A 72089-nucleotide genomic window follows, 5' to 3' on the forward strand; every position below is an offset into this window, starting at 1 on the left:
ACAAACAATCTTTTCCCAATGCAGAACTTGATGTAGGTAGGTATCAGACTTTGACCACTTTTAGTGTTGACACCTAAGCCTGTATTGGACTTGAATCATAGTGGACATCTGTTGATAATCACCATGACCAGGAGCATTTGCTGCTTTTGGTTGCCAAGTTTTAGAGGACAAACTTTTACTGAGTTTCTGGACAGATGAAGGCAGCTCAGGACAGTATGCAGCTTCTGAATGATCAGGGCCAGAGGTTGTACTGTACACGTGATACTCTCTGAACATACGCTGAGAAGGAAGAAACAGAGGATGTGTGTATCTGGGATGGATGTCACAGACTGAAAAAAAAAAAAATACAACCGAGAAGTAGATGTGTTACCAGAGAAGCTGCTGGAAGAGAAAACAGGCATTCAGAAATCTGCCAGCATCAGCAAAAACTTTGCCCCAGCTGCAGAGCGCACCTACTGACTTTGGATCAGGTTCTAGAGGGAAATTTTACCAGTTGCAAGAGTCACAAGCTTGCCAGACCCCACCAAAAAATGAAAACTGCAAATGAACTTTTACTGATGACTCTTCAGTGGGTTTAAAAAAACACCACCACAAAAAATATCAATGAAACAAAAATCTATTTGTGAGATTTAAAATCCAGATAGTACATAACCCCATGGTATTTTAGGTTGAAGACAGTAAAGAGATGTAAATAACCTTTAAATAGAATGCACTAGAAAATATGAAGAGATACTGACAACTAGCCAATAGTCAGCTGGTTAACACAGGCAGTTCTGTAAAACTCAGTGGGGGGACTTGAACACCATCTTCCACTAGAATATCTCTGGTTCACTCAGTATTTTGATAGTCAGAGAAATGAAGAAGTTCCAAGAGAAGGAACTGTAAGAAAAAACAGCCACTATAGCATAGAGAAAAAAAAACCAAAAAAACAAAAAACCCAAGCTATTTAGAAATTTGGACTGCAGGGTAACCATGTTCTTGCACTAAAGGTGGCAACAAACTGCCTTGAGCAAATCTCTCCATAAAACACTTTCAGGACATTGTTTCATCACAATGCAGAACAGTATTTTTTATCCCAAATGCTCTAAATTTTCACAGGGTAGGAAAGTATAACTGCTTTATACATAGGCCCAGGCTCAAGCTGGACTACAAGCCTAACTTCTAAACAGGATGGATGTGTCTCCTGCTGTACCGAAGGGAAAACCTTTGCCCCCCTCCTTCCTTGTGCTCAGCAAGGGCTCTGGGAGACAGAGTATATGCAAAACTTGGAAACTGTGAACATTCGGTGCCCAAGTTATGCTTAAACACAGCAGACCACTACTGTACCTGTAAAGTACAATAGCAATTTAGATGACAGGCACTTGAAACTACTAAACAAAGAAAAAACAATTCCAAACATGGATTGACAGTGATGTGGCCTGGCAGAAATGTCTATATTCTTGAAAAGGAACAAGAAGATGCTATTCTCATAACCTCGTGCAGTGAGTGCAGTGCGCATTAAGTTAAAATAGCTTGTGGAATTAGTACTTCCCTCCCTGTCCCCGCCTTTAAGAAAAAGTTGTTCTCTGTGTGGAAAATACTTCCATGTCTTCACATATTATGAAATAATTTAATGAACAATTAGATACAATTCCACGGTCAAAAAGATTTTCCTACTAAGTGTTACCCACTAAGGGGAAAGACAGTAGAAGACCTTCTAACCAGGTTAACCCCGAGATTGTCACTGATCTCTAGTGAGATGATTAGACAGCAGCCAGCCCAGAGGATCTGACACCTATTAGGAGTAGGAGCTTAGTCAGTCATTATCACCCATCAGAAGAGATACGCCTGTGAAATTAGCAAATATAAACTGTACCATGGCAGGAGAGGTACTACCAGCAGAGAAAGAGAAGAATAAATCATAATAACGTACAGTGCCATGAGGGCTTTCTTAGGAGCCTCCTGAGCAATCTCACTATTGAATTCAGGTGTAAGGAAACAAAACCAGAACACATGCACGGAAGGACTCCAAAATATGATCAAAAATCTAGAAAGCACTGATTGAAGAACAAACAGTTCAGCTTGTTTAACCTTACAGAACAAAGGCTGATAAAAAAAATATACAATTTTGGTCTGTGCATACAGCAGGGGGCAAAAGGGAAAAGGAAAAAAAAAATTCAACATCTTACAACTGCATATGAAGAAGTGCATAAACATTAGTGTCAATAACGTACAGGTGTACCTCAGCAGTATGTTAGAAAGGTAAGCATTTGTATGGCAGCAGAGTTAAGGTAGAAATCAAAAGGAGCTAATTTTCAAAGCACAGATGTTTTCTAGACTCTGGTTTGCGTAGGAAACAAAATTTTGTGTGCACCTGCTTTTATAGTGCACTAAGCCCAGGAAATGGCTAGGTCCTTTCGCTATTATTTATATACTTAAAACATAAGCACCTGTAAACATTTTGAAGATACTAATAGGGGAAAGCTTATAGATATGGCTCCAACCAAATACATTTGTAAAAATAAGTTACACAACAATACAATTAAAGGATAATGAAATATAGCAACTCAGATTTTTGGCAAACATTTTATAATTTTTATATAAAAATCTCAGTAAGAAACCAAGCAGAATATCTGACAGAAACATCTGCCTTACAACAAGTTCAAAAAAAAAACCTCACAAAAGAAAGAGAAAAAAAGAAAAAAAGTAAAATTCCAACCCCCCAGAATCCTTTTTAATTATAAACCAGAATATCAACAAAACACTTAAAATAATCTCAGATTGTTTGGCAACTCATCACATGATAACAAGAGACACATTTGATCATAAGAAAAGTTTAACTTTATATACAACTTCACTTGAACATTTGCTCTTACCAGAGTTAATATACATTAAAAAAAGATTCTGGCAATAATACCAGGTTCTATTTTTAATACCTGTGTATAAAACATAATGTAAAATGCTGAAACTCTATAATTAGGAGAAGTGACATTTGATTTCAATGGGTCCCTCTTTGCTGAAAAAGACAAATACTGAAAGAACAGGTGTTTAGTGGCAAAATAAAACTGTTTCATTTCAGGGTAGTGTTGGCTGACTGCGAATAAATCTAACCTAATACTATTTATTTCTTGAGGTTGGTAGTAAATTCACAAGTGAAAATATAATCTAGTAAGATTACATTTTAAACTTTATACTTTGTCACAAATGTGAACAGAAAGGAGCCAAGTGCCTTTCACTATGCTAAACTACTTTCATGCATGCGAGAAAAATACTTTACCAACTGTCTGAGCGTATTTTAGAGAACTTCAGGTTTTAGAAAGCCCTGGGGGAGCAGAGGGGAAGTTTCCTACCAACATCTGCATAGAATGTAAAATATATAATTAAAAAAACCTAAGGTATATACTAAAGTTTACAGACCAATGCTTTCCATATAATAAATAAAATGTCCATAATTGATTAGATTCATACACAGAGTAAAATACAACCTATTTTTACAAGTTTATATACAAAGTGTATTAGTAGGCCCAGGGGTGCCTCATGGGTTGGAAGCATCTGCATTAGCATGTCACATTGGGAAACCCCAACTTTCCAAGTCAGTGATAAAATATATAACTACTTTGTTTTTCATTCAGATACAAAGTAAACTTATTTTTCATCTGAAATAAATGTACATAATATTCTGTATAAACAATAGTTCATAAAGCTGTTTAAAATGTAACTTAAAAGTACTGCATTGATTAACTTAGAGCTCTGAAACAAGCACGTGCAAATCCCTTTGCTTTAAAAAAAATAGAAGCACAGATGTTTGTTTTTTTTTTTTCTTTTGACTCTTCCATGAACAGTACTAGCTGGTAGAGATTATCGTTTTGCTTTCTTTACTGGTGTCTCCTCTGTTTTCTGCTGGCCTTTTCTCCGTACCACTGTTGGGCTGTCTTCCCTTTTACGTTTGGTAGACTGCACCTTTAACCTGAAAAGCATTATCAATAATTATTTTTTACAATGGTAGGACCTGTAAAACAAAAAGGGTGGTCAGGCATAATCCTGTTTAGAAGATGGAACTTAACTGTCCATCTCTGATGAATTACCAGGATATATTACTTAAAAACTTACTATTAAAACATTATATACCAGCACAGACCACAGGGAGACCTTGCACGCTCCCATCACATCTTAGCAAGGTACTAGTTCTTTCTGTTGGAGAGTGCTCCAGATGCAGAATTTGGGGCTAGAGCTCTCCTCCTTCCTCCTCATCTCTTTTGGAAAGACTTGTGGATTATAACAGAATAGAATGGACATTATCTTGTACCCTGTCTCACAAAGACAGAATAGCAGCAATAGTGGCTTAAGTCCCACATACACAAGAGGGAGTAAAAGGCAGACTTCATGTACTCCTATCTTGATTTAAGCATCCACATGTAAGTCCACCACATTAATTGTAAGTGTGGCTTAAACTCTTGGCCATTCATAACCATGTGAAGCAATTAACATCATGTGAACAGTGACAGCTGATCAGTGCATGATACACATGTTCTTGAGGTTCAGTTTGAAGACATTGCCACATTTCATAGTGGATGACAACTAAATATATTTGGCATATAACCCATTTTACAAGTAAACTGCAAGATGAATAGCAACTGTACACCATGTTTATTATTCCCTTGGGATTTGACACTGTGATCTCAGCTTTAAGAAGTGTACCAGGGAAGGAGGGAAGGAGAAATATTTTTGAAACTTGATATAAGGACTCTCAGAGTTTCTTCTCCTTAATTGGCTGATCTTAGATAGAACTTTGAAGCATTAGAATCATGTCATCATATGTTACTTTAACCTGAATCACAACTGCCTTATTCCAGCTAAAGTTAAAATACTGCAGATTCTCCCAAGAGGTTTGAGGACAGAAAGAAAAAAATTCTAGTCTTCCAAATGTTAAAGGAAGGGCGAAAAAGAAAAAAACATAAACAGAAGAAAATCCTTTAAAAGCTTTCATATATCACAACAGAACACAGCAAAACTAGACTGCTGTTCAGGTTTTGAAACAGCATATTACATATGAGGAAAGAATCAATGTAGTGGCTTCCAAAACAAATAATAGAAGTGGATTCAACTTTTAATACTTACTGTGTCAATGGAGGAGATTTATTAATTTTTGTATCACTTGGAGATCTTTTCTTCGCTGCTAGGTTCTGTCGTTTTCTAGGAGAAAGTGAACTTGGACTGCTGCCTTTAGAAGTTGCACGTGTGTTTGGCTTGCTGGGCTGCTTTCTGTAATACAAAAGAATGATGAATGTATATATAACAAAATACTTTTAGCAAGTCACTTTCTTCTTGCATTCCAAGTGCAGAAAATTAAGACTGCACAGTATTTGCAACAAGGAAATCACAGTTGCCAAAAGAAACAGTGAAAAAAAACATTTACATGCTTCAACACAAAAACTGCAATGCCAAGTTGGGTATTTTCGTATCAAAGGTAGAATCAAAAGGCTATTTTACTGACAATATTTAACTGAATAAAAATCCTAGTTAGAAATCTGCAGTGATGCTGGTACATATGTGTCTGTGTTTAAAAAAATACTACCAGCAGAAAAACAAAAGCAGCAAAGGCAAACAGGCTGCAAAGTTAATTTGCTTATCTAGTGTAAAAAACAAAAAACCAAAAAAACCAACAAAAAACCACCTCCTAATGGCTTCAGTATCTACCAGTTCAGAAACATGAAAAACTGGTTACTGGCGATTAACTTCAGTTTAGTAAACAGGTTACTTAGAAAAGCTGGTAATCTAAAAATGCTGCAGATGAAGAAGCAGCACCTTTCACAGAATTATTCCCAAATGCTACCTATAAAATGCAGACTGTTTGCAGCACCTTAAGATAGAGATGCTTTGTTACAGTCAGAACTAGAAAGATAGAACTGGAAATCTCAGACAAAACACACACACCTATCTATAAATAAAAAAGTAGATGTTTCCACAAGCAATCAAAATGAAAACACTAGTATCTAAGCTTTTACTACAATTTTAGAGTTAACAGTTATGTGAGACTGAAGAAAGTCCCTCTGCCTTTACCCAAACAAAGCTATTATTTGCAAAGTAGTAGTGGTAAAACTTCACAGTTTGTATTTAAATCAAGACTACATAACTACTTTCTCATTCAGCTCTGAAATGATGAATTCAAGAGCATATGAATAGTGCTTCAAAATAAGCCCCCAAAACTAACATATAGTATGATATCCTCAGGAATGAAGTAAATCCAGTGAAATCACAGAAATCTTACCATGAACATAAAAACAAAGCCTGGACTCCAATTCTGTTTTGGAAGGCAGCAACATAAATTAAAACTTCCCAAAGCTGATACCTTTCTTTGTTTCCACAACAAAGTCAGAAATATGAGCTCTGCTATAATTCTGTTTGTCCTCAAAAAGGCAGACATGCTAAGGGAGATGAAGAACATCTTGAAAACAGAACTCTTGCTACCACTAGTCTTTTGCAGTAAGATTGCTTTCTGAGCTTGCAGATCACCATACGAGAAATGAAATCTTCCAGTGCTGCAGATTCATGTATTTAACTTGGATAATATTTGGAAAAAGAAAGGGACATGGAAAATTACATTTTCACCCTGTTCCAGCTCCAAATACCAAATGGCAAACTGCACAGTCAAGTCAGAGGTTCTTTTTTACCTGTCAGAACTAAGTGCCCTTAGACCCAACTTCCAAGACATCACTAGGATGAAGGCTGCCAACAGGATCAATTCTCACCTCTTGACATATGTTTTTCGAGACCCTAACAGTTTCCTCACCTCCCCTTTTGATTCTTCATCCCTAGAAAAGTGGTACTGGAATCAGAACCAAAATTATTTGGAAAGCTCCCATCACTTTAGAACGCCCCCCCCCAAAAAAAACCAAAGAAAAATGAACACAAGCAACAAAAAACCATGAACAAACTCCACAACTGAGAACAATGGAGAAAAAACCCTGCTGTTGGTGTTTCTACACAGTTACCTTTGAGCCTCTAATCTTGTGGCTGATCTAGTTGTGGCCCCAGAATGTGATTCATCATCATCTTCGCCATCTTCTTCCTCACCTTCTTCCTGCTCTTTTAGTTCATCTTCAGAAGACGTTAATTTCCGACGTTTTCTTTCTGGCTCCAATGTTTCTGTCCATGTAAAATTTTACACATGTGCTATAATTTTCCAAAAGCCCTCCAAAAGGATATGGACACTTAGTTTAGAAAAGATATTCTATTCACAAATCCCATTTTAAGTAAGTAATTTTCCATTTCCTTTATGCCTCAACATTTTTAATTCACACTTGTTTGACTTAATCTTGCTAACACATTCACCATAGTTTACTTATGCAGCTCATAGCCAGAATTCATAGAAAATTCATGAGGCTTTATAGAAGCATCTGGGATGTAGCAATTCTGACATGAGATTACAGCAATTTACACGTATTTACATAATATTTACACTAGCTGTAACTCAATGATTTTCCTTCAAGAAAGGAAAATTGAATACAGCTTATCTCATTGCTATTAGTAAAGAGAAATGCACAGTAATATCTTCTCATTCTGTTAGAAGTAGCACAGTTGCATGTTTTTACCAGTTTCCTCTGACTGAACCAGAGAACGCCTGGGCTTTCTTCCCCTTTTACGCACAATCATTTCTTTCTCAGCTTCATCTTCCTGAAAAAATGGAAGTAAGTAAGGCAAGAACAATTTAATTTAAATAGAAGACAGACATTTTTCATTAGATACTGCATATAAACTTACAAATTAAAATGGTTGCACTTACATTTGTTGTTTCTTTCTTATTAGATATGTCTATACCTAAAAAGAAAGGAAAGAACAAAATCCTGCATTTAAAATTTTTTGCTTATCAGTTTAAAAAGGAGCTCTTTCAAACTCTGTCAACTCTGCATAAACATCACAGAAGCTCAGAAAACATTTAAAGTCTCTAATATAGAATATAGCTTTGTTGTATTTTGTTATACACAGAGACTGCGATAATGATTTTTTTTTTTGTAAGTAGTAAGGCTTTATATGAGTGAGCGTATGCTGTTTTGTTTTAATGAAAAAGCGAAAGTTACTTATCCCTTTTAACTACTGTCAACCAATTACAGAATGACAGAAAAATTTAGCTTGGAAGGGACTGCTGGAGGTCATCTAGTCCAACCTCCTGTTCAAAGCACAGCTAAATTAATTGATTCGATCATACTGCTCAAGATCACGTTCAATTCAAATCTGAAAGTCTTCAAGAATATGTCAGTGTTATGGGAGGATGCTGCCTTCAGAAACTGGGCATCTCTTAACTGCATGAGTTGTGCCCACTGAAAAGAAACTCTCTGCTTCCCACTCTATACACAGGTTGTCGGTTCAGCTGGGGTAGTTAATTTTCACAAGAAGCGGAGAGGGGGTACAGCCAGGACAGCTGACCCGAACTAGCCAAGGGGCTATTTGATACCATATGACATCATGCTCAGCATGTAACTGGGGGAGCTGGCTGAGGGAAGGAGGGATCATGGCTTGGGAATGGTCTGAGCATCAGGTTCAAGGTGGTGAGCAATTGCATTGTGCATCACTTGCTTTATATATTCTTTTATTATTACTTCTCTCCTTGTGTTGTCCTGTTAAACTGTCCTTATCACAACCCATGAGTTTCTACCTTTTTCTTCTGATTCTCCTCCCTCCTGCACTGGGGTGGGGGGGGCAGGACAGGAGTGAGCAATCAGCCACATGGTACTGAGCTGCCAGCTGGGCTTAAACCACAACACGAGTCTGTCCCTATCTCAAACCCTTGTGCAGAACACCTAAAAATTACCAGAATAAGTGAACTGCAGAGAGGGATTCTACTTTGTTTTCTTTTCACTGCCAGAGGTTTTTCAACCCTTTTTCTCACATGAATGCTAACATACGATGAAAAGTTTAACAGGATATTTCATCCACTTTATACACTCTTCCTAATATCACTGTGACATCAACAGCCTTGAATGAGAAAATGAAATGTTACTTAACAAACTAAATTAAGCTTTAAGTGCAGGGTCAGATGTCTGTCCCTTTTTGAATAAAAAGCAAACCAGAATGCACTTTTATACCTTTCCTGCATTCTTGTCTGTTCTCTTTACACTTGATAGAAACCAAGTACCACATGACCAGCTAACTCTTCAGAGACAATTCTGAAGCATACGGATTAAAGCTGACATTTCAACCAATGCAGAGAAAATAGGAAATAGTCCATATGTGCAGTGCAGCCAGATTAATATCTCTGTAGAAACCTAAGCTTCTGGAAACTCCAGAAGATTTGTTTTGAAGACTTATTTTCTTGGATTTGTTGCATCAATGTTTGTATTTGTTTACAAACCATTTTTTAACCTGCCTTTCAGGTTCATCTGCTTCCAGAATGGATTTTCAAGTCTACTTTATGAATGGTCATAATTAAAAAGACACATTTAAACACCAGTGCAGTTCCAAGCAGACTCCATACATCCAAAAAATTAACTACACCCTCTAAAATTCACCGAAGCTTGACCTGTTACAAATCACAGCTGTTTGAATAGGAAAGAGAAATAGAAAGTATCTCACTTTATTTGACTTTAGTTTGAAGCACTAAAAGTACATTTCTAAGTTAAGCAATCATCACCTAAAGATATTACAATAGTTGTGAGAGGGGAAAGAAATATCCCCCTCAAGCTACCACTAAGCTCTTTAGACACATATCCACAGATAATCCAATTAAATGAACAAAATTTCATTTTTTCCCTACATGTATTTTAAAACAGTTAATGTAGTAAATGTGATTGATAGTCACTGTATGAAAGAAAATAAGCAGAAATGGAAAAGACTCACTAAGAACCAATTTGATGGTGTACCTACCTGCCTTTGAAGCTCTGCCATGTGCCTATCCACACAACCTAATTATTTGGTATATTCTGCAATTCATTATTCAGCACTTAGCAGTGCTGCTCCATCTTTGAAATAAGTTATCAAGTTACTCTTTTTTTGAGTAAAAAACTCCTCCCTAGGAATTAAGGACAAGTCTTCACTGTTCTGTTTATTCAGATGTTTTCACACGTTGATAATACTGACTGCCAGGGATGATGTTTAGGAAGAATCCATGTGATTTTCTTGAAAACCCTCTTTTATTTATTCCATCTTTTGTTTTATTTGTTAAAGCAGACATAATTTCCTTACCTGTTTGAGGTGTTTTTCCTCTATTTGCAAAGACAGGAAACTGCAACTGAAAAAAAAAAGTGTTTATTTTTTACTTAAAAGAAAATAGAAAAATCCAGGATTGTATTACAAATACAGAAACTTGCTCCCATTCACAGCAGAACATATCTGCAAATGTAGGAAACATGAATATTCCAATGAGCATACAGAAAGCTTGTAACCAAGTTTCTTAACAGTAGCATGTGTTTTTTCCATTTATGATATTTGAAATGAGTCAAGTCAGCCCATAAACAAAATAAATCATAGCACATCCAGTAACTTGATTGAAAGTAATCGCAATAAGAGACACAAAGTTAAAAGCAGTTTCAGTTGAGTATGTTTCTGAAAAATTAATTATTAAAAAAGTTTAGTGTAGTCTCTTTATGTAATGACACATACAGATTTGCAGAATTATAAACCCCCAGAATTTTGTATTTACTCAGAATATAGAGAGACCTATGTATAACTACATAACCTCCTATGATGATTGTTCAAAAAACCCAGTTGCTTTCATTACTGAACGACTACACTAGGATGTGTACGCATCCTTTGAAGTAGCAACATGTTCTCAAAGCATCCTAGGGGAAACTGTCATGCAAAGATATCATCTCACCTTAGAGACCATTATCTCAGATGAAGGGCAGATATTGGCTTCTTCTGAAGCCTGCTTGTAAATTGGCTGACACACCAATCAGGTAAAGGTACAAAACCTTTAAAATAGTTGAACTAGAACAAGATGATTCTGTTCCAGTACTGAAGGTGCCAAGGTATATCTATTTCTGAAGGGGATTTTAAAATCAGTTTTAATTCTTATTTGACAAAAAACCCCCCCCAAAAAACGCAACAAAAGAACCCCGAAAAACAAACCAAAAAAGTCAAACACCAAAACCCACACCAGTTCAAATTACTTTTCATTAAATTAATATGGGGAAAAAAAAAATAATTAGGAAAGATTAGGAATTTTGAAACAAAACTCTACCAGACCTATAGAAGGGACAGGACTCAAAGGGCTGCCTGAAACACTGTGGGAACAGAACAAGCAGGGATGAGAACTCCTGCCACCTACAGCCTAGGTAAATTCCCAAGACTTCCAACACTGATGCCAGCTAGTGTCTCACCAGACAAGCAGGCAAAAACCATGAGTTTTGTTTTTAAAATCACCTCTTTTCTATGTGGTAACATTGATTCTGACATACATGAATTCCCAGAAAAGGAGCCTTCTACCAAAATAAATCCAACTAGTTGTACTTCACAAATACGCCTGATCCATTACTACCCTGTGCTGTAACCCAACTGCATTGCAGAAACCCTCCCAACAGAATGCTTTCTTAACGGTGAATGTACTTCACAGGGGTTATGGAATTAAGATACAGCTGAGCTTTAAAAGACAGATGTATGTTTCATGAGCTCTTAAGTTACTAACCTGCATGTCTCTACCTTTTGAATGAAATGCATTTTCTATTTACAATACATAGAACTGCATTACACAATTTATTTTACAGATATTAAGAGTTACTATGAGCTATTATTATGACAGGTTCAGTAGAGAAAAAAAATCTTAAGTTCTCAAAACAAAGTCACCACTGATCTTCAGGACAAAATCACTCTCAGCATAAATTAAAAAAGACACATGTTCACACAATCATAATTTCATCTTGTGTACAAGTATATTGCTAGCCAGTGTAACACAGCTTTGTATTAAGTATGTTGTATTACGTTTGATCCTGTTAGGTTATTGGCAGTGTTCTGACTTAATAGTATATTTTACTTACAAAGTTCAGTTGTATTGGGAGATACTATTAATATTTTTTGTTCACTTAGACTGAAATCAATCATCAAGTTTTCTGTAAGATGTTTCTGAAATACTCTTAATGGTTAAACAGATAAATGGCTTTTGAATTACTGTGTTTAAATGCACCCAAACAAAATAAAGGCACTTACATTCCCAGTGCTCATATCAGCTTTTGACTCCCCACCTGAGGGAAGAAATATGAATTCAGAACTTGAATGTCAGTATTTTCCTTGGTTTTCCACACAGGTATTACGAACTACTTACCACCAGGTTGTACAGCTTCAAGAGGATATTTACGAGGCCTTCCCCTTTTCCGCTTCACTATTACAGGCTGATTTTCCTATTAAAAGTAAAGGACAAAAATATTTTAGTTACATTTAGCATTTGAGCAATATAATACAAAGACTGCTGCTAATTTTATAATGTGATAGTGGCAGAAGTAGTGCTCATCAGTTTAAAAATACAGATGAGGCATATTTCATAGGAAGAGACACTGCCTGTTATGAAATCCATTGATATAGATGAAAAGAAACAAGGCAACACCCAATTATACAAAATTCTCAGTGGCTGGCCTCAGGCACAAAGCAAGCCTGAGAACACAGTGCCTTCTGCCCCCTTCCCCTCAACAACTTGGTCTCACAAATACTGCTGGCTTACCCTGTATATCCTACCACACCTTTTCAGTCTTACAAGAACTCCAAACTTTGGATCCTCTAAGCCCTTTTTCCCAGTGCCATATAGCACAGGCTACATCTTGTAATAGTTGAGCAAATACTATTAAACAGTCAATATCCTAGTTATCTCAATATACAGATTGGTGACATTCTCTATATAGAAAAGCCCTTACTTTGAAGTTTAAGCTTTGAAAGAGAACTTTAAGTAATGAATATGTTTAGATGTTCAGATCACAAAGATCCCCAAACTCAGATCACAAAATCCCCAATAATAAACCTTCTTTCCTTGCAAATAGGAGAAAGTCAAGTGCCTCAGTTCAGCATTTACTGAAATCTAGCGATGTCTCCCTCCACAATGGATCTCAGTGACTGAAGCCTTGAGTGAACAAAAATAACAATTTATTCTTTAAATTTATTCCACTTCCAAATTAGAGGCAAAAGCAGCAAATGATGAAATCCAATGTCTTTATGAGAACTGTGTCCATTTTGAGGGGTCAGCAACAATTTTAAATCTCTAGGGTTCAGACATTGTTTACAACCACCACTGTAGAAAAACAGAAATATATGCCTAAGAGACAACAAAGAATTTAAAAATTGTTTGGTGATATTTTTATAAGCTAGCGACTAAACTGTCTACACTTCAGTTACGAGGTTTTTGGAAAACATGATTTCTATACAACTCTATAGAATTACTTTCTATTCAATATATAAGTACTATTAAATGTAGGGAGGGAGTTACTTCTACTTCAATAATCAGCCACTGATGTCTTACGGTCTGTGAGCTTATACTTTGTGATACAGAACTGCATGAGTCTTTGGTACTTTACAGTACCAAACATAATTTTTCACAGCTATTTCTGCATTGGTGAAGTCAAGGTTTTAATACTGCTGTCAACAAAATAGAAAGTACTTATTTTCAGTGTGAATCTGCATTATCTCAGTTAATTAAGTTAGTATAAGACCACTCACCTCTGGAGAATTTTCACTTGATTCTAGACTGTGCTTTTCAGACATTTCCTGTTCGATGGTAAATTCATCTTCACACATACAGGGGGAAAAAAAAAAAAAGAAACTGTACACCTTTGTTTTATTAGGCAAAAAAACCCCGTACAAGCCAGCACTAAAAGCATTAATTCATTCTGTTGCCCAAAATTCCCCAGAAAATCCATCAGAAACTATTCGCCTTACAAGAATATATTGGTCTGCCAAAATGTTTCCCTGACACTAGATGAGTTAGACAGGTCTTCTAATTTAAGGTAAAAACAAAAGCTGAAGAATATGACCCACTGTAAAATGGTATGATAAATACAAGCCACTATTCAGTTTCCTTCCACATTCCATGAAACAGGAAGCTGAGGATACAAGCTCACTGCAGAACATTTTCAGACTTGTCAACATGCTCCCTGGAGAGACGAAACTACTAATAGGTCAAACTCACATTAGGGAAGATACACTGTTCACCAAAAGACAGACTGAGGTTACACCAAAGCCAATATTAACACTGTGGACACACCATCTTTTATTACTTATTTTAGTGCAATTAGTAAGTCAACTACGATTATGCAAGTTGCACTCTCTTTTCTGGTTAGTTTCTCTACAGAAACAAACAAGACTGATTTTGAGGTGGTTATGTCAGTTTTTTTCAGGGAAGGACACCTTTTATTTGTAGTCAGTTAGGAGTTCTTGTCACATACCCTGATCATGCTATTCCCTTATCCACCTATTTTATCTGCAGTTAGATTTCCTACCCGAGGTACATACTGAAGTAATACTGGAGTGGATGGGTGACAGCACAGCAGAAACATCAATCTGCTCTTGCTGCTAGAAGAACTAGGAGTAATGCAGTATTTGATAGTAGTAACAGAACACAGAGCAACTAGAGAATATATCCAAGTATTTGCTGGGATCAAGTTCATAACTTTGTTCAAAATCATTCAAATGATATTAGCATTCAGTATAGGTTCAGAAAATTGCCCAGAATAGGTAGTTTCATTACCTTTTTCTTCCACAGTACTTTTAGGAGGCGTATGCTTAGGAGGCGTATGCTTTACATCAATTTCTTTGGACACCTCTGCTGTATCGCCTGAAGTAAGTTCCTACATTATTTTGAAACAACAAAGAAAGGAGCATCTTATTACAAATGTAACTGTCAGTTACTCATACTAAAAAAAAAATCCACACCCCAATACATGAGTAGTTATTTTATCCATTAAGATTTTGTAACATTTCTTAAAAACTGATGCTGAGAAGCTTTAATCAAAATAAATGGGTGAGATATTCCTTTTAAGAGTACGGAATATTTGGGACTATGTACTCTTAAAAGGAACGTCTATTTCATCCTAATTTCCTGGTTTTGACTTAGAAGGAAGGGATCAGTGCAAACCCAGAACTTGGGTAAAGTCCAATATCCTCTTGCAGATCTCAGATCAGTATGACCATGAAGATGCTGAACTGACTGGACAGCTGGGATCCTGCAATGCTCCATGCTAGCACAAGCTCCTAACTATTGTGCAAATTGGTCCACCACAACTCAAACAGATTCAGGTGCTGTGTGCAACAACACGGACCACTGCCTTTTTTTTAATTCTTATTTGTCTCCCCTTTGAAAGTATCATTCTATAGTCAGTTATTTTGTATTCAAGACAATGCAAAAGTAGTTTACAGCTAATAATGAAAATACGTCCAAAAATAAACTGCTACAGAAATAAAAATTTAGACTTCAATCTTATTTCCATTGCAATTGCAGAACATTGAAAAACGTTACTGAAAATACCTTGATGTTGTCAGGTTTTGTTTTGGAACACGGACTTCGTTCATCATCTTTTCTCACATTCTGAGCAATCAGCTGGTTGCCTGTAAAAACAAACAACAGTTCAGGTGTTAAAAAAGTGCCTTCTGCATTTGTCAGATTCTGATGCCACTTTTATGTCAGCTCACCATTACTGTGATTCAAAAGATTCTGAAAAGCATCATCTTATTTACAAAAATATGAACAGAAAATTACGCTAGCCCCTCTTCGAAAAAGGGAAGACCAAACAATTACAGAAAAACAATTCCACATTTCTTGTATGTTATGGGTGGGGGTTAGGGGTTTTTGTTTGTTTTTAAAGATAAACTCTTCATTGAAAGTTGACAGGTACCACATCAAGAAATAAAACATCAACATCAACTCATCTAGAGACAGAGAAAGCAGTTAATGCTATGTGGGACACATAATGAATAAAGCATGGTTTCTAATTACTCCATCAAATCAAAATTCTTAGAACAGGAATAAAAACTGTTATTAAAATGACAGTATTAATTATCTTTTAAAAAATTGTTCTGATGCTGAAAAGCCAAAAATAGTTGAGGACAGAGCTTGATAGGTATTACACAGTCAGGTATCATCATCGTGTCCACAAAATGTCTAACTTACTTCTAAGTTAATTTTATCTAACTTTAACTTAGAAATGTTTATACCATTCAGTGGACTGACTTCTCACTTCTTGCTTCTAAACAGATAAAAGGTTACACTAAAACTTAGTTCTTTCCAATCTAGCAAAAGAAAGTATCCAGCCTCAAAGTCTATCGAATGGCTAGGTTTCCCTCTGATGATCAGCTTTCCTCAGCTTTATATTCCTTCCCTGTGTTTTATTAAAAAGGATAAAATCAGTAATTATTTTAAAGGCTAAAGACATAAAGTTTGTTCACTTACAATCAAAAAAGCTACTATAATACTCTTCCGTGCAGTATTAAATTTGTTACCATATTTTTATCAATATATTAAGTGTAGCATTAAAGGTGGTTTGGGAAGAACAATTGCTTTGGAGTTTGGAATTTCCCATATTCTATTCTTTCCTCCAAAATACCATTTTATGGCCTAAACACAGCAGAACTTTGTTTTGCAGCAGAAAAGCTTTACACAAATTTGTGTAGTTCTGCATCACTTACAGTTTTCTTTATCCATTGCTCCTGAAGGTTTACATTGTATTCCTCTAGATCTATGTTCTTCAGTTATCTGGGTATCCAAGTTTTCCACCTACAAATAAAACACAAAGATAATTCCTTACCTTCTTTTTTCTTTAAAGTTTATAAATACAGAAGGGAGAAAGATTTTCCTACTTGCTACTTTCAAGTACAACATGCATTAGAATGGAAAGTATTAGTATTACAAAAGCAATTTATTCCTAAAGCTCAAGTAATATTACTACTATAGGATAGCACCATAAAAGAACTTCTGCTAATTAATATTTTTAATGAAAAAAGTCTCAGTTTTAATTAAACACCCAACTAAGTGCTTTAAAAGCAGTTTATCATGGCAACTTACACAATATTTTTGGATTTAAAAGGATACTCTCCTACATGCAGAAGCAGAAGTAGTATCTCACTAACACCAGAACTGTGGCCAAACAGCATTATAATATAGTAATAAGTGAATTTACTACTCGAGTTTAAGAAACGACAATGACATTATTTTAGCTTGTCATCTGTGATAAATGTCTTGTTTCTGCTCCATAAGAAACACATTTGCAACTTTCCCAGTCATCCCTTTTATACTTATAAACTCCCAAGTTCTTGTGAAATCACAGTATACTCCATTATAATAACAGGTTTCTAGTCCTGATCAAAATAATCCCTGTTTTTGTCCTCTGTTCTCAAGGACAATCAAGCTTCTCTTTTCTGCCAGTTAACAAGTCTTAAAATAGTCAATAGACTGTGGAACAACAATACAATAAGATTTATTGGCTGGCAAACTTGAAAGAATAATTAAACATCAGCCTACACAGCTGCACAGTCTCAATATACATAGGCTCTGCATATACAAAAATAGTATTTTCCTTTACTGAATATTTAATGTAAATAGAAGTAAATGCAAGTAAAAAAAAAAAGCAGCACAGACTTAGAGAGTAAATCTAAAATCCAAGAACTTACATGAGAAGTTTCTCTTTCTAAAGCAATACTCCTCTGCAGCAAATCTATTAAAAATAATTACAAAAATAATCAGAAAAGTTAAGCAAGAGCGAAGTATCATAGTATCCTCTACTTCACCTCTCTGAAAGGATTCCAGAGTACCTGAAACTATATAAAACTTTCAAAGTTGGAAATGAGGCATCTGATCTTCTCTTTAACAATACTCAAACAAAAAAATCCCACAAAACACCCAACCCAAAAAAGAATATGGATTTCTAAAGCAGAGGATAACAGAATAATTTTATGGCTAAAATACAGGCAATCATGGGGCTGTCATCTTTGAAACATATGGTAATTTTGACATTTCAAAAATAGTTCTAACATTTGAATGAATCAGATTTTTATCCATCACAACCTTAGATGCAGGATCAAGGGATGAAGAAAAATGTGATAAAAACTATGCTGTAACATTACACTTCCAGAGAACTAAAGTCTGTGTGATTGTACTAGCGAGAGCTGTAGCTGCTACAGTGCACATGAGGAAATTGTCCAATTACTAAACTATATTGTACTCTAACTCTGATAGAGAGCCTTAGTCTGCCATATTGCAAAAATGTGGAAAAGAATTATGAATTATGGGAGCTCATGAATGCTCCGCACTTTTGAAAAAATTCCATAACTTTCAAAGCCATTTCATACAGATACAGAGTCATAAAGAAGTTGCTCCATCAAGGTTCTACAAAACCCTAAAAGCCTGATTCGTAAAGGCACTGAATTAGAAAAGCTGCTAGAACATTGAACAGTATTCCTTTAAGCTACAGTAAGAACATAAACCCCATGATCCAATAAACCCACTCTATTCTACATAGAATTTTATATAATTTGTAGCTAATTACCTAAATCTACATGCTTTAGCTACACTGTACAGTTGCACAATATCTTTCAATTTTTAAAGCAGTGTCAAATGAAGAGCTAGATCCTACCCACTCAAACAGAAATGATTTGTTTACATTCCAAGGAATCTTGGACTACTAAACTACTGTGTCTGCTGTTCATACTCATGACAGGACACACATTTGTCTTTTAAACAACTTCCTTTTACGTACGTTGAGCTATATGTATATATGCATGTATATACATATAAAGAGAGATTATTGTACAGTGGGGGAAAAAAGAGAAAAAACTCTCTACCAAGAGCTACAAATTATTCTTCTGTGCATGTCATATCCAACATGATTTACACAACAAATGGATTTTTGTTAAACATTTTTACATGAAACAGGATTATCACTGCTAGTTCAATCTGCTAATTTTAAATTTTAAGTCTGTCTGGGTGACTGAGTGATGTGAAGTGGCACAGTTTTTCAGAAAAGAAACTTCACAGTACAGAAGACTGGTTCAAGTTTTGAATCTACTGTCCTAAAAACCACATTCTTCCAACCCTTTCTCAGGGTTTACATTTTCTTTCTTATGAGCAGAGCACCATGATTAAACCAGGTATGTCAATTTGACCAGTCCCAAGAATAAAAAGGAATCCAAAGTTTTATACCAATGCTCATATCTCGCCTTACTCCTGTTTTTGTTTTCTATTTGGTAAAAGGTTATTTTGGTATGCATGTCCAAAAATTTAGAAATGAGTTTAACAGTGTGTCCTTTCATAGTATTTAGACTTTCAGCTGCAACTTTCCAGAAGAGAAAATGCATCTTTAACCTCTTTGGACTCTATATGCAGCAGTATCGCTGGTACCTCTTGGAATTCACTTTAGTTTTGCTTGTTACTCCATTAACTGGGGATTAACTCTCATCTGGTAGTGTTGTAAACATCTTTGTAATGCATTTGGAGCACAAAATCCATCAAGATGGGAACAAAGCTGGGTTTTGTTTCTGCTTTAATAGGAAAGCCAAACAATTGCCACACAGTTTAAAATATTACAGTTTTGAGAAACAGACTTTTTTTTCGTCCTACTGAAGATTAGTTTGATACACAGAAAAGAAATTACTGAGGACAGATACAAGTTGACTAATTGAGATTTCTAGGTGACTACCTACTTATAAGTGTTCTTCAAATTTCAGTGGACGGCCAGAATTATTTTAACCTTCGGGAGAGCAAGAAAGAAAAAAACCAAACACATTTCTGTAAAGTCTCTGTGACTTAAGTCATAAGTACTTACTCTTGTCATATCCTCACGTGGCCTGTCACAACACCCGAAACAAGAAAGTTTTAAGTTTATAAAGAGGAAATCCATTCTTTGGGGAAGTTTCTCTATCTTTCCTGGGCAAAAGTTTTTCTCTATTTATTGATTTTAAATAGAATGTTAGCAGTCTATTTTTTTAAAATCCTAAACGTTTTCCACATTTCTTTTAGCGTATCATATTGGAAGAAAAGGCTGACCCTCACTCTTTCCCACAAACCAAGTGCAAAGCCACATAAGCTCCTAGAAACCTTTCAAGAAAATTTCTGCAGGCCTTGCTTCAATCTCTCTGCACATAGTACATATCAAATCTACACACACACCCCCCCCCATCATAAGTAATAGTCAAATCAGTATGAAAAGTAAATTGCTATCAGCATAAAAATCACCTTTTTGAAACTCTTTAGTATGAAGATCCACATATCCCTCTTCACTTCTTGGACTTTCAGGCTGCTGTGACTAAACACAAAAATCAAAAGAAAAAAAAAATATTGCAGACATCCAGACAAGTATGTCTCACTCCTATCCCCCATGTCACGGTGAACATTGTCTTATATGATCTATAAAAGTCTTCAAAAGCTTCTTAAGACAACAGTACAAGTATTAATAAGGAACACTGGCAGAGCTAAGTCACATTACTGTTGAACAGTACAGTGCCTAACCTTGACCTTAACACTGGTACCAGAGATTAGTTTAAAAAAAGGAGATCTCAGGAGACCTCTCAGGAAGTCAAGGTGCAATGCCTACTCTAAGAGGAGTTCCAAATACAAGCAATACTCCAGAAATCTTCGCATCTACAGAAAAATATGTATCTGCAGTGTACAACAAGATACAGTGAACTCTAAAGTCATGTTTTGTTTTTTCTGTTTGTTTTTTATTGGTTTGGGTTTTTTTAAACTCAAGTTGCTGATCAGCTATGTTATTGGTGCACAGATAACACTATATGGAGCTAAGTGTACTTAAGTCAGATCTGGACACTGTAAACTCATATACAGTGCCATGTGAACATGGCTATACTGACTATAGGACCATCTTATATAGCTGGCAAACAGTACAGCTGCTTGCAGGTGGAACTCAAATCAATAAGTCCCACCAGTCTGAAGATGACTTGAATTTTCCTAAAGTGCATTCCAGGCATCAAAACCATGTTCAGAAATACCCAACTGGTCTGCCCTGGAGCTGCAGCCAGTAGCCCTGTGCAGATCCACTTTCATAGATGCTTGGGAGTTTCTGAACCACGTTCTCCTTCAAAATGCTTATTATCAGAATTTGGCAAGACGTGAATACATGGATCCAGTCCTGCATCTGAATGAAGAATTAACCCATCTGAAATCCTGGCTAGTATGGATCACAGCACAGACACACAGACAGGCTCAACTTTGGTCTTACACAAGCTATAGGTGACCATATGCCCCAATACCTTGGATTATCCAGGATGCCCTACCCTTCTGTTACAGCAGGTAACAGGCTGCAGTTATCACAGTACAGAACAGCAGTAAGTGTTCCTCAAGCACACAGAGGGTGGGTGAGCCTGAACACTGGCGATGAAGTGATACAACGAAACAAACAGCAGTATGTGTTTACTATGTCAAAGCACTAAACTAACAATTGCTAACTAGAAGACCTAAAGCATTTATGACTATTTTACAAGTACTATCACAAGCAACATGCACACAGTATGACCAATTCTAAAACAAACAAACTTGGATGTCATGGACACAGGAGCGTGGCTGAGGGAGGAAATTAATTCTACCACAGAATAACATGGGCAGCCCACAATTTAAATGCCAGCTGTTTAGAAGAGTACAGCTGAATAATCTGAAAAATGACCCTTCAAAAGTTTTGAAGTTCAAATGCCATTTCTGCTGCACAAAAAAAATCAAAAGGTATAGTAAGAAACCCTAGCAAGATGTATAATTATACAAGAAACAGTATAGTCAGAATTTTCAAAATAATAAATACCTCATCAGTTCTCAAGTTACTTTCAAATTCTAGTTCTTCTGCCAACTTTGGTAAAGCTGCATTATTGCCTAATGAAATACAAATATATTAAAATTATTAGATTACATTACATGGTATTTATCTCATGCTACAGTAGGATGCTATTTCTCAGTACCACCTCATGAACACAACACATTAATTTAATCCCTTCCTGTAGTCAAAGGCAACAATAGCAAGTCTGTCTGCAGCAAGTCAGCTCAAAAAACCCCAACTTGGCATCTGCAAGAACACAAGTATTTCTATATTTTCTTTAAATACAAAACGATTGGAAAACATGGGCTATAACTTTGTGTTTTTTCTTGCTTTTCCTTTAAGAAAACCCACAACAGATATTCAGATAAAATTCCAAACAGCAAGTTACCTCCGTATTAATGAATGCAGAGCCAATAATTAACGCTAAGGATAATTTTTTTCTTTAACAATTTGACAATTAGATCTAAATCCATAAACTCTAGAACCATAACAACTGAAATTATCTAATTTCCACAGAGACTTAAGCTCAGAAGCTCCTATTACTGTCAATGCAATTTCAGAAAATCTTAAACCCCCACCCATTTCATTCCCCACAGGAACAACTGTATACTTATAACTTCTACAGCCTCTTTGGACACCTATTTCAGAGGCCTGCTTATCCAGCTTTTCCTAAACAAAAATAAGTAGCTACAACATGATAACTCATCAGTGATGTATGTAAAGTGATTAAACTGTGGTTGTGGTTCAGAGAGTAAGACTACCATTACCACTGGTACTTACAGAGGCTACATCAAGGGACAACAAGGATTGAGCAAAGCACCAAGACAGAAATACCTTAGTGCAGCAGTCATTTTCATGGCTCACGTTTGTCTCGTATGAATACTGAATAACATTTTTCATGTTTACTAGATCAGCATACTTCCTTGACAAATTCATAAAATCCCAAAATCTGCAGAGTGAGCTTTCTCACCCCAAATATCAATAAAATTAGAGAATAAAGTCAACCTTTGAGAAATGACCTAAACTCACATTATAAAATGCTTTTTAAAGTAATAGCAGACAGACATGAGAAGGAAAAGGTTTTAGAAGTAGTATTTGATTGGCACCATTCCACTTCCTTTGGTATGAAGAAAAATAAGCAGATTTTGCTACTATTTTTCTACAGTTTAATTTCTCCAAAAACGACAATGAAGTCATAATCTAGACTTCATTATTGTGTCGACTGAATTTATTAAATTTTCATAAACTTGGTGCTTCAACTACTCTGGAGGGTCAAAGAGGACAAAGGCTGAAAATAGCAGGATGTTCATTACATGGTATTTTAGGAACTAGCAACCATGCAAGTTCATTTCAAATGTTAGCTTCCAGAAGAATGGATCTGGAAATAAATATTATATTTTTCATGTCATATACTATCATAACTTAAGTGTTCTATTTAAAATAGACACCTATCATAATTGCTCACTTAAAATATTTATTTGACTGTCTGATTCCTTTGCAACACAAAGGAGGACCATTTCAAGTATATTCAACAAACACAAGATTCAGCATAATAGAATGAATCTGAATATGACCATTAAATAATTCAGAGAAAATCCGCAGTTATGATTAAGGATGGCCACTCTTAACCTTCAAAATTATCGTTACCCTTTTAAAATGTTGAAATGTCTAAATGAAGTGCATCCTCTTTCCTATAAAAGTGTTTTTGAATTTCAAAACACATTAGTAACAAACACATCTGTAGCTCCATAATTACCCCTTGCAAACCACTTCATATATTAGTTCAAAATTTTAAGTCAATGTATTTTAATAACTTTTTTTGCACTGTAATAACATTATTTTCCAACATACCTCAGATAATTGTGTTCAGTCACTCCTATACTCCAAGACATGCTTATTTAAGTATCTGAGACCAGTTCTTAAATACATTAACTACTTTGAAATGAACAAAGAAATCAGGTATATTTGAACAGCATCAGTTATTTCTAACTATAATGACAGTAAAATGTGTGCATTTAAGACAGCTTATAAACTGAAGAGTTAAAAAAAAAAAAAAGAAATCCTCACCTGAATTAAAGTTTGTGTTACTTTTTTGAAAAGTAACTTCAATTCCAGTATCATCTATTTTGACCAAGTTCGTTTTGTCATCACTGCTGTATAGCTCTTCTACATGCAACAAAGGGAAGTCACTTTTTTCCCCTAATTCTGCTTCTATTGTCACTTCATCATGATTGGTATTTACAGTTCCTTCATTTGCAGAAACTAAAGAAAGAGCCTGTGCCCTAGGCATGGGAGTCCTTATTTCAGAAAAGTCTCTTTCTAAATGCAAGTTTGAGTTTATCTTGTAGTTTACATTCCTTAGAGTTTCACTCTCTACTGCTGCTTCTGAAATCATACAAGAGAGTTCTGATGTAACATTCTCATGCAAAACATCTTCAGCTTGCTCACCATCCTCACTTGCCTCTGAGGAAGGACTTGGACTCACAGCAGTTTCTGTACTAATCTCCACACAAAGGGCTTCATCTACACTCATGAGGTTGACTGAATTTTCATCTATTTCTGTGATTTCACTGTCTATTGTGGTCTGAGATGCTGCTGATTCTCCCCTCACACTACTCCCATGGGTCTCGTTCTCTCTACCAATGACAAGCAAAGAATTACTGCTTTTTTCTGGGCCTGTAGTCGAGAGGATGCATTCAATCTGGTTAGTAGTATTAAAAACTTGCTCACTTTTGTCTTTTACTTCTGTACTCTCAGCAGGAAGTTGACTTTCTTCTATGACTGCAAAGGTGAAGAGACTATCACATTCTTCCATTGTGCTCAGAGTAATCACTGCCCCCTCCTCCTTATCTCCTATACTTGAAGCAGCATGTTGATCCTCATTGCTGGTGGCAACCCTCAGCACAGGAGCTCCACATTCTCCCACAAAAATCACAGAACCTTTGTTTTTTGCATCTCCACTGAAAGCAGCTAGTTCAAACTGTTCATCTACAGTTGCGGTGGTCTCCACAATCTTACATTCCTCTGATGCATTTGGAGAGATAATTCCACCTTCATCTCCTTCTGCTACAATGAGCTGACTTTCAGCTTGTGGTGCTGCACTGATCAGGACTATCTCACATTCTTCTGTCATGCTTGTAGTGATCATAGCAGCTTCATATCTTCCTTCTGTTTCCGAAGCAGTGAGTTTGTTTTCATCTTGCATAGCTACACTAGACATAGGAGCTTCAAAACATTCTGCTGTACTTGTAGAGATCATTACTGTTTCATTTTTTGACTCTGTGTCTGACACATGCTGAATTGCTTCTTCTGTCACTCCACCTGACATTAGGATTACTTGTTCTTCCACAACACTTGTGGAAATCATAGCACACTCATCTTTTTCTTCCTTACCACTAGCAGTTGGTTGACCTTCATCATCATCATCTCCTCCTGCATGGGATTCACTAGGCATGGGAACCTCGTATACTTCCATATCTATAGAAACCATTGCATTCTCATTTATTTCTTCTGCTTTCACAGAGTGGAGCTGACCATCAAATTCAATAGCCGCACTTGACATAGGAGCCTCAAATTCTTCTACAATACTGGTGGAAATCATAGTGCACTCATCTTTTTCCTGCTTACTGCTAAAAGTATGCACACACTCTTTAAACTCTGCAGCTGTACTGGGCATAGGTACCTCTGTGTCTTCAGTGTCTATTAAGATCATAGAGCTTTCCCCACTTTCATTTGCTCTTGCAACAGCAAGTGGACCTTCCTCAGCATCCATGGCTGAATGTAAGGGAGCATCACTTCCTTCCACTGTACTGGTAGAGATGATATCACCTTTTACTTTTTCTTCTCTGTCAGCAGGAATAAGAGAATTCTCATCTTCTTTTGGAACTGCACTACTTATAGAGGCATCAAGTTCTCTGCTGTCAAAGGAAGTCATGGCATTCTCATGCTCATCTTCAGCACCAGGCTGACTCTCATCTTGCACTGCCATAGCACTAGTCATGGGACCCTCACTTTCCTCAGCATCTAAGGGAATCAAGGTACCTTCATGCTTTCCTACATGTACGGTCAAGGCACCCTCATCTGCAGCACTTGCACTTGTTACACTGCTTTCAACAATCCCTTTTTCGTTTTTGCAGTTTGTGCCACAATTCACTTCTTTCTCTGCACTTGTCATGCTGTCGACAGTAAGCTTATTTATATTTGTGCCAGCCACTCCTGACTCAGCTTCCATTTGTTCAGCAACTATGCAAATAATTGAACTCTCACCTTCTTCTGCACCTATACAAATCAGTGCATTTTCACTTTCCATTCCTGTACAAGTAGAAGCATGCTCATTTTCTTCATTTCCCCTTCCTGTACTGGTCACAATGCCCTCATCTTCTTCATCCTCCTCTTTTGAGCCCGTACTAGTCACAAAACCTTCATCATCACATGGACCTATGCTGACTGTAGTGATATTGGCTTCCTCTTTTGCCCTTGTACTGTCCATTAGACTTTCACATTTTTCAGCTTCTAGACAAACTGCAAACCCCTCATTGCTGTCTTCTAGCCCTGTGCAGACTACTGAAATTTCAGTATCATCTTCTGGAGTTATGCCTGTGCTGGTTACTGTGCTTTCACCATTTACAGTATCCTCAGATTTGTCACCACTAGTTCCAGTTGTGGCACTGTTGTTTGTGACCATTGCAATACACGCACCAGTTACAGCACTTTCTCCTTGGGCATCTGTGCCAGTCACTGAGCAGATGATGAAGTTATGACCCCTTTCTTCTGCACCTGTGCAAGTCACAGTACCTTCGTGTTCTTTTACCTGGACAGCTCTCACACTACCCCTAAATTCACCTGAGCTGTCACCGCTTGTCGATCCTTCACCTGTTTCTGTCCCTGCACTAGTTACAGCTCCATCGCTCTCCACTTCACCTAAGCAGGACACAGAACTTTCAAATTTGCCTGTATCTGCACAAGTTGAGGTCTTTCGCTTTTCTTCAGAGCCTGCACTTGTCACAGCATCATCTTTTTCTTCTGCTCCAGCACTATTCACGCTGTCTTCAATTTCTACTCCACTTGCATTGACTGAATCCTTACCACTTTCTTCTGCATCAACCATGGTATAGTCACCATTTTCTTCTCCTTCTGTACTTGTTAGGAAACTTTCACTTTCTGCTAATCCTTCAGTGACAGCACTGCCACCACCTTCCTCAGCTGCTGCAACAGTACACTCACCAATATCTGCTCCTGTGATGAAACTGCCACCCTCACTACTTTTTACCCATATACCTGTTGTGAAACCTTCATCAGCTTCTATGCTTGTGCAGATTACTGCCACCTCACTTTCTTCTTCTGAGCAAGTGGTTGTAGCATCACTGTCCTTTTCAGAATGTGATGCACCCTCAGCTCTTTCTTCTCCTGTACTAGTGGCCATTACAGTGCTCTCAATTAACTTTTCTGTGCTAGTTCCTATCACAGTGGCTGGAGCTGTTCGTAGGCTGTTGTACAACAAACTCAGTTTACTACTTCCTGCACTGGTACCTACAGCATTGCTTTCATTTTTATCTTCTGTGACAGTCACACCATTTCCTTCTTGCCCACTGGCTGTAACAGAGCCTTTTATTGTTTCCTCAGGAACTCTTTCAGGCACTAAGACAGAGGAAGATTGTATCATATCATCAATATCATGCACCTCGTCCTTTTTCATATTATCCATTATTGTGCTTCTTTCTCCCTTTGTGGAAGTATCTGTACTCAAGCACTCTCTCTCTTTTCTTTTTAGAAGTTCTTTTGTTGTTACATCTCCACAATCTTCAGTTATGTCAGACACCAAGTTTTCCTCTTTTATTTTCAATACACTTCCCTGAGGGCTTTCTAACTTTGCTGCTTTGTCATAATCATCTTGACTACATAGTCCAGCTGTACTGTCTTCCATTGCCTGTTCATCAGGCCGGGACACCTTGTCTTCTTTTTCTATACTGTTTGTCATAGTAATGGTGTCACCATCATCTTTCGTGACAGAACTGAGCACTGCATTATCATGTTGTTCCATGTATACAACCTGTGCTGCATCATTCTTCAAAATGAAAGTATCTTCAAATAAAGAAGTCCCATCTGAATTATGACATTCTTTAGACATACTACCCAAGGAATCTGTAAAGTCCGAGATATCCATATCTATGGACTTTGCATCAGCAGCATCTTCTCTGGAAGAATTAATTGCTAAAGAAACATCTTCTGAATTAGAATTTAACACAGTTTTTAAATTCTTTGGTCTTCTGCTATCTTCTGAAGCTTGATCCTTACTGGGAACATTCAGTGAAATTCTACCACTTGTTTCATACACAATGCTCATTTTATGAGCTCCTTGTTTATTGGGTCCTTCATCCATGGAAGCTTGTTTGGACAAAGTGTCTAAGGCACCAACTTGTTTATTAGAGATATTTTCTTGTTTAACAGTTTTTTCAGCTGCAGGCAGAAACTGTGGTTCACAACCTTCAGGATCCGACAAGCTGTGCTTTAATTCCTTATTTGAAATAGAGGGAGATATTTTTTCTTTTGCTGCGCATTCAGCATCTGTGGCTTGGAGTGAGTTTTGAATGTTTTTTCCTTCTATGTTAGATGCTTCCTGTACTTTTGTTTCTGTTAAATCAAGTTCCATCAGCTCTTCCTCGTGACCAGAATGCAAGTCATCGTTATTCGTACTCGACTTCTGAGGGGCTGGAGCATGGCTGCGTTCAGTCGTGCTAACTGATTGCTTGTCCTCTCCAAGTAAATCCTGGTTCGATATACTGCCTTTTCTGTTTTCACAGGATATCTTTTTACTTTGTTTTTTATCCATTGCCACTGTGACGCTCATTACTTTTTCATGCCCACTATCTATTTCTTTAATATCTTTATCTTCCAGTTTGATACTCTCTTCCTTCTTCTTTATTTCTTTGTTGCTGTGCTTTAAGTTTCTGCTTTTGTGACCTTCAGCAGAGAACCTTCTTTCTAGTTTGGAATTGCTTAAATCTTTATCACCTCTATATTTCTCTTTTACAGATCCTCTTTCTCCAGAATGTAACTTAACTCTGTGACTAAAGTCTTTTTGTGATCCCTGAGTTGACTGTGTGCCACTTACAAGCTCAAACTCAGCACCGCTATCCTCAAAAAGTTTGTCTTCATTCTTGGATTTGTGTTGCTTATCTGAATCATTCTCTTCCATGCTCTTATCTTTGTCTAGTTTCTGACCAGTCTCTTGCTTTGTTAAGTTTTCCTGTAATTCTGTTTCAGATGATTTGAATTGTTTAGTGTGACTCTTTGACTTCGACTTTAACAAAATTTTGTCTTCAACAAGGCTCTTAGATCTTCGTCTATCTTTATGAACACTATCTTCTTGTTTCAAATTACAATCAGAGTTAGTTGATTCTATTTCATGTTTATCTTCCGAGTAGCTTTCACTCCTTCTGTGTGATGCAGAAGCAAGTTGCTTTGAGGCACTTAGGGAATCCTTTTGTGGCCTAGAATCACTCAGGGACCTTTTGGACTTGTATTCTGCTCGTGATTTTTCTGTTGAAAGATGTCTGTCTTTTTTATTTTCCTTACGCAGCAATTCTTCAGCTTTTAAGGTGGATTCAGAAACATTTTTTCCATCTTTTCCTGTTACTGATATTTTCCGTTCACTTCGGTGTTTACTTTTCCTTTCAGATTTGTCATCTGAGGAAACCTTTATTTGTTGATTATGTTTCTGACCACCATCCTCTCCTTTCAAACTTCTCTCAGATGAGTGGAGTTCAACATCTTCACTTGATTTGTGAATACAGTCTCCTTTATATTTGTGCTTTAAAGTAAGTTTATCTTCTAATGCAGTTCTTTCCTTTTCATTTTTATCTCTGTAAGACTTGGCTTCTTTTTTGGGGACATTTTTCATATGTTGAATTTCTGTGTCACTGTCTTTTTTGGGGTGTTTTTCATTTTTAAATAAGGATTTCTGCTTCTGTAGCTCTTCAGTATTGACTTCTGCTCTATCCAGCTGTCTTTTTGGATCCCTTGTTTCACTGTCCTGCTGAGTTCCTTCAGCCTGAAGAGAGGTGGAGGTTTTTCTTTTATGTTCTTTTTCTGCTTTAGAATCACTCTTGCTTTCCTCAGTTGAATGCACCGATTCTGAAAGTCTTCTAAGCTGTTTAGAGATTTCACTTTTCCCGTGATTATGCTTCAATTCTTTGGAAGAATTTTTCTCACAAGTCTACAAAACAAAGTTTTTACATTTATAAGTAAATGTTACATAGTTCCTTTACTCTGTGACCCAACAGAATTGTTATGGGGAAAATTCTTCATAAAAACAATTTACCAGAGAATACGTTTAATATTGTAATAAAAATTCACCTAAAATACAGTCAGTAAGAAAATGAAATGCCGTTTTCATTTTAACTATCTGCCATTGTGGGAAAATTCAGAGAAACAGAAGTTAACCTTAAGCAGTCTGTTTGAACTTGAGTACCCTTTCTTTATAAAAATGATTTTTCCTATAAAATGATTTAAACGGACAATCACGATTTCAAGTACGCCATAAGTTACTTTAAACAGCCATTATGCTGTTTAAAAAAGAAAACCAAACCCCAACATAAGCCCAAGCAACACCCCAAAACCCACAAAAGATAAATCTAGACTTCCACCTGAACTTCCAACTACCACTTTTTTTGGCTTTGTTAATAATGTTGTTGGTAAAAACTCTCACCATAAAAATTCTCATTCCTTTAGCATTTGGACTACATTCAGTCCTCCTTTAACTTCACAGTGAGAAGTTTAAATAGATCAAGCTCTTCAAGTCTTTGCATATGAGACACACTTTGCTCTTAAAAAACCCAACATGCATCACAGAATAGCTTAAACTATATCTCATGTTCTACTACAATATGCATCAGCACTGGCTACAGAGACTGTATATTCTAGCAGCTACTGGAATTCAGAAAACATGACTGCAGCAATGTCAGATCACCAATGCAAATGAAAGAACTGGCAGGAAAAAACTAATCCGTAAGAAGGAATGCAATACTATGCAGCTTGAACATAGGAACAAGTACCACTGCAATTAAAAAGGAAGATCATAAGGTGTATATTTAAGAGACACACACCTCGTTTGTCTTGTGCATTTCTTTAGAATCTTCTTCAGATGGCTCATATTTTTTTCTGCAGCTATCTTCAGCATGCCTGAAACAGGTATTTGGACAATTAAAGAAAAATTGATATAACCCCCAAGATTAGTTTGTAAACTTTCTGCTATTAAAGCTCAAGGAGAAAGAAAAAACGCACACTACAAATACTTAAAGAGAATATGATCACACAACTTCTGATCAGCCAACCTGTCCAAGCTTTTTTCTCTGGGAAAATGATGTGTACCACCTTCAAAGATATCCTTTGAACATCAGTGCTTTAAAGCAGAGAATAATACTATGACAATATCAGTACTACAGTTGTCCTTGTAAAATGAATAAGAGATCTCCTTGCCCTGTATATACTTGTATGTAGTCAGATGTACACACCTACATAAAACATCAATTTAAAGACCAAGTCAAGTTGACTGACATATTAGATGCACGAACATTTAAAAGCTTTCCATTCTCATGCCTTTATTACCATTCTGTGTGTGAAAAGCCACATAGAGGCTGCTACTGCAGTCTGAGCTGCAATATATTTAAGCAACTCTAATTTGATTTTCTGCCTGAACTTCATGCTTATTAGTAACAAAATTACGTGAATATTTTAAGAGGAAATTGTTAAAATGGGTAAGGCTAACTGCAAAGTTGAAGAGAACCTTTTCAATCTGCAGAAATGAATATGCAAAAACGTAATTACTTTTGAGCAAATACATGAATACCTTGAATCTCTTTTTCTTTTTCTGCTCAAGGCTACTTTTTTTTCTAAAAATTTCTGTTCTTTAAGCACATCCTTAATGCTGGTACCAGTAGCTTTTGACTCAAGACTCCTTGACGAAGGTTCTTCCAAGTTCAAGCCACTTTTTCCTAAAATAATACACAAATGGTGAAATACATAAGCACATGATTAGTTTCAGCTATAAACATGACTGAAAGCAGTACAGAGTACTAATGTGTAGCAGAGAATACTAGGGTATATAGGTATTCATTGTGTTTAAGCAATGTAATGATATATGAAAAAGTGAAGATATGGGATTTTGTATTAATAATTTGCATTATTCCCTCGTCTGTTACATCACTGTTGAAATACTGGGGTTTTAAGGGAAATGACTAGAGATCTGTTATCAATATAAGCTGATTTTTCCAGAAAGAGTGAGAGCAGGGTGGCAGGGGCTAATGTTATACTTCTCATACCTTTTGCATTTTGATTTCCAGCTTTTAGGTATTTCGTTCTTTCTGCAGCCTTCTGCTTACGTTTTTCTTCAAGTCTCTCCCTGTTAATTTGTCGTCTTAGGAGTCTCTCTTCTTTTTCTTTGGCCTGGAGACACAAACCCAAGGAAAACAATTTATCATTAGTCCAAGATTATTCTTTGACTACAAATGGAGTCTGTGGTCTAAGGCCCACAGAAACCAGAACATTGTAGGTTGAGGCAAACAACAAAAAGAAAGTCCTTAGAAATCATGATATGAAAGTTAATGGAATCCTCTACTACTGTGAAGTTGAGTTTGAATTTCACTGCTGCTTCACACTGCAGACTGAGGCTAGGAGACATCAAATAATAGATCTTATTTTATTTATATCTATATATACATAACATATACATAGTGTATATATATATGTATTTTTTATATATATGTGTATATGTATATACATAGTATATATATATATATATAAAAATACATATATAACTATTAAAAAATATACTTAGCCAAAGGAAAAAAGATTTAAAAGAACTGCTGCTTTCTATTCTGTGTGCTGGTACTTCTACCACAGAACACAGTGAACATGCTTTCACTTTCAATGGAAACTCTCTTTCCATTCTCACTGGCTGCAGACATGCTACAAACTACTGATTTCATGGACAGCAAGAACTACATTTGTAAAAAGATGATGTAATGAAGTAGCCTGCAGCAGTCAATACAAGCCTGACTACAGAAAACCTCACCGAAGGCAGGCTGCAGGTACATATGGACTACTTTTTCCACCCAAAGTGTCATTATACACATTAAATCTACTGAAGACCAGGTTGCTGCAGTTCTTACTCTCCCTACCAAATTAGTCAGATGAGAATGAATCCACCCATTGCTGTGATCCTGCAGACACTGCATGGAATTAGTAAATCTTCTGTCAACACCAAAAGACTGTTCATTTTAGAACAGGGGAAAAAGATGAAGTGTGTCATTGCTTTCACCACCAGAAGCCTTCAAACTATAACCAGCAGAGTGTTTTGCTGGAGAGCAAATCATGCAATATTGATGGAAGTCTGAAGAAGAGGCAGTTGTAACTCAAGAAGAACAAAGAAAGAAAGAAAAAAAAAAAAAAGAGAGAGAAGAAATGGAAGGCTCTCCCATCACAAACCATCACCAAATAAGTAGTGGAATTTCTGTGCGGAAAAGTTTAAGGAGCCAGAATGCAAGCAGTAACAGAATCCACACTTACAATGGACTGACGGCGTTGTTCTACAGTTCGTTCATCATCAGAATCACTGAAGTATTTGGAGTACAAGAAAGGCTTGCGAACATAAGCATGACGAATAGGCTTGGCTTTCCCATCACTCAGCTCGTTAGCATGAGGTTTTGTCTTACTTTGACTGTTTTTATCTTCTTCATCTGAAGAAAGGTTATTGAAGTGTAAATATATATTGATAAATTAGGGCAGTACTTTTGAGGAGGCAAAGCTACTCGAAATGTATTAACAATTATTTATTCTAAAAACATAAACAGTTCAAAAAATTAAACCCGTTAACATCAAAGTATCACTAGAGTATGAAAACCTGAAAGGTATATTCGTGTGTTTGTGCACACCGTTCAGCCAAAAAGTTGCAATATAAACTCCAGAATAAAGTGGAATACAACAACTGGGCTTACCCTCTTGCCTGCAATCACGCTGCCTTTTTACATATAGTATTTAGTAGTTACCACCACCTAAGAAGTCAGAATATAGTTTCCGATATGTATTAAATTAAGCTTCTTCCCTACATCAAAAAAATTTGTACAGTATTTGAGTACGTAAAAAACAGATAGGGTAACTGAAATATATACACAAAACACATTGTTGTTTATACTCATGTAAGTATTATTCAAGTAAAAAATAAATCTATTTCAATTTTATCAGGATTAGAAGTAAAGCAAAACCACTTGTGCACCATACTGTACACATTATTTGTATCCCTGAAATATACTTAAGTCTTGTTTTCACTTTACAAATACTCAGTCATAATTGAACACAATCTGTCATATTTAAAGGTAACACCAAAGCCAGAGAATACGCAAATAATTCAGTACTTCTAAATAATGTTCTTAGAGCAGAAAAGATAAGCTCACAGCACACTAGAGACAACTCATTCAGGTCCTCTGTGTTACGAAGTGGGAAGTCTTATTAGCTGCAAAAGCCACGTTATCTGCAGAAATCAAAAGTCTGAGGTCTGCTCTAGACAAGGATAGCACAAAAAGGTAACCCAGTCTGTGAAAAGGTTTGATGTTTCCAAACTCTTAAAGCTAGATCCATTCCTGTTCCTTCTACTGTGGCTAGGTAGAATTTGGAAATTCCTGCAATCCTAAAGCTCTAAAATCAAGCTGATATGTAGTCAGCTGCAACCACTACCCCGGAGTCACAAACAAATCACTCCAATGTTGTGCCAAATTCATGGCAGAAGGGAGAGGAAAAAAACCCATAGGGAAGTTACATATCTATCACCAGTAAGTGTTTTTGTCACCTATGAAATACTGTAGGACAAGTAAGATTTACAATGTTTAGAATATATCAAGCTATCAAAAAAATATTCAAAGTACTTTTGATACTCAGCTTTTGTAACTACACAAATTCTACCCATTCCACATTCAAATTCTCTCATAAGTACAATAAAACCTCAAATTTATGATATGATGCACTCATGAAAGCATTGCATATTCTTTCTTGCTACTTAACAATTTAAATATTTTACCATCTGATGTGATCTCCCCCTCTTCAGTACTGTCAGAAATTACAGCCTCTTCTTCACTCTCCTCTTCAAAGGAAGAAAGGTCACTGGTATGGACAGAGCTGACAGTGATGTCACTGAGTACATCTGTATCTGAATCTACGGACATATTTTCTTGTGAAGGAAAAAAATAGAAAGAAAGGGCTGTAATGCAGCACACTGTATTTGAGAAACTTCTTACCAAAACAGCAGATTTTGCTACTGAAAACAAAATTATCTTAAGAACAAGAAACAGGAAATTAAAAAAAAAATAGTAACATCTTAATGAAATGTTATTAGGCTGTGGTTTACTCAAAACAAAAATTACTCTGAGGTACAACTAGAAACTTTAAATGCAGACTGGAATCGTGGAGAGAACTTGCCAGGGTAAGCAGATGACCAGTCACACACCTGAGGAAACAAAGCTTTTCTGATTCCTAATGTGGGTACCTCAGCTAAAGGAGATAAACCAAGACCTAGCTGCGGCTAGTTAGACAAATTTGCCAGAACTAGCAGAGAACCTAAATTCCAAATATACTTCTGATTCAACTCCTGAATGTACTTAACCCCCCCTGCCATCCATATTTTAAGGAGGGAGCACTGTCCACACCATACCTTCTTTAGTTTCTTTAGTGAGCTCAGCTGTTTTATGTTTATTGCTATTTTTTTCTGGAATTAACTGTTTCACTGGTTCCAACTCTCTTGCTTGCTTTTCTTCTTTGGACTTTGTAGTATCATCACTCTTCTTTGAATGGTCAGATTTCTTGTCAAGTTTTTCCTTCTTTCTTCTTTCACATTTTTCACTGCTGTCTAGTTTCTTGTCAGATTTATCTAATAATTTACTCTTTTGATCTTCACTTTCCTGTTGAATTTCTTTACTTGTATCTTTATTTGTAAAAGTCAAATTGTTAGTATCCTTTGCTGAATTTTTTATTTCTTCACTTTGGCAGGGAAGCTCATTTAAATCTTCACACTTTGTAAGTGTTTCAGCCCCTTCTCCAGAAAGATCACAAACTGCTTTCTCTCTGTCTGCTAAGTCCTCTGCATTTCTCTCTCTATCAATGCTACCATCCACACTCTGCTGAGATGAGAGTCTTTTTGCAACTTTGTCACTGTTCTTGGGATTTGAGTTCTCTGTTGAAGCCCTGGCAGCACTTGCTTCTTGGTTCAGAGAAGTTATTGTTTCCAAAATGGACATTGCATCACTAGCTACGTTGCCACCAGGAGTTGTAGCAGAGACACCTTTAATAGTAAGAAAGAAAAAGAGTTTTAGATCGTCTTTGTTTCTGTAATTTAATTCAGATAGAATGTTAAGCAAATGAAAGGAAAAAGAATAATTATTTAAAATAAGTAAAATTAACTAGAAGATTTGACTAATCTGGCATTTAGAGATTTTGGTTAAAAAAAAGAACAAGAAGTTGCATTCCTGCAGCCATCATGACCTGATTCATTTTGTTCTGTGACATACCGCTGTTCCCAAGATCAGCTAAAGCAAGCAGGGGTTGGCTATGGGAAGGATGTTGTCAACATAATCCTTGTTCAACTTCGCCATCATCCCAAGTGGGATGATGACTCTGGACAAATACAGTATAAAATACTGCAGCAGAAAGTCTGTATTTCACACCTCTGGTATCTCCACAAACGACATGGAAAATGGACGAAGCATATTGATTATATAACAATAGGACTATGAGAAATACCTTATCATTTTCACATCCTCTTAGAAGCAGGTCTGAAGATGGATAAGAAAGGGTTAACTAGACTACCATTAAAAGTTGCAGCTGGCTGGTTAGCCCACTTTAAAGGAAGTGGGCCTCAGAGGAAAAGGGCTAGGATTTAAATAAAGGGTCTGGTTACAAATAGATGGACTGCTGCGAAGTCTCTTAGGAAAGGACAATTACCTGCAGGAGTGTTTGGAAGTCGATACCAGGCAACATAAGTGAATGAAAACCATAAAGAAAAAGTGCTGTGTTTATAAACAAACTAAAGATTGGCCGATTTACAGCAGAACTTACGCTCCTGAGAGGACCCCAGTCATTCAAATTTTACTGCACACAGCAACTGCACTGACAGGTAAATGTCTCATAGGTACTTTTTTTTCCATTCTCCCAACACACAAAAAATTTGAGTCATTCTTCTCTTACAGTTAGCTATGCCTTATCTGATTCTATAATACTTTGAGGGTCAAACCCAGAGACCAACTTTTTTTCCCCTACAGTAAAGAGATCCCTTGTAAACTCCGGCAGGAGTGACAAGAGTGACATGGTGGTACATAGCTGCATTTCTCTTGCCTTCTACCTTTATAGATACAGCAAGACAAGTATTATGGTACACTGCCTGGAGCTCAGCTTGTTGATATTGATGCTAACAATTTTGTGCTGGCAGCAAACCTAGCCAATGTCTCTGCTCTCTCAAAATCCAAATTTTTGTTAATAAGACTGCACAGAGAAGTGGTAGAATACCTTGTACTGTAATAGAAGCATCTGTTTTCTCCTCACTTGGAGCTGTACTGGGGCCTGCCTCATCTTTATGATTCAATGTGGCTAAAAATTCATGGACAGCTTTTTCCACCTGAGGTCTGAATGTGTGGTTGATTTTGGGGTCCACAACCTGAGAAATAATTCTGTCAATTCCTGATTCCAGCATTCCAGACCTGGAACAAAGTTACATGAATACTTAATAAGAAAAACGACTTTGAGAACACCTTAATGAAATACACTTATTTAGATGCGACATAAACACTCCTAAGAGCCTTCAATGAAGCATTAACATTTTCTAAGCGTCACTGCAGCTATGTATTTAGCCAGCTGCCTGTATTTCAAAAGCACACTCTACACCTTATCAACTAAGAAAAAAATGTTAGAGAAGCAAAGCAGTCCAACCACATGGAATTAGCACAACAAACAGCCTGTTGTTATGCCATTACTGGTTACGCTTACAAATGTTATCTAACTGTAATAGCAACGTTTGTGGAAAAAATTAGGAAGAAAGCTGATGTTAATTCCCATGGCATAAAACAGATGAATTCTAGAAGGCAGAAGGGACAAACAACTACTAGACCAGCCATCACCACCTAAGTTACTTTCTGCCCAACACAGTGTGATACCTCAGAGTCCTGCAGCTTTATAAAACACCCTTAATCTTGAGTAAAATCAAATAAATAGCAATAAAGAACTTGATATCTGTGGGTTCTCTCTAGATCCCTGTAAACTTTTGTGGAACACAGATTGCCTCCTGTCCTCATCGTTTCTTTAAAAAGAACTAAAACACCAAACCCAGAACACCACCACTTCCCTCCCCTCAAACAAAACAGCTCCTCTGTACAAGCTATCAATGGTACCACTGCAGCATAGCTGAATAAATTTGTCCCTGAATCCCTTGTTTGACCCAATTTAGTGATCAAGCTCATGACACTTTGAAGAAATTTCCTAATTTATTATGACTCTTAAGTTTTGAGAAGAAAAACTAGAGGAAACCTCACAAGATAATGTAACACCAGATCAGTGTTTGACATAATTTTGATTTAACAGCAGTTCTGAAAAATCTCTGCCTAGCTATATTTACATCTAGTTTTTTGTTTTGTGAATTTAGCTCTGTACTCCGCAGAACTTAGTATGTCAAATACTTTTAATTTTCCTTAGCTCAAAACCTGATGGTAAAAGCAATTTCATTACTATCTCCTTTAGAAGAAACAGTAAAGATAAGACTTTAAGGTAAAGACTTTTAAAGATAAGGTAAGCTAGGGCGTTACATCCCAGGTAAGAAACTAGCTTTCCCCCCTGCATCAACCTGAATCAGGCAAAATAACGGTTGCAGTTTAATTCTGAGTAACGCTGATGGCAAGCTGCTATCTGAAATAATACCACATTTTAAAGGCTAAAAATTTCAGCTTCTTCAGAAGGTTCTTTGAAGAACACAGACACTTCACAATCGATCTAGAGCCTCTGTCACCTGTCGCGGTACACAAGCATGTTCAGAGAAACCCCAGAGCTGTCACTTACTTGAGAACCTGCTGCCTAATGTTATTTCTCAGCTGGTTCTTGTTGAGATGAGGACTCCAGGTATGAGTTGCCAAATGATTGGAAACAAAGTTGTCAACACGCTGTCTCAAATTCTGGTAGGCAGGCTAGAAAGCAACAACAGAGAGATCGGACGGGAGGGTTTGGATAAGCAGTGAACCTCCCGGGGACCGGCCTGGAAGCGCTGGGAGCCCCGTCGGACCCTCCAAGCCCACCGAAGACGCAGCTCCTCCCTCTCCCTTGCGGCGATCACAGCGTGTTAAACACACCCGTATCGCTAGAAACTCTCCACAAAACCCGGTGCGTCTGTGCCGCCGGCCAGCCCACGCTCCCCTCCGGGCGCAGGGGCTCCAGCTCTGCCCCCGGGGACGCCGAGAAGAGCCCCGGCGCCGCGGGCTGAGCCGGAGACCCGCGCGGGCCCAGGCGGCCGCTCCCCAGCCCCGAGCGCGGGGCGCACCCGCCCCGCAACCCGCCGCCACCCCCAGACCGGGCCCCGCCGCTCTCGGCCGGGCCCAGCCTACCTCCGGCGTGCCGGAGCCCGGGGAGAGCCACCGGCGGGGCGCCGGCACCCCTCCGAGGCGCCGGCCGCCGGGCCCGCCCGCCCCCACCTTGGTGTCCACGTCGGCCAAGCAGTCGCGGCGGAACTGGTCGAAGAGCCCCTGGCTCTTGAGGTGGTTGACGATCATGGAGACCAGCTCGGGCTCGGCCGCGCCGCTCCCCACGGCGGCCCCGGCCCCCGGCAGCGGCGGCGGCTGCTGAGGGGGCGGCGGCGGGGGCGGCGGCGGCGGGGGCTGCGGCTGGGGGTTGCTGGCCATGGGGGCGGCGGGGCGGCGCGGCCTGCGCGGGGCGCGGCTGCCGGCTCTCCCGGCCGGACCCCGGGACGGGGCTTGTTACCGAGCAGCGGCCGCGGCAGCGCTGACCCCGGAAGCGAAAGGGAACGGAGGGAGGAAGCGGCGGGCGACGGGAAGGGAAGCGGGGACGACGCGGCCGAGAGCGGCGCCATCGGCGCGAGGCGAGCACTGGCGGAGCCGCGCGCAGCAGCCGCGGGCCCTTTAAGGGGACGGAGGGGGCGGGGCCGCTCGCGGCCCGCTCCAGTGGGGCCCCGATCCGGCGGCGGGCCGAGGGGGAGGGGAGGGGGCGGCCGCGGCGGCGACCCTCAGCCCCCGCCCGCCTTCCCCGGCAGCCCCCCGCGCCGCGCGGCTGCGGCTGGGCCCTGCGGGCAGCGCGGGGACGCCCGCCGCCCCGGCCGCCCGCCGCCCCGCCGCCGCCGCGCTCCCCGGCGGTGCCGCCGCCGCCCCGCCCCGCGCCCCGCCCCGCCCCTTCCTGCGCTGGCCGCCATCATGGTGGGGGCAGCGCCGCGCGCTTCCTCCCCGAGGCGCGGGGCGGGGCCGGGGCGCTGCGACGGGGGGCGGGGCCTCGGCCGGGGGGCGGGGCCGGGGGCGGGCAGAGGCCGCGGGGCCTCAGTCGCTGCGCCCGGCGCTGCTGGGTCGGTCAGTCCGTCAGTCTGTCAGTCCGTCCGTCAGTCTTCACAACCCCCACCCCCTCTCCCCTCCCGTCCCCTCCCCTCGGGCGCCCGGCGCTGCTCCTGGCTGCGAGCGGACACTTCCGCCCCTGTGCCCCGGCCCTCCCTCTGCTCCCCAGGGCTGGCTGGAGGGCCAGGTCTCTGCGTGGCGCCCTGCGTCTGGCCTTTCCTCAGCCTCTCCGGGGCCGTGAGAGGCCTGTGGGAGGCAACTGGGAGATGACACTTAAAATACTTGAACTTAAGCTCGTTCACTTCAGACATCAGTGCATTCCCACGTGCTTTTCTAATGCAAATGTTTTCAGGCCTTTCAGTCTCTTGTTTGCCCCTTGCTTTGTTACGCCTTCTTTCTGTTATTTCAGTGTTATATTGCCCTGAAGTTTTGTCAGTGGCTCTTAACTGCTCTTGTCACTCCTCTGTTTTACACTTTGAAGGTGAATTCCGTACAGACGGGCGGCTGGTAATTCCCAGGCTGACCTGTTGTGACTGAAACAGGACCCAGAGGCAGTAAACAAAATCAGGAAATGGAGAAGTTAATTTCATTGTATTTGGGACAATAACTGAGGGACAGTGCTGTCTTACTGGATGTGGTTTGGCTCTCCAGTTTCTTCTTGCCAAGGTGGCTAAAGCTCCTCTCCTAATCAGGGTGGGTAAGGATGAAAGGAAGTATAAAAATATACTTAAAAATCGAAACATGGACAGGTTTACAGCAAAATAAAAGGGACTTGGCAGTAATAGTGTTTTGTTACACAAATTCTGTAGCATAATGAGTGGAGATCTTGTCCAGCTATAAATGTTAGGAATTGTCCTCTCCAGTAATCATTAAAAATCAGTTTCTAAAGGCAAGAGTGTCAGGATTGTTATTGCAGACTTAAAAGCAGTTTAGGAGTGTAAAACTTGACCCTAGATCTCCTACTCTAAGTAGTCCTAGACTACTTAGAACTCCACAAAAGGAAACTAATCAGACAAGTATTTAAAAGTACTGTGAGATTTTGATCTCTCGATACTGGAGTAATTTAAAAAATCTGGCCTCTATTTGTGTAGTTTCATATCTGTTACATGGATGCCTAGAAGGATCAATGCACAAAAGTTTAATAGGTGTGGGGAATCTGCAGTTTGGAGCCTGGTACATCCCCTACTAGTATATCCAAATGTGTGATCTACTGACTGTTAGATCTCTTCTCAATAAAGAAGAGCTTCTTCACTGCTGGCTAAAGATCATGTAGCAATAAGCAAGAAAGAGCAGAAGTGAAGGGTATCATTTTAGTAGTAACTGCATCTACTAATTTTAGAAATAGTGTGTGACTTACTGCAATAATGAAAATTTCAGACTTTACTGGAGAGTTAACATTTTCAAAATTTTGTGTTAGGAAAAGCCACTGCAACTTCCTGTTGTTTGAGGGTTTTTTCAGTTGTGGTTTTTTTGGGTTTTTTTGTTGTTGGTTTTTTTTGTTTTGGTTCCCCTCCCATCAAGGGTGGTGCAGAAAATAAGAAATTTTTTTTTTTTTTTTTTAATTTTAAATCTTTATTTTAACAGTGTAATAAACTATTGTAACTAATTTGCTAGGCTGGGCAAGGCGGGTAGGTACACTTGAATGATCTGTAAATGTTAAACAATTAAATGTAAAGTGTGCCATTCGGATTGGAACAATGTAACCCTGTCTCAGAAACCCCACCTAGCATTCGCTTGGAACAATGTAACCCTGTCTCAGAAACCCCACCTAGAGCTGACATGTAACTGCTGTTTGAAGAAAAGCCCGCCAAAAGGATGAGGTCATGAGGCTTTTAAAAGATCCAATAGGAGAAAAGCGCGCCAGGAGACCAAGGCTTCGAGACTTTCAAAAGACCCAGTAGGAGGAGGACATGCACCCCAGCAACCCAAATGATCAATGGAAAAGAGCAGGACAACTATCTGACGGGAGGAGATTGGTTAAAGGCGATGGCACAAGAGTATAAAAAACGCTGCTTTTTGGAACTCGGGGTGCGTGTGGCAGAGCTGCGGCTCTCCATGCACCCAGCGCTGCTTTGCCTATTGCTTCCCACCCTAAATTGATTGAACCCAAATAAAATTATATATTTTTATAAAAATTGGCTTTGTCTGATTATAACAACAGCATGAGCAAGATACCTGCCTCACAGAATTCACACTCAAGGTATCACAGATAACCTGGAATATAGGTGGCCTTTGTCTCAGACTGTGTCAATGAATGCACTGTAAAGGACACATGCTAGGGAGCAGGAATCTGTTAATGAAATCTGGGAACTTAAGGGCTATCAGGGATCAGTTATGCCCTGATCAGTGGTCTGAAACTATTGCAACAAGCAGTCCACACTATAATTGAATCAACAGCTGAATGTGAAAGATTGTTCTGTGCTCTGAATTGTGTACCATTCCATGTTTCGTGCAATTTACTGAGTGTTGCGGGCTCATCAGATATTTATCAAATAAAATATCCTTATCTTAAATGTGGGCTGAAAATGGCTTTTTTCTTGTCTGGGTCCAACTTTACATTGTCCTGTGAGAAGATGCTGTAAAGGAAGCTGGGAGCCTGCTGAAAATAAACAGAACATGAATTTGAATTACAGCAAAATCATCCCTTTGTTGTGTGTTTAAGGATGCCCTGCAGTCTTATATTAGCTGAGATGGTTACATGAAGTCTTGTATGCTAATGAAAGCATACATTATTTTTGGTTGCACTATAACTGTGCAAAGAATTACGAATGTACAACTGAATGTGAAGCCATCTTGCTGTTTTTGGTGAGCTCACAAATGAACTTAAATGTCTAATTGTAATTGTTTCAACTGTTCCAGAACTATTCAGTACTTGTGGTTGTTTATTTTGTACTTGGTATTTACTTTTGTAGTTTCCTGTAGTTATTACTGTCATTCAATATAGTCACTTAGTGATGCCTGATATGCAGTGTTAGTAAAATGTTTTTATTTGTGAGATAACAGATTGAAAAAGACTTGTCAAATAATTAACAGAAACAGTTTGAAATGAATACAAAGGATTTGGTTTTTTTTTTCTGTATTTTGTCGTTCTGAGTTGAGTAATCTCTTTGCTTTCATAGTCCTGGTTAATTTTCCTAACCTGTATTTCTGTTGTCACTTGAATTTGTACGTGCCTCATGTCTTCCCTTATTCCTCGAGCAGTTCTCTTTCTGGACAGTCCTGAGAGTATCTCTCCTTAACTTTTGCATTTTCCATATTCGTCTCATTCCTCAGTTTTCACCTTTGTAAACAGTTGAATTACATATAGTGTGTTTGGCTTATGTCTCACACTGCACGTTTACTGTACATTGAGTTAAACTTTTTCTAAAATATTTTAGAATATTTCTGGTGTTGGCATCCATGATTCCTAATCAGAGTATGAGAATCTTAATTTTATACTCTGGGTTCTGATGGTAGTGCATTTACTTGATGTGAAATTTTTAGTGATTTTTTTTTTTTTTTTTTTAATATTACTGTTATTTGTTCAATTTTTCGTATTCTGAAACCTGCAGCCCCAGCTGTGGGTATTTACAATCTGGTAATGACTACAGTTGCTTTTGTAGTCTCTTTTGGGGAAATAGTCTAATTTTTAGGTATTTTTGACATATATTTAATATGAAAAGTCTCAGCAAGTTTCTTAATACCTTCTTAACAGATAACAGATATTTCTTAGTTCCAGCTGCTGTTCTTAAAATGCAGGCAACATTTAAATTGCTGAAGGAATACTAAGATATGAGACGAAAAGGAGGTGTGTACGATATTGTGGGAACAAAAAGTTTATATAGCTGCGAGAGGAGACTGGACAAGTACATGGACGTACGACAAGTCACGAAAATCAGGAAAAGGTCTTCTGGCTCAGAATGTACCTGCACTGTGCGCTGCTGGGGGCTGGCAGAGTATTTCATTCTCTTTCAGCTCTAGGCTTGCTTTTGGTCTCCCTGAATCTGACACTGAACTGCAAGGCTGGACAGGCCCATTTCAGCCATTGCAGTTACAGCAGCAAGCCACACAGCCTGTGATTTCAGATTAACATCTTTTTTTCTCAGGTTAGGGTTGAGTAATTTGGGACATAAATGGAATAATTATGCTGCCTCTGAAGCAGAAAATCTGCTCCTAAATAGTAATAAAATAATATGATGAATTTGGAAATACTGTACTGGTAGTAGTGTAAGTCAAAATAAAGCACCTGCAGTAACTTTTTCAGACAGTGTTGCAGAAATCTTATTCAGGGAATGCCTGCCACAAGCATCAAATTCAATGGCCAATATCCCCAACTGATTTCATGGGTGTTAATAAAATTAAACTCTCTTGAAGCCGGCTCATAGCATAGCTGGTAATAGTGGTGACAGAACTTGGCAGGCTAGCTGATGTTTTCCACTTCATGGGAGTGAAGTACCAATCTGAACAAGTTTGGGTTTGATAAGAGACACCATCCCTCTGGGATGAACTCTGCGTTGCAAAGTTCTGTGCTCTCTAAATATAAAGTGTTGCTGGCAGTGTTGAGTTACAGGGCTGAAAAGCTTACTAGGATAATGTTCCTCTTAAATCTCTCTAGTCTTTTATGAACGAGGATACACAGAAAGGGGGGCTGTTTAAATGCAATTTTGAGTTTTCTAGGAAAAGTAAAGACTTTTCACCAGGAGTGACTGAAATGCCGGAGCAGATTCTTGAATAATAAAAACTCTAAAGCTGACCAGTACCAGGTAGAGATCTGTTCCAGTTGAATCTCTCACTTCTTCCTCTACATATGTAGTAACATGTCTGTGCCTTGCACCATCTGTGTTACCACTGTTGCTCCATTCTCTGAGGCTTATTTTCTTTTGGTGTGTAGCTTATGTGTTGTTTATTGTGGTGCAATAAAACCCAGAACTGTCTGTGATGAATTGGTTTGTTGTATGAACGCACATCTCCTGATGCATATTTCACATTTGCTTCTCCCTGTGCATAAACAGTATGTTTTATGATCCTGTCTAGTTAAAGTCTCAGAATTTCTGATGCTTGCTGATACGTGATTTTTTAAAAAATTCAAAATTATTATGACTAGAAGCAACACCAGTAATTACATGCTAGTCCACCCTGTTTGCTGAAGTTTTATGCTTCATTCATAACAGCAAATTCAGCTAAGCTGTGGCATGAAATTCTCTAGTTGCAAGATTAAAATGTAGCCAAGACGTAGACTATACCTTCAGCTGTGATGTAATCAAAGTGTTGTCCATATCCTTACATAGCAATAAATGTGGTGGGTGAAATGCTCTTGGACTCCCAAGAGTGGAGGATATGATTTTGTCATCTTATTTTTGAGTAAATAAAGAACATTTGGATAAACTGTTTATTAAAGCATGCTTGAAGTGCTCTTTCTGGCTTTACAACCCTGTTTCTTTCCAGCAGTGTTAGTGTTTTTATTTGTTCAAGCATGTATATACAGACATACGCTTTTTCATTTGACACTGGCCAGTAGACTCTCTGTAAAGGTGAAGCTTGGTGACTTAAGTGTATTATCCATGGAATGGAAAATGTATTTTCATTCAGTAGGAGGCTGCCTGTCCTAAGTGTTTTCCACAGGCAGCCCTTTGGCAAGCGAAAGGTTTGGCAGAAATTAAAACAGTGACTGGACAACATGTTTTAAAGTGCTGAAAGAAAAGCTTTTATTTAAACTAGCCTGTTGTGACCTTGTGCTGACACCTCTACAACTTTTTGGACACTTCTGAAGAGATTCCTTGAGCAAAACTAAAACTACTGTGAGATTCTGGTTCTCCCACTGAAGCTGAGCAGGGTGATGTCAGTGATGCTTTAGTTCAATGGAGATGTACACGTGGTGGCTCCTCAAAATGGCTAGTCAGATTGAAGTGCTCTTCAAAAATACTAAGGTTTTCATGTTCAGTAGCTAATACTACAGATTATATTTGCAGGGAAGGTTGGTTAAAGTTTGAAAAAACTTGTAAAGTGTTTTAAGTCACATTTTAACTAACCACATTTTGTAATACTTTTTCATTGATGTGCAGAGAAATTAACTAATTTATCTAGCTGTAAAAGCGATTTAAAGTTACACTTCTGAGTGCAACTTTATCTGAAAGGTTAGAATTATTTTTTCCAGTTTTGGAACTTCGATGTGACACCCAGTTTGCACATGATGCTTCTAAATTACATTATTTTGAAGGTACAGCTATGCCTCTTTTCCCTTATTTCTCATTTTATGTCTCTGCCAAGGCCAAGGAATGAGTTCCTGTGTCCCCAGGTTTTGGAGTAGATGAGTAAAAGCTGCTTAGCAGATAACATTTGAGGGCAAAAAAGATTACTGTCACAAATAGCTTTAATACACAGACTTACTTGATTTGGTTTTTCCTGTAGCCAGAAAGGAATCTTCAGTGGCAGATGGAGCTTTGACCTTCCCATGAGAGGAAAGCCCATCCTTGTGGCCATGGGTGAGACTCGTGGTATGACTCTTCCATGTTAATGAGGGAAGGAAGAGAAGCACTAAAGCTTTTTTACCTCTTCACAAGCAATCAATTACTAATTGATGCAATATGGTTGGGATTGTTATTGACATCTAAGGGACTGGGCATCTAATTCCTGCTAACATGATGGATGGTCTCAGCATATCTTTTTTTTTCTTTTTTTAAATGTAGGTTCCTGCCTGCTGGAGAAATACCACTTTATTTCTCCATTTGGATGAAAAATGTTAGAATGAGTGACTGTGCTCCCTTTAATAGACTTTTTACTTCGCGGTTTGTTTTTGACTGGAAAATACATGTTTTTGCTATTTGTGTACAGGGAGACAGGGAAAAACTTAATGGAGGCTTGTTCTCCAGAGAGAGCGTAAGAGATTATACACTCTTTCTATACTCTTTCACTTTTGCCTTAATGTAATTTTAATGGTAAGGTAAAATGGTACAGCTTAAACATGAAAGCAGAGTGAGTGGATACACGAAAGCACGACACCTTTTATATCAGCATTCTTTGCTGACTGCAGCAAGGTGAAATCAAGGTGGAGGCATTGCTTAAATGGGATGCATGAAGCCTGAAGTAGAGCTGATGGACTGAATTTTGCTTTAATTTATACCTAGTGTGGTTCCATTGAAGTCAGCAGGGAGATGGATCAAAGCAAAACTTTACTGCTAAATAACAGGGTGCTCAAAGTTGCTCATGCCATCATTTTTGCAACCTTGGTTTTAATTCTCAAGTAAAAATAAGAGTTATTGTATCAGGTACAAAAATCGCATTTTACGGGGAAAATTTTGAAAATGCTGTTTAGGAAAATAAAATTTTAAAAAGAAAAAAAAAAAGAATTTGGGCTTTTAACTTGTTCTTTTGTGTTGGGGGCGCCACAGGTTCAGAGGAAAAGGTGCAGTGAGTCACCTTTCCACAGAATTCTTTTAGGACAGCTGGGGTGGAGGGAAGGAATGAGATGGGTCATTTGTTGCTGTTGACCTGCTTTACGTGCTTGGTTCCCCATACCAGTGGGCAATTAAGAGAGCTGTATCCGAAGTCATTGGTAAGGAGTGTGCAAAGAAAGGGCTGGTGTGAAGGAGACATAGATAAAACACAGTACCCTGCTGGGTATGGCTGCAAATCGAGGCTGTGGGTCAGAAGCAGCCAAGGGTGATCCTCCATTCCCAGTCCACTGCAGATCCCACTGGAAACCCCAGCAGCATGCCTGGCATCCTTGCCTGGCTGTTCATCAAGCAGGGAGAGAGGAGGAGAGTGTTGCCTACCTGAGGCTGGTCTTACTGTGAATTCAGGTGCTATGCCTGAACAGGAGCCCAAAGGTTTCCTACCTACCCAGAGGTGTACTCAGAACTACTGCACTTCAAGGCCAAGGACAGCCCCGGGGTCTCGTTTTGAAGAAGGTGGAACATGGGAGAAAAAAAGTCTTCAGTGAAACAGCAAAAATAATAATACTCACTCAAAATCTTTCCTCCTCACCTATTGATTTGCCCAAAGATGATAGGAATTTGATGTCTTCAAGATATGTGCTTTTCTGCCAGATTTCATTAAAATTGGCCAACCATTTCAAAAGTTATGGTGCAGGGCTTGGAGAAAGACTGACAAATAGGAAAATTATTGTTTCATGGGAAAAAAAAGATAGAAGCCTGGATGCGCTAGGATATATTATATATGGAGATAACCAGCTCTGAATATATTCAGAGACTGGCTGCTTTCTGAATAGGAACTCATGTAGGAGTCAGACAAGGGGAAAAAATCCCAGACTAGTGTGCCTGCTCACTCACTCTGCATGGTTTTCTATTTCATTTGTTTAACTGGAGGAAAACAAAGTCAGGGAAGTATTAACAGCATTAAAATTTATTCTTGTCAATGCATATGAGAGTAAGAAATCTGAATGTATTGGTGTTTTTTACCTTTTATTTGCTTCTACCAAGGTTTGAAACCTTCCTTAAATGGAGAAGTGTGATGTTTGCTCCAGCAATGGGATTAGTAAAAAAACCCCAAACATTTGTGCTAAGTAAAAAGGAGGTATTGAGGCTGTAGAGGAGGAAAGCAACTTTGCAAGAGACTCCTTCTCCTATCTTAAGGGTATGCTGTCTGGAAGGAGGACAGGCGGCTGAAGCACAGCAGTACTGCCACACAGCTGCTGGATCCAGCCGGCTTGTCTGCTGCCCCTTCTGAGTACAGAGGGCAGGACTGCTTTGTCTGCAGCCTCTTCTGCAGACATTGCCTCAGGTATCACAAACCTGTCCTCTGTCCTTTTTTTATTTTACCCCATGGTATTTGTTGCTGTGTGTTAATGATCATCACCTGACTGGCTTTGTTAATGTCATACAGCTTGTTTTGTAAAAGTAATTCTTAAGAGAGCAGCATTGTACTTCAGTGGATTTATTTTGTACTTAGAAGTGTCTTAAAACTATCTCTGTTTGCTGCAGGCTCTTTTAACCAACTGTATGGTATGCTTTACATAAAGGCAGTTCTAATTTCTTTCTCATTATACACTGACTTAAAAGGCATATTCTCCCCTTTTATCAGTAAGATGCTGGGAATATTTTGGGCAATGTCCCTGTCTCCCCTATGTTGTTGTGTGATGGTGGATCAACAAAAGGAAACCTAATCATTCAAAGTACCTGCTTGCTCAGGGTTCTGTGAAATGTCTTAGCACTTCAAACTTCAAGAAAGGCATGTTAGAAAAACAATGAAAGGCTTGAAAAATTAAAATACAATTTGTATGCCAGTAAGCCTCTGCTCTCCTCCACAGCACAGTGACCTGATGAGATGCATCTGCAGGTCCTGAGGGAACTGCTGGATGGAGTGGCTAAGCCACTATCCATTATATTTGAGAAGTCATGGCAGTCTGGTGAAGTTCCTGCTGACTGTAAAAGGGGAAGCATAACCCCTATTTTTAAAAAGGGAAATAAGGAAATCCCAGGGAAGTAAAGGCCAGTCAGTCTCACCTATGTGCCTAGCAAGATCATGGAGCAGATCCTCCTGGAAACTATGCTAGGGCACATGGAAGATGAAAAGGTGATAGGTGACAGCCAACATGGCTTCACTAAGGGCAAGTTGTGCCTGATGAATTTGCTGGCCTTCTACGACAAGGTTACAGCACTGGTGGATGAGGGAAGAGCAACTGATGTCGTTTACCTGGACTTGTGCAAAACTTTTGACGCTGTCCCGCATGACTTCTCTAAATTGGAGAGACATGGGTTTGATGGATGGACCACTGAGTGGATGAGGAATTGAATGGATGATCACAATCAAAGAGCTGTGGTCAATGGCTCAATGTCCAAATGGAGAACAGTGATGAGTGGTGTTCTTCAGGGGTCAGTACTGGGACCAGTGCTGTTTAACATCTTTGTTGGTGACACGGACAGTGTGTCTGAGTGCACCCTGAGCAAGTTCACAGATGACACCAAGCTGTGTGGTGCAGCTGACACCCTGGAGGGAAGGGATGTGCCATCCAGAGGGACCTGGACAGGCTAGAGAGGTGGCCTGTGCAAACCTCATGAAGTTCAACAAGGCCAAGTGCAAGGTCCTGCATATGGGTTGGGGCAATCTCAAGCACAAATACAGGCTGGGCGATGAGTGGGTTGAAAGCAGCCCTGCAGAGAAGGACTTGGGGGTATTGGTGGATGGAAAACTGACTGTGAGCCAGCAACATGCCCAGAAAGCCAACCATATCCTGGGCTGTATCAAGAGAAGTGTGGCCAGCAGGTTGAGAGGTGATTGTCCCCCTCTACTCCTTTCTCATGAGACCTGCCTGGAGTGCTGCGTCCAGCTCTGAGGACCCCAACATAAGAAACACAGAATCATCTAGGTTGGAAACGACCTTGAAGATCATCCAGTCCAACCATTAACCCAACACTGACAGTTCCCAACTACACCAGATCCCTCAGCGCTATGTCAACTCTACTCTTAAACACCTCCAGGGATTGGGACTCCACCACATCCCTGGGCAGCCCATTCCAATGCCCAACAACCCGTTCTGTAAAGAAATGCTTCCTAATATCCAGTCTAAACCTTCCCTGATGCAACTTGAGGCCATTACCTCTTGTCCTATCGCTTACTACTTGGATAAAGAGACTCATCCCCAGCTCTCTGCACCCTCCTTTCAGGGAGCTGTAGAGGGGGATGAGGTCTCCCCTCAGCCTCTTCTTCTCCAGGCTAAACACCCCCAGTTCCCTCAGCCGCTCCTCGTACGACCTGTGCTCCAGAGCCTGCACCAGCTTCATTGCCCTTCTCTGGACACGCTCGAGTCATTCAATGTCCTTTTTGTAGTGAGGGGCCCAAAAAGGACATGGACCTGCTTGAGCGGATTCAGAGGAGGCCGTGAAGATGATCAGGGGTCTAGAGCACCTCCCTTACGAGGACAGGCTGAGAGAGTTGGGGTTGTTCAGCCTGGAGAAGAGAAGGCTCTGGGAAACCTTATAGCAGCCTTCCAGTACTTCAAGGGGGCTACAGGAAGGATGGGGAGGGACTTTTGGTCAGGGAGTGTAGTGATAGGATGAGGGGTAATGATTTTAAACTGAAAGAGGGTAGATAGAAGGAACAAATTCTTCACTGTGAGGGTGATGAGACATGGTAACAGTTGCCCAGAGAAGCTGTGGCTGCCCCCTCCCTGGCAGTGTTCAAGGCCAGGTTGGACGGGGCTTTGAGCAACCTGGGCTAGTGGAAGGTGTCCCTGCCCATGGCAGGGGGTTGGAACTAGATGATCTTTAAGGTCCCTTCCAACCCAAACCATCTGTGATTCTATGAAGACTACTGGCATCACAGGAAATGATCTAAAGTGGTTACAGTTTTCTCATTCTGAACGTAGATGGAAATTTCTTTCTTTGACTCTCCATAAGTCTGAAGTCCTTTCCCAGGACTGTTTAATTTCTCTTGTGAGAAAAGATTCTGAAGTTTTCCAGAGTTTTGATTGTATCTACTTCTGTCCATTAATGAAAAAGGCACCAGCTTTCAACTCTCCCACCACTGAGACAGAATGAATAATTGCCCACATTGGACAAGGATACTTTAGTCTCTTTTTTTCTTGTTTTCTAGAGTAACAGGGAGTGAGACCATGAAGCTGTGTAGCCATTAAGAGTGCTGAAGGGGAAAGGAGCTTCTCAGGACTGGTGCTACAAAATCCTGTCTCCAAGAAAGTTTGTTAGATTGTATGCTTATGAAGAGAACAACTCTGTATCCTGGTCTGTGTGTATCTCCTGGCATGATCTTGGGAGCTATTTTTTTCAGCTTTGATTACTAAGTGATTGTTAAAATCAGCTTTATTTAAAAACTAATTCAAAGATCTCCCTGGCAAGATCTGGAATCTTTTTTTTTTGTCATTTAAAATATCCTTCTGTACCTGTTTCAGCCAAATTCATGCTTTACTGCTTGTTGAAAAGAGTCTCAAGAGACAAGATCATCGCAAATACAATGTACACACACTCCCCATAAGCTATAATCCTGTACAGCATAACAAAACTTTCTTTAGAAGCCTGCAATAAAATATCTCAAGCGAGGAAGGAATTCAGGAGAGATACATGAACTTTCAGAACTCGGTAAAGGCTTGTAATAGTGAAAGTTTGTGAAAACTATCATTCCCGAAAAACATCTATAGCAGGAGATTATGCCTTGACTTTTCCTGCTGCAGTTCCATTAATTGTAATGGTAGAGTACAGCATGTAAATCAGAGTGGAATTTTACCTTATATATATATCAGAGTTGGCGTATGCCAAATTTCTCACTTTACCTGATGGATGGATTAAAATAATTTATTAATAAATAATTCAAACCTCTGTGGCAGGTGAAAGTATTTCTAGAATATCCTGGGATGTATATTATAGATTACTCCTATGATACTAAACACTCATGGTAAATGGGGGTAGGGTGGGGGTGTCCCACATCTATTTCCTCTATAGAACTATTCTCAAATTCTCTTCCTGTCACAAAACAGCAAAAAGAGAGTCTTCTGATTAAGAATATCAAAGTTTATTCGTTCGTTTGTTCCTCCCTCCCTCCCTCCCTCCCTCCCTCCCTCCCTCCCTCCCTCTCCCTTTTTTCTCTCCCCCCACCTCCCTATCTTTTTAAACTCCAGTTTAACTGCACTTAGAACTTGCTTCTCACAATTACATTTGATTGAAATACTGCTCTGTGTAATTGTGATGCTATTTGAGATGGCTGTTTGCACTAGCATATGAGCAAGCTAGGAAAATGCAAATAGTACATTAAATAAACAGGGATTTTGGATAATTCTAAAATATTAGTTTTATGCTTTTTTTGATCTTTTTGCTCATGGGCAGACAAAAGAAACTTAAATTATGGAGACTAAAATTATTCCATGTACACATCTAGGCTTATTCTTCCATTCTTCAAACCAGATCCCCACAGACACATTTGTATAAACAGAAGCATGCTAATTAAAATTGCCAGGGAGACATGATCTATTTAAAGTCTCAAAGCACAATTTTACTTTTAGGCTTCATATTGTGATAGTGTAAAAGAGCAAAGTTTCTCTTCAAGGTTTAAATATAATGAAGTGAGAAATTTTGTTAAGTATGTGCTTTTTGGCTGCATGCTGCTCTTATCTTCGCTAACATGCACCTGATTTCCTTTTCTATCTTGCCTTTGTTGTTAAATCTCCAGTGGTCTTTCATGTTTTTTAAAGGACTAAAAAACTCATTAAAACTTTGCAATTGTTTATTTCCTTGTGCTTTCTCATTTAACCCTCCTTTCACAGTTCTCTCAGTTTGACATAAAGTAACAAACTTCAAACAGTTCAGATATAGTACTGTCTATACAGATAGTATTTACCTATTTATTATATCTATTTATTTCTACTGCCAACATATAGGCTTAGATCTGATGCTTTTTTTTTGGGATCTAATATTTTAATTTTCCAGACAAGAACCATATAATTCCATTTCTTCTGGTCCATAGCAGTGGTCATTTTCCCAGGATGACCATCCCCTTTTGTTTTTTCTCTTTATATCTTCTCCAGGATGCTGTGTCAAAACCTTCCCTTGGGGACACTTGTGTAACTCAATAGCTAAATATATTTGAACCTAATTTCTTAGGTCTTCAGAGGAAGAAGCTCTTCAGTATTTGTATAGAGGCACATCCCCTCCTGTAGCCTGAATATTTGAGCCAGAAAACTTAAGTTTGTTGTTGAGGAAAGTGTTTCAACATTCCCTGTAAAAAGAGGCAGGCAGTAATCCACAAAGCTCATGCAACCAACCTTCCTCAGCCCCAAATTCACCTCCACCACAAAGCTCTCTGTTTGTGCAGTGGTGTGTGACTTGCACATTTTGGCTAGACTCTCTGAAGCAGGCAGAAATTTTAGGCCCTCATCAAAACCACATATAACAGCCAATTTGGGATTTGTGTGCCACTTGCTGCAAAATGGCAATTCCAAGACAAGCATCAACAGCTTGTTTAGTGGGTGATAAGTCCGTTGGCTGGGGGTCAGGAGGAAGCAAGAGCATAGATGAATGGCTGAGTAACACATACCTATCCAAAATAAATTACTTGCTTAAAAGTCATGAACACAAATTGGCTCTGAGAAACCTGCAGGTTCAGTACATGTGCTTGCACCTGCATGTGCTGGTTTTGTCTCAGATAGAGTTCATTTTCTTCATACTAGCTAGTATGGGGCTATGTTTTAGATTTGTGCTGCAGTACTGATAAACCAGAGACATTTTAGTTGCTGCTGAGCAGTGCTTACAGAGAGTCAAGGCCTTTCCTGCTCCTCACACCTCCCCACTATGGAGTAGGCTGGGGGTGCACAAGAAGCTGAGAGGGGACACAGCTGGGACAGCTGACCAAAGGGATATTCAATACCATGTGATGTCATGCTCAGCATGTAAAGCTGGGGGAAGAAGAAGGAAGGGGGTCGTTAGGAGTGATGGTGTTTATGTTCCCAAGTAACCATTACATGTGATGGAGCCCTGCTGTCCTGGAGATGGCTGAGTGCCTGCCTGCTGATGGGAAGGAGTGAATCAATTCCTTATTTTGCTTCTCTTGTGCATGTGACTTTTGCTTTACCTATTACACTGTCTTTATCTCAACCCACAAGTTTTCTCACTTACTCTTCTGATTCTCTTCCCCACCCCACTGGCGAGGAGTGAATGAGCAGCTGTGTGATGCTTAGTTGCCAGCTGTGGTTAAACCATGACACTGCAGCACAGGAAAGTTCTTTTCACTTGGAGCATTACTGCAGCAACTTTTTTTTTTTTTTTTTTTTTTTCACAAGAAATTGTTTTCTGACAATTTGGGAACTCCTGGTTTTGCTTAACATGCATGTGAAACTCATGGCATTGCAATGTCTAGTTCACTTCTCTTTAGATTTGAGATGTGTATTTCAAAGTAACTGATATGAACTTGATCCAATCTACCTTATATGCAGTCTAAAAGCATTTTGCTGAAAGAATTTGTTAGTAGCATCTACCTCTCTGCATTCCGGATTGAAGTGTAGGGCAAATCTGATGCTGTTGCTCTAGATTATTGGACACTAGCCACAACTTTTCTATCCCATAGTTCCATAATGTTCTGACTTTGGCACTGAAGCTGACTTAAAGAATTTAAGGAGTTTCTGCCAACTCAGATTACTCATTCCCACATCTGCATCACTGTTTTACCTGCCATCACATAACTGCTAGTGAGTCTTTGGTGTAAGCCAAATCTCTGAACTGAGACAGGTTAAAAAAGTCTCCCACCTCTCTGCTGGAAAGAATCCTGTATCAATTTATTGATTCTGTTTATGATATGGATCTGCACCAGGGCAAAACTGTGTTGTGCTGCAGGCACAGGGGTAGGAACTATGGCTTAAATGTAGGAGACAAGAAGGAATGCCTTAGGACAATTAGGAATTTTGCATAATTCCTGCAACATGGTTTAATGCAGAGGTTAGGTGCTAATGACATGGTACTTGTCCACTCAAGGTCTTTTGGGGCTGTACAGAAGTATCGTCTCTCCAGACATACTCTAACTTTCTTTGTGTGGCTTTGACTGTGTGCTAGGAGCCAGGCAAGCTCATATGACCCCAGTCGTGTGTCCAGTGGCCTCTTGCAATTACTCCTGAGCACATCAGGCTGGATTTTCAGTTTTGAGGAAAACTATAACGTTTGGTTTTCAATACAGCCCTGAATGAAAAATACATTTCCAAAATCTGAACTTCTCCCCCATGCTGAAATTTATATTTTAGGGTTTATATTTTTACATGTCTCTAATAGTGTGTGCAATGCATGTCTTGTTGAAATAGACAATTGTGTTTCAGAAAGGAAACAAATCAAATATTTTCTTGATTATTTATTCTCTTGTGAGTATGGAAAGGAGTTAGCAGTATAACATAATGATGCCTGATATCCCTGGTAAAATAAGAGGCACTGTTCAGATATAGTCTGATTTCCTCCAGATTTATCCAGAAGTGATTAGCTTTGGTGCTAAGAAAATGTGAGCTCTGGTTTAAAGCTTATTCTGTGGTTGAGGCATTTGTAGGGTCCCCATTCTTAGGTGCCAGAAAAGACTGTCATGGTTTAAACCCATCCAGCAGCCAAACACCACACAGCTACTCTCTCACCCTCCCTCCTGGGGGGATGGGGAAGAGAATTGGAGGGGTAAAGGTAGGGAGACTTGTAGGTTGAGATGAAAACAGTTTAATAATAATAACAACAGAAAATACAAATGGTTAATGCATAATGCACAATGCAATTGCTCACTACCTGCCAACTGATACCCACTCTGATCCTGGAAAAGTCAAGATCCTGAAACCACGATCCCGGGTGACCCTCCTCTGTATACTGAGCATGACGTTATATGATACATTTCATTGCCCAATTTGGGTCCGGTGCTCTGGCTCTGCTCCCTCCTAGCTTCTTGTACACCTGCACAATGGCAGGACATGGGGAGTTGGAAAGTCCTTGGTCTCTTAGCAACAACTGGAAACATCAGTGTATTATCTATATTCTTCTCATATCAAATCCCATACTGAATCCAAAGCACAACACTATTCTAGCTACTAAGAAGAAAAATTAACGCTATCCCAGCCGTAACCAGGACACTGGTAGCTCGTGAGGGGTGACAAGCTGCAGCCACTCACAGAGACAAAGGGGGTCCTTCTCTCCTCTTTCTTACCCTCTATTCATTGGGAAATGCAGTACAGTACAGGCCTTGTGTTTCTAGTTGGCTATGGCCATGCCAGGTGTGTTTGCAGCCATCTTTCTGTTGTGAGGAGCCTCCATGCTTGTCCAGGACAAAGCAGCAACATACCCCTGGCTGTGGTCCACCGCTGCCTTCTGTCTCCACCAGCCACCTTGTATGGGGCCCTCATGCCACTGTGGGATCCCATTGATCAGATGTTCCCCTTTACTTGATCAATTGGTAGATGAAAAATTGGACATGAGCCATTAATGTATGCTCACAGCCCAGGAAGCCAACCATATCCCGGGCTGCATGAAAAAAACAGCGGTCAGCAGGTCAAGGGAGCTGGTTCTCTCCCTCAACTTCTCTCTCATGGGACCCTGCCTGGAGTACTGTGTCCAGCTTTGGTGTCCCCAGTACAAGAAAGACATGGACCTGTTAGAAAGGTCCAGAGAAGGGCCATGAAAACAGAGGGCTGGAGCACCTATTCTAGGAAGAAAAGCTGAGAGAGTTGGGGTTAAGCCTGAAGAAGAAAAGACTCTAGGGAGACCTTATTGTGTCCTTTTGATATATAAAGGGAGCTTATAAGAAAGACAGAGAAAGGCTTTTTACCAAATCCTGTAGTGACAGGGCAAGGAGAAATGATTTTAGACTGAAAGAGAATGGGTTTAGATTGGACATAGGGAAGAAATTCTTTACTGTGAGTGTGGTGAGATACTGGCACAGGTTGCCCAGAGAGGTTGTGGCTGCCCCCTCCCTGGCAGTGCTCAAGGCCAGGTTGGACGGGGCTTTGAGCAACCTGGGCTAGTGGAAGGTGTCCCTGCCCATGGCAGAGGGGTTGGAGTAGATAATCTTTAAAGTTCCCCTCCAACCCAAAACAATCATGATTCTATGACTCTATGATACTATGAGCTCATCAGCTGAAGCCGACCGAACCAGAGATCTGCCGTCTAAGTTTCTTGTTGTCAGCTGTTTTCTCCGCAGATAAAGTAGACGGCTTTGGGGTTTTCTGAGTACACGTCTTAGTTTGGCTGGCGAGACAAGTTAAGAGCGAGGGTGGGTTCCGGACTCTGCTGAAATCAGCGGCAAAATCCCCGCTGATTTTGGCAGAGCCTGGATTTCACGGCAAGGGCTTCTTTTTCTCAACCCCGTTGCTACCCTCCATTTGGTCAGCAGGTGGCAATCTCTACTTTTCGTCTGAACTTCAGAAAAGTTCTGTGCGCACAACAAACTCTTTATTCAAATAGCTGTTTCTGCTTTGCATCGGGTGTTCTGACTGGGAGTTAGGTGAGATCTCATTCCAAATCTCTCTTAACATTTAAACGCTTACTTAGTCATCAAAGTATTTTTAAAAGCAGAACTTAGAAAGCCTATTGCTTTACAAGTCAGAGTTGTTCCTTTCCCATTCCCAGTTCTCAATTACAGACAGGAACTCCCACAACACAAAAATGAGCTGTATAAATTGAGTTGTGTGTCTCATATCTTCTACTATGAACCATAGACATTAATTAATATGCCAGTACTTAGACCTCATAAACTTGCATGTTCTAGCGTCCGGACTTAATGTCACTTATTAATATTTCAAATTAATCTTGTAAACAGATGATGGAACGAGAAAAAAATACAGGTATTTCCATGTCTGTTGTTAAGCGTTATTAAGCCTCTCTTATTAGGTCCAAGCAATCTCATGTCCTTTTGTCGTGGAACAATTGGCCAATAACATACCCAAGGTCAGCAAGTCCTTGAGCTCTCTGCTGTGTAAGTGCCAGTCTTGCAAAGCAGGTCTATCTAAGGCTATTTCAGTATTGACATCCCCTCTCCCTGCCCCATTCTGAGACCTCTTTTACATACCACAATGTACAGCTGTGCATGGTTTCATATGAAAATGAATTAATACTGATTTTTTTGCCTAAGCTTTGTGGGAAATTTTAATTCTCTTTGAAATTGAGAGAGACAAACGTAAGCCTTTTCAGAACAGGATTTTGATTTTAGTCTTGCTATCTGAGAGATACAAGCAAGATAAAATACCTTGCTGGTTGCTTGTGTATTGGCAGTGACAAGAAAAAAAAAAGTTTTTCATTGTCTAACTGCCATTTGCTTTGGACTATTAATATCTAGAATCTGTTAGTTAAATATGGTCTGTATTCTGACAGTTTGAGGAAATTTGATGAGGATTATTAGGAAATTAAGTTATGTTACAGCTAAGTTAAACAATTACTCTAAGGGCATGCAGTCCACCAGAACAAATGAACCTGCACAGATTCATTATGTCTGTTGGTGGAAAGCAGAGTATGAAACATTATTTTTCTTCAGTTGAAGAAGTACAGTGATGGTTTTGTGGAGTTTGTGTTATTACAGTAACAGATAAAGAAAAAAGTGCAGGTCATTACATTTTCAAGCATAACCTCTCAAAGAGAGTTGCTATTTTTAAGAACCTCATCTGCTTTGTTTATGACCTGCCTTGTGGCTCTGCCTATGCCTGGGTGTATTTATGCGCTACTTGTGACGATACCCGAGCATCCGCTGACAGCTTGGGAAGTGCCGTCTGCTTTCACCGCAGGTGGGCAGCTGGAGGTTTCATGCCGGAGCAGAGATGCCCAGGTTTAGGGTGAAATAGGAGCATGCTTTTAGCCCCTGGCAGCCTGCAGACACACTGGACACTGTGTTGCCCTTGAGTCCTCTTAGTTGTGCTGGGAGCTGTCTTGCAATTTCCATATTGTCCCTTAGGTAATTGTTCCAGGTGCTTGGATGCCATGGTGACGAATTCTGTCAAGACAGATAAGTAGGAACGGTTGCTGACTTAAAACCAGTGGGATATTCAGCCCTGGAAAAAATGCTGTTCTGAGGCAGCACTTGAACAACAGATGTTTTAAAATACGCATTTTGGCTGGAGAGGTTCGGCATTCTCCATCTTGCTCACTGGATACAGCCCTGAGCAACCTGGTCTGTTCTCACAGCTGACCCATCTTTGATAAGGAGGTTGGACTGGAGTGCTCTGGAGGTCCCTTCCAGCCTGAGTGGTTGTGATCATGCATATGGTCTGCTGCAATGTCTTGAGGCCTGAACCTGTTCAAGCCCTGTTGTGCCTCTGCAAGTCCTGTCCCTAAGAGTTACACATCTGCAAGTACTATTGATTTCCAAGGTGTACTTCAAACAACGGTTAACCTTCAGTAGTTCTGTGAGCTGTGATCTCATATTACTGTTGGAGAAACCATGAAAAGGTGACCCTGGCTGAAGCCCCAGGGGGGCCTCCACAAGGGTTGAAATCAGGATTTGGTAATGCAGCTGGAAAAAGAGCTGTTTTCCTACCCACATTTCCTTTCCTGTTTTGTACTAGGGTGAAACAAGGACATTTCAAAGGAAAGATAAAGACCTTTTCTTTCAGAGCCAAGAATAACCAATAACTAACTGGGAAGAGCATTTATGGGACCTATAAGAGACAAAGTTAACATCTCTGGACCAATGAGGCACACCACGAATCTTTTGACCTTTAGGTATTCTGGGGTTGCCTAGTCTTTTTCTAGTGGTTACCAGGAGGTTCTACACCTTCTACAAACTTCTTTGGGTTTCTCCCTCCAAACAACATAGTACTACTAAAATATTCCCTTGTTGTTAATCTGGCTTTTTATCAGAACATGCCTTTTATTAAATACCGTAACCTCATCTAGTTAGGAAACACCAGATCCTAATCATGAGCTGAAAGCAACAGACAACATTGTCTCTTTCTTTTGGGAATGACATAGTCTGTCTGAACTGAGTGCCTGATGTAGGTTGAAATCACAGTTCACTTGAACTGGCAACTCTGGTTATCAGTGAATGAAATCCAGACACCACAATCTAGCAGATTTTGCATTCAGTTGAATTAACATCCCTTAAACTCAAGACTTGCTCTATTTCTAGTTTGCCTACAGAGATTTCATGCTGTAATCATTTCCTCTAAGAGTAAGAAGGAAAAACATCCCTTTTCTTGTTGGAGTGATTTGCCTATAATGTAAAGCAGAACAACCCCAAAACAACTGCCCTTGTCTTTTACACATTTGTTTGTTTATTTTATTTTTTCTTTTAAATATTTTCCTTTTCAATGTACTCCTTGGTGCAAGAATATTCCCTCCAAAAATTAAATAAAACCCCAACAATCTTCTAGTCATCTTTTCCCAGAAATTAGCTCATGCAGTTATTCTATGTAAGTAGTAGATCAGATTCAAAATCTTACTGCAGTGTTTCACTTCTGAGACAGCATCAGGTTCCACAGAGGTGTTTCAGGATTTTGTGATCTCCAACTAAATATGCAATAAATGGCCACGGATTTTTCTGATATTTGGACCTAAGAAAGGCAAACTGGTGTATAATAAAACAGGCTTATGAAGAGTAGATTCTGCTGGACTTCTCTGATGTCACTCCTTGATATGAGCGAACATTTGGTATGGTCCCAAAGTGGAAGCTGCTGGAGTAGAGGCTACCTGAGGGAACTGGGAGGCAGAGAACATGGCAACAGTTGTCTGTGCTGGGAAAGGAAGTATCAGAGAGAAGATCAAATATTGTTCATGAAGCTTTTCCTATTTCATATTTTCATTAATACTTTCTTTGAAACATGGGTGAGCATACTGGCTGTCCAGAGTTGGGAGGCACTATTTGTACACAAAAAGACTGGGATATAAGATGGAAATGTGGACTGGAGTAAGAGGAGTGGTATGGAAATCAGTAGTTCAAAATGCAATATTATATAGTATTTCTGTACTCAAGGTAGTTATCATGAGGAAATGCCTGAGGAGGAGAAAGGTCTGGACATACTACCTGAATGGATCATGAATCCAGTTTTCTAATATGATGAATCTGTGAAAAAAAAAACAGATGGGGTGCCTCAAAAGAGGTGCTTCCAGTGAGATAGGGAATCCTCTAGAAGAATTAAAGCCTGAAAGGGAATATGATTGTTCTGTATAGTTACGTGGTCGTAATACTACTGTGACTGGGGCAAAATGCTGCTGTAGTTTTCCTTTAGCCACTGTGAATTTGAGCCCCATGTTTCTGCAGAAAGCTTAATAGAGCCAGTTGCCTGTGAAAAGGGGACAAATTTTCTCTGTGATTTACTATTCTTTTTTTGGTGCATGTTCAGGAAACTTTGCAAGATGAGCCTTGCAGAGTTTCATGAAAATTTCTGTCCCACAGGAGAAGAGCAGTCTGGCTAAGCGTGAGGTTCATTAGCTTTTGTGTGACCTTTTCACAGTAGATACATGGCTGTTGCAGAAGCAGATAATGAAATGCTGATAATTTTGCAAAACCCAGAAAACATTCCATAAATGTGGCTAGAGGCAACAATGCGAAATCTAAGGAAATAGGTTTCCTGCTTCTAACTTATAGTTAAAAAATAAAGCTGAATTCAAAGACAAATCAAATTGTGCAAGACTATGAATATGATTTAAAGAGAACCAGTGTTGTTGGAGGTTTTGTTTTGTTCTTAGCATGGAGACACAGTATTTTCATTAAGTGGATGAATAATAAATGGATTAACCTGTCAGGGAGGAAAATGGCATACTATGCTCAAATTCTGCAGCTATTTTGGGGAAGGTGACAAATATGTGAGTGGAGATTAGGCCGTTTTTCTTTTAACCCTTTCTTCCATCTCCAGAAAATGTCTTGTAACTGCAAGCGGAAAAGGCAAGGCAGATGCCTGCAGAATGGTGGGGGTAATTGTGGATGTACGTATTTTCTTTTAGTAGGAGCACTTGATTGTAAATAGGAAGTGACATATTGAATAACCTGAGAGTCCGGGACCACAGGAGCAGAGCATGCACATCTGATTATGTCCTCTTTGGGAAGAACCTCACAGATCTCATCTTTTGGTAGTGCTTGCCAATGATATACATTTTAGCAATGCAGCCCAATGGTTAGTTTTGTTCAAAACTTGATAATCCAAAATAATGTCTGTTGGTTTGTGCGATCAGCTGTATGCAACAGCACGATCAGCTAAGAGGCATTTTCAACCTGAGTCCAAATGAATCAGAAGTTATTGAAATACACCAAATCTGATAAAAAGTGTGGTTTTTTAGTGCTACTCTTTTTAAGTAGAATGGTAATTACAAGTCGAAGAAGTGATAACTCCAGCCTATTTTTTGTTTGCAATGGGATTGGGAAAGGGCTGAGAAATTCTGGTCTGGCTCATGAACGTTTTTGTATACAGCTTCTTAGGAATTAAGGCAAAGAAATTGTCATCCTCTAGTCCTATAACAACAAGTTCTGAAGAGCTATCTTCCATCAGTGAAATTCCATTAAAGCCATAGTAAGTAAGTGTGGAGGCTCTGTGGATTTTGGGTTGTCCTGTACAGTTCAGAGGTCTGCTCTAACATTCAGTGGAGAGATACACAGGTCCTTGGGGGATGGGTCTTTACCTGTATATTCCACAGAATTGTTATAAGAGAAGCTTAGTGTTTCCACTATTGTAAAATGAAACTCTGACAGCCTGATTATAATAAATCAAACTACTATCATCAAAATACTGATATTTCTACTTTTAAAAGTTAGTCTAAAATATATAGCCAATATCTAAATCTAAAATCTATATGGCAAATAATCAGAGGTGGGGCTGTGTCATCCCTGACCTCTGGAGAGAATTGGGCTGAAGATCTGTGGATTGATCTCCTCAACAGATGTTTTCAAGCATGAAAACAATGCATTTAGAATTGGGGAGAGAGGAAAAGGGATTATGAAAATCCCAGCGAGCTATCCTAGCTTACATATTAGTTTATTTGGTTTACTTTTCCTGAGTGTTTCTGTAGGGGAAGTGGCTAAGAAGCATTGCAGGTGTCATTTTTTGTGACCAGATCATTTCTGGGTTTTATCTGTAACTTGTACTAACTTCAGAATGTGTTATATAGCAATAATTGGCCCTTTATAACATTGTCCCTGACTTCCTACTCTCCTAGGAACATTTTGGGTTGAAACGGTTACAAAGGATTAGCAAACTTACAGAGGGGATCTTGCAGCTTCCACCATCTCCTTCACAAGTGGTTTTTTTGTTATATTGGAGACCTGTAAATTTTATAACCTCCTAATTCAGAGTTCTAATTTGCCATCTCAGAATACTGAAAACAAACTGAGCCATATTCAGGCCCTGTGTAAATGCCCTCAGCCACAATTTAAGTGACTTGAATTTTCTTGGCAAAGTACATCAAGGGCAAGTCTATATAGATAAATTCAATAAACCTGAGCCTCTGTCCTCACAAGTGGTCTATATGGCAATGTTAGAAGCCTGGATATCGACTGCAGTGCTTTAAGCTTTGTCAAGATGCTCTGTAGATCGGAGCTAGTTTATGTTCACAGAATCACAGAATCATCTAGGTTGGAAAAGACCTTGAAGATCATCCAGTCCAACCATTAACCTAACACTGACAGTTCCCAGCTACACCATATCTCTCAGCGCTATGTCAGCTCTACTCCTAAACACCTCCAGGGATTGGGACTCCACCACATCCCTGGGCAGCCCATTTCAACGCCCAACAACCCGTTCTGTAAAGAAACGCAATCGAGGTGCAGCCTCACCAGTGCCGAGTACAGGGGTAAGATCCCTTCCCTGTCCCTGCTGGCCACGCTATTGCTGACACAAGCCAGGATGCCATTGGCCTTCTTGGCCCCCTGGGCACACTGCTGGCTCCTGTTCAGCCGGCTGTCAATCAACCCCCCCAGGTCCCTCTCTGACTGGCAGCTCTCCAGCCACTCCTCCCCGAGCCTGTAGCACTGCTGGGGGTTGTTGTGGCCCAAGGGCAGCCCCCGGCATTTGGCCTTAAAGAAACTCCTCCAGTTGGCCTCAGCCCATGGCTCCAGCCTGTCCAGGTCTCTCTGCAGAGCCTCCCCACCCTCGAGCAGATCAACACTCCCACCCAACTGGGTGTCATCTGCAAACTGACTGAGGGTGCACTCGATCCTCTTGTCCAGATCATCAATAAAGATGTTAAACAGGAGTGGCCCCAACACCGAGCCCTGGGGGACACCACTCGTGACCGGCCGCCAACTGGATTTAACTCCGTTCACCACAACTCTTTGGGCCCGGCCATCCAGACAGTTTTTTACCCAGCAAAGCGTGTGCCCATCCAAGCCACAAGCAGCCAGTTTTGCCAGGAGAATGATGTAGGAAACTGTGTCAAAGGCCTTACAAAAGTCAGGGTAAACAGCATCTGCAGCCTTTTCCTCATGCAATAAGCAGGTCACCCTGTCATAGAAGGAGATCAGGTTTGTCAGGCAGGACCTGCCTTTCATAAACCCATGCTGACTGGGCCTGATCCCCTGGTTGTCCATTGTATGACTTTTAATGGCACTCGAGATGACCTGCTCCATAACCTTCCCTGGCACAGAGGTCAGACTGACAGGTCTATAGTTTCCTGGATCCTCCTTTCTGCCTTTCTTGTAGATGGGTGTCACATTTGCCACCCTCCAGTCCAATGGGACCTCCCCAGTTAGCCATGATTTCGGGTGAATCATGGAAAGCGGCTTGGTGAGCTCTAAAAGCTTTGCCAGTGAATTTCAGGGACTGTACAGTAAACATGGTCCAAGCATTTACTTTGGGCTGTGTTTGTTCCATGTGTTAAGCCTCAGTTTGGGCTCTGGACTTTGGTCCAGCAAGTGTTGAAGCATTGTTATTACACCCTCAGATACAGGTCTCAGCTGGGAAGGAATAGGCACCTAACATATGTCATGAAGATGTAGCTGTTAATATGCTAGAAAACCAGCACTATACTGATTGTTGATGCACATTTACAGATCTGAAATTTGTTGTTTGCATTTGTTTCTTTTTCCTTCTTTACACCAAAACCCAATTCTGCATTGCAGCCAAGGAGAGTGTTTAATGAAACTAAACTGAATTCTGACTGTATTGAGTCACTCACCGGATTAGACCCCAGGACAAGGACATTATCTCTAGTACAATGATAAGTAGGTGTTCAACTTTTTTGCTTCATGCTTTGATTGTTTTATAGAAATAACGCCCAGTTACTACCAGAATGAGATCCTTTAGGAATATACCTTTTTAAACATCTTCCTTAAAAATAAAGGAAAAGATATACCGGAGATGTTAATATGATGAGTGCTATAAGCATATTTTATAAATGTTTTGTGATGACATATCAAATGTCATTTGTTCATGGTGGCAAGTACTTCTTCATATTTTGGATATACCTGGAGATGATCACAACACCCTTAATGTGTCAGAGCAGGGAAGTGGAATTGAACTGGGAGTAGATGAGTGAATGGAGAATAGAAACTCATCAAATACTGTGATGTCCTAATGGACAGGAGCTGGAGAAGACAGAAGAAGGCAGTGGGTGACTGTAAAAAAAAATCCTCATTGGAAAAGGATTGAGGAAGTCTGCCATGTGTAAAGGGGGGCTGGGGAGGATTTTACAGGTCTTGATTTACAGCAGATGAGGGGAATTTTCTTTTTACCATCCCATTACTCATGTTAGGAACAGAGAAAGTGAAGTTCATTTTCCTTTTGGAAGTTATCTCTTCACAGCTGAGAATCTACCCTATGGCTCCCTGCTTTGTTTCCATGCCCTCTGATTATCGTGCTCCAGATTGCAGCCTGGTTGTCTGGCTGAAACTGGAATTAGTCCTCTAACCACAAATAATGTTAGAGAGAATGAGGTTTTGCAGTGTAGTAAACTTATACAGGCAGTGCCAGATGGCTTTTACAGTCCAGTTTGGCCCATGAGCGTTTGCCTGTGTGAGTGCATGTGTGTATTTAAAAAAACAAAACCAAAATCTAGTAGCTGCTGGTAACTGGACCATCTGGTAGCTGTTCCATCCAGTATAATGTCATTTACTTTTTTGCTTTTCAAGCAGGTCTGTTTTTAAATGGCTTATTTTAATCACCAGAAACCACATATGTGCCAGTCAGTCGTCTAGTAGTTCCCAGCACTCTTCCCTCTATGCAGCCTCCTTCTGTCAGCTGGGGTTTTCCCCAAGATGCCACTCACACTGATATCAACTTTGTCTTTTCCCCTAGGCATCTTCCAGTTTTGCATATGTAGTGCATTTTTTTTCCAGCAGAAAGCAGTTTCTGTCTCTAATGTTTCCTCTTTGTAGGGAAGAAGTCTATTCTTCCTAAATACTCATATCTTTTAGCAACCATTGTTTGGTTTCGTTCTCTCTTAGGATGAGATCTGATCTCACCTAACCTCAGTGAATGCTTTAAAAATTTACACAATGCAACACAAGTTTCTTATAGCTTTCTCCCTGTGTAGCTGAAGTGGTTACAGTGCTGTGCAAGTCCCCAAAGCAGGTGCATGGAAAATCATGCCTAACTGCCTTTATCAGTGGGAAAAACATTTCAGCAGCAGATCAGGAGGAAGGCATAAATGGCTTTTGGTTAGATAGTTTCTCCTGTGTCACCCTTGAGCAAGCTGAGCACCTGAGGCTTCAGTAAATGGTATTATTTAACTATTTGTGCCCTTACTTAAGGGATTGAATGGGATTCAGGGTCATGAAGGGATTGGCTGGACTCAGTATGTTTTCCTATTAATCAAACTATTTTTTCTATCTTCTTCACATCTCATATGTGCGTTTAGTGTCCATGAGATAGTGTCGTGCCACACTTCCTTCTGGTGGAAGAAGCTTCCAAAGTGGGGCTTCTACTGTGAACACTTGTGTTTGTCTTTGCCAGATACAGGTAGGGAAAAGGACTCCCAAATTAGCTACCTAATGTATGTGTGCAGATGCCTTAGCTCTTTCTCTGTCTTTGTACAGTACAGCAGATTTCAGATTCTGAAATACAGATTTCTGCTTATCCTTGAAAACACACACTACTGTAGGAAATTTTGTTAATATGGCATAGGATAATCTATATTCTCTTTTTCCTTTCTATCTAACCATAATTTTTATTAGTGAAGTACTGTGAAGGACTTATAAACAAGGCTGTACCTTTGGTGTGCTCTCACCCTGCAGTATCCCTGCAGTCACGGCACTGGGCTGTGTGATGCAGAGGTTGTAATGCGCAGTGTTGCTCCTAAGATCTGCTCTCTTGATTTAACAACTCTGCATTACTAGCTCACCTATAGGCATGTGCAGGCTATATCTGCCACTCCACTATAGCTTTCTCAAACTATATGATTTCTAAAAATGAGCAGGATGGATGGTGAGTTGAAGTAGAAAAACAAGAAAATGGATGCCTTCATTTTTAGACAGTCTCTGTAGGATAGCAGGTAATAATAATCTGAATTTGATACTCTGCTAATATTTTCTCCATTGTAATCTATATAGTTTTAATATATTAAATGAGTTTTTTAGCTTAGTCAAGGGGTGAAACTGTGCCATTTTGATGTTTATTCACATGAAATGCATTTCATAACACACATTTTTAATTTGTGCTTCGTCTCAAAAGCTAGCATGACTCTGTGTATTCTAACATTGCAAGCAAAACTAAAATACGTAGTTGCAATTCCATGTTTTATTTTAAACCGTATAATATTGTATCTTTTCATGTGAAGACAAAGTTCATGTGGAATGAATGCATGATTAGATAATTATAACTTGAAAAATGTATCCTAGGATGGAACTGTATGAAGTCAACTGTATAAACAGAATTCTCAGCAGCAATCTCCACTGCCATCAAAGTACCATGGCATTACTATGAAATAGAAATGCTTTGTTTTCTTACTACTCACAACGTTTTCCAAGACAGTCAACTGTGATCAAGAAATTGGATTGGCAACATATTGTATTTATCACACTGTACCACTGTTGAGGCTGAAAATTATAGTTGATTGATTTATGGACAGGATTCATAGGTATTTTAATTTATGAAAAATACTATAGCAGTAACTCTAAGAAAAATACACATAGACTGGCACATTTACTAGCATCTGGAAGAAATCTATGGGCACAGGTCCATGGCACTGTACAGATGTGAGGTCTTGTCTAGCAACTGCATATGTACATTCCTTTCATCAGAACTTAGTCCCAGTTTAGAAGGGAAAACCAGTAGTGTGAGAAGCCACCAGATTAAAAAAGCACTTCTACTGTTTTTGTGGTATTCATGACCAAACTACCAGTGGTGTGTGACCTTAATGTACTGTGAATAACAGTTTCAACAGTTTTCTCTGCATGCAGAAAAAAAGCAGAATCAACTATGGATCTTAAATACACTCATACAGGTTGCAAATGAAATAAAAGATCTTGAAGCAATAATCATGTCAACATTTGTTCATCAAATACAAATTTTTCCAGAACTCTGAGAAGAAAACAGTATTTGGCTGATATACCTGTTGCTTCCTTGGTGCTGATGGTTTCATTTAGATACAGGTACTCCAGAATAAATGCAGCACTGTGTAACAGGATGTTATAATACCTCTGGGAAATATATAGAAAGCATTATAGTGACACCACTTGCCAAAGAGGGATAAAAAACTGTGTATGTTTTGGTCTTCCTTAAAAACCAGAAGAGTGTGAGCATGTATTGTGTCCAGAATTTAACAGCATAAGGCCTGAGTAGTATAACTGGGACCTGTCAGTGTTCCCTATGACCCGAAGGATTAATTTTTTTTTTTTTTTCCCTTATTTAACTTATATTTGCAACCACTAGACAAGAGATTAGACAACAGTCACCCGAGTGCCAGACAAGTATATGGATTTGAAACAAGCTCTTGCATAGCAGTATAGCAGTATAGAACGCTTTCTACCATCTCCAGATATCCTGAGGACATCAGGATAGCTGAGCTCCATCTCAGAAATGCAACCCATTCCCTCCAGGCAGTGGCAGTCCCCTAAACCTGCATGGAAGGGTTTAGCACTCTAGCCATTCCAGCAAGTTGCAGAAGACAGCAACATGAGCTCACACAACCTATATCTTTTCTCTTTCCCAAGCCAATCTGCAGAAGCCCAAAGAAAATTCAAGGCTTTGGACCTCATGCTATAGACCTCTGATGGCTGTGGTTCAGTTTACATATAGTGTTTGCTTTGTGATAAAGACTGTGCTCAAGCTTTCTGTGTCTCCGGCATAACAGAACTTCCTACAGATAAAGGTTACATTTGACTGTGTTGGGAATAGAGATTTCTTGACAGCCTGTCTAAGATTAAACTGAACACCCACAGGAAATGAGGATAATCCCAAACCTACTATCTTCCTCCTCAAGTGCAAGTCTTTGTACTTGTCTAAGTGGCATAATAACATTTAGAGATGATATATAAACTCCTACCAAAACCAAACACTGAACACATATACATGTATGTGTATACAGTATTTCAGGGGATGTGTGACTGCTGTCTGCCGTGTCACCCAGGACGCCTCTGGTGGGACCTCATCTAGAACAGTTGGAGCAATACTGGCCCAGCTAAACTGGAAGCAGGGCTAGAGGGGGTTAGCAAAGAACACTGTCAGTAATAGACAGCATAAGAAAAATCTCTAAAAAAGAGAGACTGTAAGGCATTGACTGTACTTACCTTAAAAAAATAAGAAAAGACATTAAGAGAATAATGCATGGTCTAGAAAAGAGCACAGAGCAGGCGAGGCAGAAAAGTCACCTGCATTCCCCAGTGAGTTCTTGTTCCTTTTGCACAACAGACCAAACACCCACCATTTTGAGAAATACTTACTGAATGTAATAAGAACGGGGCCAGGAGAATAACAGAAATAACAGTATGAGTGGGGTATACAAGGCAAATGTGTGGGCAGGTTAATAAAGACTTAGCAGTGTGAAACAGCAGTGGATGTGACACCTGAAACTGCCTCTTTCAGTAATGACACTCACTAGCTAAATTTTATTTTTACAAGCAGCCAATCCCCACAGTGAAGGTGTGTATTATCATTGCAGTGTATTGCTGATGGCTGTATCTCTGCTTTCTCCTATACCCATGGCAGGTTCCTTCTCTTTAGTCTCAGACCTCCTACCCCTCAGATGCTTTGTGCACAGTCCCATTTTCCCACTGAATTCCCGTGTTTGCACTATGGTTGCAGACTTGTCTTTCCTCTCCCAGGACCCCATGCTCATACCTCTCTGCTGTCATGTTCCTCCCAGTCAGGCTCCCAGTCTGCAGCCCTGGTGCTTCTGCTTTCCCCCACCCATTCTCTACAATACCCCTTGGCCCTTGTTCCCTCTATGTCCCCAAACTGGAACCTTCCTGCTTTCCCTGTGCCCCCTCCTCAGGGTGTGCATCCCTTCAGAGCACACAGAAACCCAGGGCATTGCCTATATCAGCAAATACATGAGAAGAACAATAAACTGCTGAAGGAAGTGGTAGAATGTAGCACACGCTACCTGCTCCCCGGAGCTGCCCTGATGCAGGCACTTGGCACACCCCCAGGATGTGGTGATTCTAAATTATTTTGCATTGACAGTGGGGTTTCTATCATAACATGGATTGCTAACCTGTTGTTAGCCTTCTCATAGAAAAGGTTTCATTTTCAGATGATAAAACATGTGGGAATAATTTATGATATTTCCATAAAGAGGTATCATTCTGTTCCATGTCCTGAGGCAGTTTGAAAGAGGCAGACTATCGGTTATCTTCTGGGAAAATCCTACAGAATTGATTCAGAAGTTTGTATAACAATTTTACATAGTCTTCTGACATTTTTTCACTGCTGAATCCCTCCTTGCAGCTTCATGAGGACCATGCTTCACCCAATTGGCACTTTTCTGTAGTTTTTTCATCAGCAGAAAGAAATGAAAAAAAAAAAATCTAGCCCAAAAGAAATGTAAAAGAAAGCTTTCTTTATCCCTTTGTGTATATAAAAAAAATCATGCTTTAGAAATGTCTTAGTTTGAATCATGCAAGAAAGGGTTGTTCTACCCCAGCAGTCACATCCCTATTTCATCCATTCTGTGGACGGTTAGAACAAGGGGAACTGAAATCAAGCATTTCTTCCAGTGAATTACGAAGAATGTCGGTTCTGAGCCAGCAAGCTATAAAAATGAGCAAAATGATATAAAAACCTATTAGAGGTAGCAAGAGATAATGACGATAATATCCATAATGTACTGTTTCTGCCACTTCATTCTGCATTAGAGACTATTGTTGAGAATGATCTGCCTCACCAGGTTCCTGTCTGTCCTGCTTCTCGCCTGGCTGCAAAGACCTGCCCGACTCGGTGTACCATTCACTGACCAGACACAGTAAATCAGAACTGCTCTAGTGAACCCACAATGGCACATGCTGTAGGTAGATGGTACAAAGCTATTTTTTTTCATACACATCTGCCAGACAAAGTTTCAAAGAGATGAACTGA

General features: G+C 39.5%; 1 protein-coding gene across 2 annotated transcripts; it reads right to left on the reverse strand.

Annotated features, from left to right (window-relative positions):
- Positions 1 to 2465: 2465 nt before the first annotated feature.
- BOD1L1 (biorientation of chromosomes in cell division 1 like 1) lies at positions 2466 to 39970 on the reverse strand. 2 transcript variants are annotated; one of them, XM_074904536.1, is made up of 25 exons: positions 39410 to 39969; positions 38784 to 38908; positions 37245 to 37435; positions 35398 to 36024; positions 34768 to 34917; positions 33264 to 33433; positions 32018 to 32141; positions 31546 to 31690; positions 30803 to 30878; positions 23766 to 29913; positions 21687 to 21754; positions 20114 to 20183; positions 17554 to 17597; positions 16573 to 16660; positions 15416 to 15495; positions 14639 to 14738; positions 13612 to 13679; positions 12233 to 12308; positions 12118 to 12152; positions 10159 to 10204; positions 7763 to 7797; positions 7572 to 7653; positions 6972 to 7125; positions 5098 to 5241; positions 2466 to 3946 (listed from the first exon to the last, which is right to left on the reverse strand). In XM_074904536.1, exons 1-25 carry the CDS (start codon positions 39614 to 39616, stop codon positions 3838 to 3840), a joined length of 9162 nt encoding a protein of 3053 aa, XP_074760637.1. In that variant the 5' UTR covers positions 39617 to 39969; the 3' UTR covers positions 2466 to 3837. The 2 variants fall into 2 exon arrangements, 1 of the variants encoding a protein (XP_074760637.1); XR_012633535.1 differs by lacking the exon at positions 2466 to 3946 and having other exon boundaries at positions 5107 to 5241; positions 6972 to 7171; positions 39410 to 39970.
- Positions 39971 to 72089: the final 32119 nt, after the last annotated feature.

This window comes from Athene noctua, chromosome 4, assembly GCF_965140245.1.
Source record: "Athene noctua chromosome 4, bAthNoc1.hap1.1, whole genome shotgun sequence".
Lineage (NCBI taxonomy): Eukaryota > Metazoa > Chordata > Aves > Strigiformes > Strigidae > Athene > Athene noctua.

Bases quoted from the DNA above. Each gene is read 5' to 3' on its own strand.
- BOD1L1 (XM_074904536.1), bottom strand. From the start codon at position 39,616: ATGGCCAGCAACCCCCAGCCGCAGCCCCCGCCGCCGCCGCCCCCGCCG. The intron at 7,798-10,158 runs GTAAGGAAATTA...CTTTCTTTTTAG, and splicing joins AGGAAAAACACCTCAAACAG to GTATAGACATATCTAATAAG. The intron at 7,126-7,571 runs GTAAAAACATGC...TTACATGGACAG, and splicing joins GGTTCAGTCAGAGGAAACTG to AAACATTGGAGCCAGAAAGA.